This window comes from Micropterus dolomieu, linkage group LG13 (assembly GCF_021292245.1).
Source record: "Micropterus dolomieu isolate WLL.071019.BEF.003 ecotype Adirondacks linkage group LG13, ASM2129224v1, whole genome shotgun sequence".
NCBI lineage: Eukaryota > Metazoa > Chordata > Actinopteri > Centrarchiformes > Centrarchidae > Micropterus > Micropterus dolomieu.
In genome coordinates this window covers 5,770,822-5,842,910 of record NC_060162.1, presented here as the reverse complement: position 1 = coordinate 5,842,910, position 72,089 = coordinate 5,770,822, and the positions used below count along the sequence as shown (strand labels likewise).

Genomic DNA, 72,089 nt, shown 5'->3' with positions numbered 1-72,089 from the left:
GCGACTCCACTGGGTGCAAAAACAAAGTCCGATTATATAGAAGTCTACGTGAAAATGGCCCTTGATTTATTACCTCAGTAAACACTTTACTAATGAGTTTATGGTCTCATCTCTAGTTTTTTTTCAATAGAGCATGATGATCATTTTGTAAATTATAGTCCCATTTAGAGGTTAATCTGCAACGTAGCGTGACATGCACTTCCCCAAAAATGTAACTACACATTGCGGCAACCATACAGAGTATATTACTGGACGAAGCCACCCCGTTGATTTGAATGGAGAGCAGTGAAGCCAGTTTTGGACCAATAAACTACTACTACAGGGCTGCTTCCTGTTGGCACCAGCATCTACTGCGCATGATGGCGCAGCATAGCCGTGGTTTAATGATGTAGAACAACAGCAGAAACACCGTAATTCTGGTAGCTGCATAGCTGCGCCAACAAAAAGTCTCATGGCTCAGTGTGTTTGTCTGACTCGGTCTGATCGTCACTGATTAATCAGCCTACCTTCGAGGCTCACCTGCCAAACACCAACGCAGCGTCACTGATGGCCAAATAGTTTTTTTAGATTGCTTTTTTTTTTTCAATCTTTGAATCTTTATTTCATCTCTTTTATAAGCAAGACAAAAATAACATAACAAAATATAACATGACGTAACTTTAACTAAAGAACAAAGGGGTATCATGGGACAAACAACAAAGGCATTACAGAAAAATATTAAAATCTTTACATATTTTAACTGTTTTGACTGCTTTTTCATTCTTTAAACCAAAATAAAGTATTAATGTAATGTTTAATTTCTTAAAATCTTAAAAAGAGGTAATTGTGGTTTCTTCTTCGACCATTTGCACTTGTGCATATAAAACCTTCATGTCATAAAAAAATATGTCTCTTTTCTGCAAAATAGTAGTTGAACCTGTCAATGTCTTCAAGAGATATTCCAAGTCTACCTAAAATAATTTGGTACAAACACATTCATAAAATAAATGACAGACGGTTTCAGCTTAACCACTGCAAAACACACACTTTTCCACATCATCTTTCATGAACCTTGAGATCACCTGGTTCACGGGATAAATCAAATGTATAATTTTAAATGAGACTTCTCTAATTTTGTTGGTGACACAATATTGCTTGTTGATATTCCAAACTGACTTCCATTTAATATTTTCTATTTCCTGGAGTTCTTTTAGATTGCCGAGAGTTTATAAGCAATACGTTTACATCTCTCATGTGCGACAGGGTGTCAGAGGGTTTTGACGTAATTTTTGGGCCTACATGGATCCCTCCATGCAGGCTTTGGTCGGCTTCTCTGTCCGATCTCTGGCTTACCCCTTTGGCGGCAACGCAGAGATCACGAGAACTGTGATTAGTTGGCTGGGTAGCCTTGCATTTCCTCCAAGCCCACAGGAAGTGCTCCTTTGCTTTGAAGTAAATCTTACTAGCGGCTGTAACATAGTGGATCAATGTATTTGAGCATTACAACCCACACGAAATGACTCGTTTCCCTATCAAAATTTGAAAACACCCACGCACAAGCATAAATGCATGGCTACATGCGTAGCTTTCGCCTTAGGCTACAAAAATGAAGCTTTAGGAGGACCAGTATTGCGGTTTATGATTACTGATTCACAATATACTATAGTGCTATGGAACAGTGTAGTTTACATGTCACAATTCTCATGAATATTAATTGATTTTTAGATACACACAAACAGCACAACAGCCAAGGCTTTTTAATAATCTTGCTACAAGACTCCAGCCACAGCTCATTTGGCTGAAACTCAAGCAGTAAAACAGCATCCAGGACAGGATATCTTCTACCTTGAACTCCAACATACTATTTGACTTGGTTGAGAATCTGTTGACTGCTACTTAAGTTGCTGGATTTCTCGTCACATTAATGACCAGTCGGCTACACAATCATCTCAGGCTGTTTTCAGTTGACTGCACCGCTTCCTGGCAACTACAGAGTGTCCTGTGCTTTAAAGCCGATGTGACTTTCAAAAGTATGAAGATTAAATAAACAGAGGAACTGCAGGTGTTACCTTCTAATCCCCTTTGGCTAACCGCCAACAAACATTTGTGTCCAGGCATGTCATCACGATCGCTATTATGAGAATACGTCATCAACTCAGGGGGACAAGGGCAGCATCAATCAGCCACGACAGTACAAGTAAATGTTTGGATTACAGGAGGATCCAAAATACCGTCAAGAGGAATGGACTCTTTTTTTTTTGCCTCTAGTAGTTTGAGAAAGCATGACTAAGAGTCTACAGTAGCCATGCTAGCTGCTCTGTGAGGCTGTACTTAGGCGCAGCTAAGTGCTCACATCAGCCCACTAACATGGTGATGTTAGACTAGACAGGTATTCATAGTTTTCACATGACGTCACGTTCAAAGAGGAACGCTCCCTTGGAGGGCCAATAAAAAAACTTTATTTTCCGCTGCCCGACAACCAGGAAGCAAGTGGTACACTGTTATTTTGAGTCTGTTACTTTTGTGTTGCCAAAATGCCAGATGGTGGTTGTGATTTGGATGCACTAATCAGCGACTAGACAAGCCTAAGTTGTGTTGGGTGAGGGATTCCCCACAAGGTAAATGTAAACATTACCGCAGTCGAGCGCTGGCAGGGACCTGGCGGTTTTTAACGACTGAATTACGGCAGCGGGTGCTGTATATGGATCGCATCTGGTAAGCGTGACCCCAAAACCCAGGTACCGTTACACCTCTACTAAAAATATTGCAGGACTATCTCTGGTAAGTCACTTTCGACACCCAACACACCCACGTTCCTCACATTAAAAAAAAAATACCAGCAGCGCTCCTTCCTGCAGACCACCTCAATATAAATGAATGCACTTCATTAACTTCACCAGCACTCTCTGGCCACAATCTGTCAAACAGCCACATATCTGGGAAATGAGCTGTGTGTTCCAGTTTCTCGTCTGGTTTAAGTCTGTGAATGTGGTGACATCAGACATCAGCTGTTGCAACTGTGTGACTGAGAGTAGGATAACTCCTGCAACACTTCCTGTCTGACCTGAATCACTGGGAAGGCATAGAGGGTGGAAAAAAGTACAGGAAAAGAGGCAAACACGTGCAGACTCAAATCTCGGCTGCTTTTTAATCACGAAAGGAAACGTCAGAGTGCTTCCACATAAAATAAACTAACTCTGGCCACCAAAGACACAAGAAATGACAACTGCGCTCGGAGCCACATGGCATTAAAATCCCACAGTGCTGCTTGACCAGCTCTTTTCATGACACACATTGTGAAAATGATCTGTTGCAATACAAAAAAAATTGGTGTGCCATCAAATTAAATAAAATCTATAAAAAGCAGTTTAAATTTCACCCATAAATTCAGACCTTAACATTTCATCAGCTGCATGAAAAGTAGGAATTATTAGACATGACTTTAAACGTCATATTGTGCATGATATTCCTGTGTCTCGACTGACCGATAAAAAGTTCTTCCTCAGAGGGTCTTGGTTAGGGCTGCAAGATTTGAATCTTGCCACGAGTCCAAAACTACTGACTTTGTCACACTGTAAACAGCGGAAGAACTAGTAAAAATGAGTAGTATAATATTATAACATTAAATAAATAATAATGGATTATAAGCTGACTGCAGTGCACACAGAGACACACACAGAGCACTTCTTTTGTTTAACTAAATTGCACCATTTTTGCGGTTTTGTAATCACACAGGATGATATTGCGGTGCGCTATGCGAGCAAGATAACTCTTATCGCTTGGCTCGCTTCCTCTCCTTATTCTTCAAAGGACATCTAAGTGACAGGTGCTGTTATAACAGCAACGTAACTCTGAATCGGGAGCTGGGTAGCGAGTGTTTGTCCGAGCGGTAGAAAGTGACACAGAACGCGAGCGGAGGAAAATATTCTGACAGTAAATTTACTGTATCGGTTACAGTGTGTCAGCTTCTCAACACCAAGAAAAGTCTGTTGTTTTCCCAACTGCTGGAAAAGTCAATCCGGTTAGCACTAGCTAACATCTCCACTCCCCTTCAGACCGCGCAGCTGAGCAGGAAAGCTTATACAGTAGGCTGCGTCTTTTGGCTGCTTTAAATTAACATTAGCTCAAACATAGAAAGTAACTGGTAGCTGTAATTTATTACTACCTGCTTGTCCAATGTTGACAACATCAGGTACAAAATAAACTGGTGTAGCCTTCAGCTTTGTTCTGTACAGACTGGTAGGCCTACATCCTTAATTATTTTCAGATGAGTCTGAGAAAGTGGTTGTTAGGAAAAGAAAAGATGGAGGTGACTGGAGGAGCCGAGGTTAGTAAAACAAATTAATAATGCAAACTAATCCTTAGAAGCTACTGAAGAGGCGTTTCTTTTTGGATTTTAATGTGCAAATAAATTGCACCTCAGAAGGGAGGTGGTTTCTCATGTTGCCTATTTTTTTATATTAACGTCTACAGATAAATGTCTAAAGCTGTAAAATGAAGACACAAAAGGCAAACATGAACAATCGTATCTATGATGATTCTGAGGTCATGTTAACAGGGTTTTCCTGCTGTTAAGGCTTAGGGGGTGATGCCCAAAACATGCTGTGCAATAAATGTATATCACTGTGGAGAGAATCATAACCATCCAAATTACTTTCCCCAAGTCTAATGATTGTAGTTCCTAGGAACTAGTAGGACCCCCTGTTTAATAAATTTTAGCTTTGAAGTTAGTCAGTTTTGATGTCTGTGTTGAGCAGTGTTTGATTAATTCATGATTAACTTATATTGTAATATTAGAATCAACCATTAAATCATTAGTACCATTTGGCAATGTTTTACAATTCAATGACATATCAGAAGATCAGATTTTGTATGGCTGTGAATGAGCCAGTTATGCTGAACAATTGGTTGGCCTAAAAGAAATGTATAGATTACCATTTTGAGTTTGCAAAAATACCAAATTTTCTCTGGTTCCAGCCCCATAAAATGTGAAAATGTGCTCTTAAAAACTGAATCTCTTTGTGTTTTAGACTGTTGGTCAGAGAAAACAAGGAATCTAAAGATGTCACATTGGGTTTTGAGAACTTGAGATCCACATATACACTAAACGACAGACTGATAACTCTAAAGAAATAAGTGACTAATTGACAATGGAAATCACAGAGAATTCTGGATTACTTCATTAAAAACTTAAGAAACTGACAATGTGAATCAAACAAGGCCAATTCAAGTCAGTGACGAGCCCCATTTATCTATGCACAAAATTAAATAAATACCTGTGTGTGTGGATGTTTAGTCTGAGGGACGCCGCTGGTTTCAGTGCTTAACGTCTGACTTAAAGAGAGCAATCCAAAAGCAATGAGGAGCTCAGGCTTTTGAAAACACCGTCATCATTCTCAGTGTCTGGCTTATGTACGTATCATTACTGCTTTGGCATTCTCAGTTTGTATCATTCATGCCAAATCCAAACCAGAGCCTGCTGATGTCCATCTCAACCGTTCTGAGTCGGTTCACCTCGAGTCAACTTGCACGCAAAAAGTAGACCTTTGACCTATGTTGATTCTAGTTACTTTACTTTTGTTTTAAGTTTGGGGTTAAAAAAATTGGAGTTGCTTTTTTATCAGTGGTGGAGAAAAATAACTGCAATACAAGTACATTTACCTAAGGTATCTGTACTTCACTTAAGTATTTCCACTTCATGATACTTTATACTAGAGTTGGGCCATCGGCGATGGCTGACCGACATCACGACGTTGAGCCGGCATCGTGATTGAGAGCTTTAAAAATATTATACAGAAACTAAAATTTTATCTTGAACGATTCTATACAGTATTACTCAGGTACACAGCTTCTTTGCCTGTATTTTTTTCAATAATGCAACATAACAACAACGTATAATGCTGCTAAATGCGGTCAATGCAGCATTTTCACACGAAGAGCATGGATTCGTTCAACGTCAGGAAAGGTAGTGGTTGCAATCTAAAACCTCACCGCTAAAGGCCACAGAAAACTACACATGATCCCTTTAAGGTTGAACAGGGAACCTTTATTTTTTGTTTTATAAAATATGCTTTAACGTGATAATTGTAATTTTCTTCGATCATATAATTCCAGCTATTAGAAAGCCAGCTGAAGGCACGGTACACGTGCATGTGATCAGGGTGGGACCACCTCAGCCTCATTTTCAGCCTGGAAAACAACTATTAACACATTTTGTAGAACAATTCATTTTTTAAACTCAGATGCCAACAACAACCTGTAGAAATAGTCCTTTTCAAATAATTTCACACCAACTGCACTGCTTCTGAGTCTAAAGATCATCAAACAGCTGCTTTCTTTAACCGAAAAGCAACTGTCCGTGCTGTCTGTCAATGAAAGGTCGCTTCTGCACTACACCATTTACATGCTAAGTATTGTTATTAAACAAGTTTTCACTCACTCCCCCTCATAAATCAGAATAAAAATCCAGATGCTAAACTACCACTGTGAACAGCGACCAGGCCATGAACCCAAAAACAAGTCATTCACGTTGTACTCGTGTAGCTCCTACAGACTATTATTAAATTAATTAGTTAAGACAGAAAATACACAGAAAATAGTGATTCAAGCAGGCGATACAAAAATGCAGCACCACATAAGACCCGATTATACATTAATGCACTGCTAAAATTGTGCCCTACTATAAAACTATTAGAAATTTTATGTGGGACCTCTTGGATGCAACACATATGGAGCTCAAAAATATACACTGAATGTAAACAGGAACTTTGCTTGTTTACAAAAAAAAAAACTCCACGGGGTGCCTTTAACTCATTCAGTTACTCTGAAATTTAAAAGAAGTGTCAAGTGTGTAAGATTTGGGGGATCTTTTGACAGAAATGGAAATTAATATTCATAAGTATGTTTACATTAGTGTATAATCACCTCAAAATAACAACCCGTGTGTTTTCATTACCTTAGAAGGAGCCCTTTATATCTACAGAGTGAGCATGTTCAATTACACAGTCTGGCATGTTGAACCACCATGTTTCAGCAGCCAAGATCAGACAAAACAAACACTGGATCTAGACAAATCCATGTATGGTTCGTTATTTGATTATTTCGTTGCAAAACAAAATCAGAAAAACCAAAAAACCAAGTCGTTTTTTGTTTTTTCCCTCGTTTCAAAACCAAAACGGAAAAACAGACATCGTTTTTTGTTTTTCTGTTTTAAAACCAAAACAGAAAAATATTGATTTTGAGTCCGATTTGTGTGGCTTTGTGAGTTACACTTGATAAACCTGCAGCAGATACACTTGGGCGATGGCGGTGCCTGATTAAATGTAATTAAGATGAGCTTGAACATCAACATTAGTGGGTTTTTAGTTAGAAAACAGGACAATATTATATTGCTGCAGTACCGGAGGCTGCAGCTATATAATATTGGCTCAACATTCAGTTTGTAACTCACTAGCTTTCCTGAGAATCCTCCGGTTTTTAAGATTTCTTCCGTATCAAATTAATGCAGTGATAGTTGTCAGTACATCCAATGGTACACAGCAAACATGAACTGTTATTAGTTAATTCGGCGAGCTGTATAGTAACTAATCATAAACAGATTAAAAGATAATAATAATGATAATTTTTGTTCAGCCTCTCTTGGCTACACTGTTTCAACCTGACCTTTATTTTCTGAGATGAAAGAATTTAGAAAGTTGCACGGTGATGTGAAGGAGCGTCGGACTTCATCCAGCCAGGGGAAACGACCACTGACAGTAAAGTGCGCCGGTTCCACTGGCAACACAACTGGGCGCTGAAGCATACAGGGCCAGAGAGAGGAGGTCACGGGAGTGACCTGGTGCGCTGCAGACGGTCGGTGATCCCTCTGGCTGGATAAATCCCACTACTGATTTACGCATGATCCATGATGATAGGCTACAGAAAAATAGAAATGAATGGCAAAAGTAGCATATTGTCGATATTTTAGAGACCCCCCAAAAAATTACAAATCATGTTTTCAGAGGAGCTCATGTTTTACTTAGAGGAGTAAACCTACCCCTGGCTCCCCGTAGTTCGCACCCCGGCCGTAGCCTCGAGAAGTCTTAGATCGCTCAGGTAACCAGCTGCTTCAGATCAGCCCAATACAAAACGCTTCCTTGATGCTGACGTACTTAATCTAGAAATAGGAGAATTTTGAGTGCTTGAGTGACTCCTCCAGCTTGATGCGATCTTTCAAAACAAGTAGCCCATATTCTCATATTTCTTTTCTCATATGTGGCTATAATAGGCCTATCATGCTCACTTCTACAATCATATTCACCATAGTTGATTTGATATGCTCCTTAAAACAGAAAAACAAAAAAAAAGATGACTTGGTTTTTCCCCATTTGGTTTCCCATTTGGCGATATGGTCAAAAATGTTATCACCATAAAAACATATTGATAATTATCATGATATATGTCAAATAATTCTTTCAAGTTTAAAAGCTGATTTTTGCTCCTGAATGAAAATTGAAGAAACCAGATGGTTAATTATTTGGTTAAACTTATCTTTATGGTCAGAATGTGACAAACACTTGATGCCAAACAGTGGATCACTTCACAAATCTGAGTTAGAACATTCAAAACTATTATCATGTTCAACAAATATGATTAGTTAATTTTTTTTCAGGCCTCTTTTTTCAACAAAATAAATATTGTAATAGAAGAATTTGGTGCCAATTTGTTTGTGATTCAAATGAATTAAATCAAATATTTATTGACGATATATTGAACATTTATTATCTTTTTATTGAGGAAAATTATATTGCAATAATTATCATTATTGTTTAATTGCCCAGCCCTAGTCACATCGTCTCTATGAGGGAGTTACAGGTGAACAGCTGCAGGAAATTAGGATCTGAGGAAGCCACACAATTTTCCAACCGTATGTGTGTGTGTCTATGTTCGTAGGAGTATTCAGTTAGTTGCAATCTGCAACCTCACCGCTAGAGACCACTAAATCCTTCCACACTCAACCTCTAAAAAAAAAAAAAAAGACATATTTTTAAAAAGGTGATTTTTAAAGAAGCCCTTGTGACATCAACTTGAGGCTTGTCTGTCATGTCCAAACATTTTTTTGTGTATTACTGGAGTACACATACAGTACTCTTACTGCCCATTTTTAGTTTCACCTGACAGAGGAAAGCTGGAGAATAACAAACACAACAACAACTGGGATACTTGAGTCAAAAGCTCATGAATTTTCTATCCGCTTTCCTGTCAGCAGTCACCCCCTGAGACGCACTAAAGACAACTTATATCACAGGTTCACATGAGTGCTGAAGAAGCATTTTCCTGTCTGCGCTATTTTTACTAGTTCCTGCTCCACAGGTGCAAGATCCCTGTGTGTCTACTATCAGTGCAGGTGTCCAACTTTACCTACTAAGCCAAATACAAGTAATGTATTTATGGTCCAGGTGCTCCAAAAAGCAGAGTAAGTCTAAGTGATTTATTTACAATGGGCTGCGCAGCAACTGACTGAGCCAACTTCCTCCAACAGAGAGGAAAACCCTGGAACATCTCTGTGGAGATTCATTTAGCAACAGAGGATCATACAGCAGCCTCTCATCTTGTTAGCTTTAATTATTTAACAATACATTACACATAACTTTTACTTTAAACTGACACCTCAGAAAAAAAAAACCTCATACTATTCCACTCAGCAGTACTTATTGATAGAAAGAAGACCGTTTATGCCATGCCCACTCCACAAACATCATTCACTTCAGCGCAACAAGTCCTCTATATTTACAACTAAAATAAAGCACTTGTCTGTGTCCTCCAAGACAACAAATTTTTAAAGGAGGGTGCTCATTATGCTTTGTAGTCATTTTGGATTATTATTTGTGGTGCTGTTGAATTAAGGTGATATTTAGTCTTTCCCCAGACAAATGTAACTGTAAACTGTAAATACCTTTTCAGTCCATAAAGCTCTCATAACAGGAAAAGCAATTCACAGCCAAAATAAGGTCACTCAATACCAGAAGTTAATTAATTAAAGAATTAATTCAAAACAAACACAGCACACATTTTAACAGAAACCAGCAGTCAGCTAAAACATAATGCACACGCAGATCTAATATTTATAAATTATTATTTATATTTATCTAATTAACAGCAACCAACCAGCAGCAGTGGTGGAAGAAGAAGTATTCTGACCCTTACTTAAAGGAAAAAGTACTACAGGCGCCTACAGGTGGGAGATCAACCATCTGGTGACCTGGTGCAGCCAGAACAGTCTGGAGCTCAACGCTCTGAAGACCATGGAGATGATTTCAGAAAGAGCACAGCCTCACCCTCCCCCATCATCCTGTGTGACTCCTCAGTCACCACTGTGGACTCCTTCCGCTTCCTGGGCGCCGTCATCTCCCAGGACCTCAAGTGGGAGCTGAACATCACCTCCCTCACTAAGAAGGCCCAGCAGAGGATGTACTTCCTGCAGCAGCGGAAGAAGTTCAGCCTGCCAAAGACAATGATGGTGCACTTCTACATCGCCATCATTGAGTCCATCCTCACCTCCTCCATCACCATCTGGTGCGCTGCTGCCACTGCCAGGGACAAGCGCAGGCTGCAGCGCATCATTCGCTCTGCAGAGAAGGTGATTGGCTGCAATCTTCCTTCTCTTCTGGACCTGTACTCCTCGAGGACTCTGAGGCCAGCAGGAAAGATTGCAGCTGATGCCTCCCACCCCGGACACAAACTGTTTCAGACTCTCCCCTCTGGCAGGAGGCTGCGGTCCATCAGGACCAAAACCTCTCGCCACAAAAACAGTTTCTTCCCATCTGCAACTAGCCTCATTAACGAGGCCCGGGTCCCTCACTGACACTCCCCCTTTGCAAACAATACAAATGTTTCTGCACATGTAAATACCGCTTCATCTCGTGTCGGGCTCAGACTTGGCACGTCGTACATATTTGTTGTTGATCTTTGTTGTTGAATATTTTTATGTTGTCAGTTTATATATTTACATGTACACAATATTCTCTTCCGTTACATTACTTCTGCACGGCACAGACCCAGAATAATGCACATGTATATATCTGCAACGTTGTTCTTCAATTCCATATTTATATATTTCCACATTTATTTATGTTGACTGTCTGCATGTAGCACCTTATCACCACAGAAAATTCCTCGTATGTGTAAAACACTACTTGGCAATAAAGCTCCTTCTGATTCTGACTAATACACACTGCAAAAATACTCTGTTACAAGTAAAAGTCCTGCATTGAAAATGTTCAGTAAAAAAATGTAAGTGGAATTATGAAAATGTATTTAAAGTAGTTGAAAATGTCCCATGTGACAATTATATATAGTATATCATTAGATTATTATGTAAAAGCAGGATTTTTTTGCAACTAATGATTATTTTCATTATGGATTACTCTTGCTTTTTATTTTCTACAACAGGTTGCAAAAAAGGGAAGTTTTTTTCCCCCCTTTCACTGTCAAAGAAAGGAGTCATTAGAAAAATATATTCCCCAATAACAGTCTGAATTACCCAGAGCCCAAAGTGTCACCTTCACAATAACTAACTTACCTGTTTTGTCCAACCGACACTCCAACCCCCAAAATTATTAAAAATAAACCAAAAGACTAAAAACACTATCGAAACAGCTCCCAATTAACATCATATTTTATAAGCTGTTCATGTGCTTTTTATGCAAAACTGTTAATTTGTAAAGTAACTAATAGTACGTTACTATTAGTTAGTAAGTAAAAAAAACAAATTTCCCTCGGAAAGAAGTAGAAAGTGACATGAAAAGAAATTATGCAAGTCCCTGAAATTTTAAGTACAGTAAAGTTACTTGAGTAAATGTAAGTTATTTAGTTAAATTCCACCACTGAGCAGCAGCCTCATGCTAGCACAATTAGCCTGTGATGTGATGCTAGCATAACAAGCGCTAAAAAAAAATCCACTCACAACCTTTTTATATACAGTCTATGCTCACAACATCCATGTTAGCATGATGTTAGCACAAGCACAAAATACTTAGCTTGGTGAAGTCAAGCGGTGGTCCCCATCTCAGCAAAGAATAAACACTTGAGGAGTCGATCCAAGCCACACCAGGGGCAGGAAAATTAATCCACGTTTGCGGCTGTAGCTACCTTAACTAGGCTAATCACTTACTTAACTATGCTAATAGCGCTAACTATGCTAATAGAGCTCATTATGCTAGTGGAGCTAACTATGCTAATAGCGCTAACTATGCTAATGGAGCTAACTATGCTAATAGCGCTAACTATGCTAATAGAGCTCATTATGCTAGTGGAGCTAACTATGCTAATAGCGCTAACTATGCTAATGGAGCTAACTATGCTAATAGAGCTAACTATGCTAGTGGAGCTAAGTATGCTAATGGCCGACTAACGTTAAATGTCACACAAACGCCAACACTGTGGCGGCTATTTCGTCTTCACAGCTTTCCTCCTTCGGGGATTTTAAACTGTTGGCAGCTAGTTGGGTTTCTAATTAAATAATACATGAAAAGTAGCGGCAGGTACACACTATTCAGGTGAGTTTGAAATCCAGCGACAGGTTGGGCTCAAAGCCTAAATTAATCGCGCCATTGGGAGGGGGTGGTTTGATTTATGTTCCAGTTGTCTAGAATATTTTACAGGTTTTAATTGTCATTAATTTCAGGGAGCGCTGTAATAGTATACTTATAAATAAACAGCATCATTTTTGCTTAAAATTCAGTTTTACTATTACTTTTACTGATATTGCTGTAATATTTTCTAAACCTATGTTTGTATATATTTCCAATGGTGGAGGAAGTACTTTACATTAGTACATTTTCCTTTTGTAAAATTAACAATCTAATTCTAGCCTACTTATTATGCAGAAAAATGGCCCCTGTGAGTGTTCGGTGTTCATATTATATATTAAATAATTGAAATATTAATAATGTTGTATTAATGTGATGATAGATAGATAGATGTACAATATTTTTCTATAAGCCACGGTGTTGTGATTTTTCTATTGTAATATTTTTTTTCATTGTAAAGCACATTGTATTGTGTTGAATTATGTTAAATGTTATGAATGATTATGTATAGATGTAAAAGAGCTTTGGAATGCACAAGGTTGCAAAAAACAAGTTGTTTCCCCTAACACTGTCAAAGGAAAGGGGTCATGAGAAATATATATTCTGAATTACTGTCCTCATCTCCTCACCCAACCACATCCTGTAAAGGTAACTACCATTTTGTCAGCTTACTTCCTCTGCACTCTGTGTTTCACCCAAAAAAGTTCTGTTCATGTATAATACAACAGTCCCCGAAGCAGCACTGAAGCTCTGTCTTTGTTGAAGAAAAATTAATACTTATTTTCTAATTAGCACCCAGACAGCACTTGGCTGTGTACAATCCACAGCGTTGTTTTGATGGTCACACTGTGCCACATGTCCACTTGAATCGGCACTTCCAGTAATGGAAGATCTATAGTTGAATTGTCTGAAAATGCAGATATCCTCTAAATTACACTGTCCATGAAAATACAACGCTACCAGTTTTCCCGATTTTTATTATAATATACTGTATAATTAAGAGCAAGAGCTTTCGCCATTCAGTAAGTGATCTATAGTGTCAGTTGTGGGAAGCTACTTAATACATTTACTCAAGTACTGTACTTTAGTACAATTTTTTTGTACTTTACACAGAAGATTTTGTTTAAATTTAAGTTTTTCATTATCCAATATTTCACAAAAACAGCAAAGATTAGAGAAAAATGTCTGTAGCAGAAGTATTTCCCCTTCTTTCCAACCTTTGTTAATCATCTCACAACCCCTCAGATTTATCTTCTGACCCTTAGGTTGGGAAGCAATAACTAGCTAATTGCATATGTACAACAGCAAAATGCTGCTTACAAATTAATGTATCAGTAATAATAATCTTATTAGGGTGCCATTTCTCTGCATAATGAGTAATATTACTTTTTGCTTATAATACTTCTGTTCTTTCACTTAAGTAGGATTTTTTGAACGCAGGATGTTATACTGCTACTTTTCCTTACGTAAAGGATCCGAGTACTTAAGAGTTAACAACAACAAGCTGAGGCCAGCAAACTTTATTACACACTGCATGTCCTTTTGTAGCATAATACATCAATTATCAACATCAGAATATATATGGCTCTGATTTCAAGTTACATAAATCACTCAACAAAATACCCTGTTTGGACAAACAACCAATACAAAGTGCACAAATAAAGTTGGTTCAACTCAACTGCATCACATTAAAGAACTGCTTTCTTTTTCAGTAAAACAACTGAATTAAAGCTTACATTCAAAAAACCTTGGGAGGGTCTATTATTTGATCGTTTAATGGGGTTAATTATCTCCTCTGATTAGAGAAGTAGTGACCAATGCATCGTATTAAAATGGCACGCACGCTCTCACACACTCAGCAAAACCTTAATTATAAACATATTTGGCACCATATTTTAGCATAGAAAATAAAAAATACAACTTGCAATACAACATTGTTAGTATGCGGAGGTAATATTTGATTTTGGCACATTACAGGAACACTCATGGTTTAAAAAGTTCATGTAATCTTATACTTATTACATGCTCAGTCTTCATTGAAAAGTTAAGAATAAAAACCCACTTACTGTATATAGCATGAATCCCTCAACTATTTAAATCATCTTTCTATAAATCGTCAGCGCACTTAGCCAGTTAGCTTCATGAATAGCCACTGACAGAGATCCAGAGTGATAACAAGTAGTTTATGCTTAATGACAAGGAAAAGCACAATTTTTCCTTGGAAAGTTCAAAATTGGTTGCAGTTCTTCAGCGTCGTAATGGGTAATGTAAACATATAAGTCGAGTATGACTTCTGTAAACGCTTAAAGCCAAGATGTCATCAAAATCTAACAGACTAATCATATATTGCACTCTAGAAGGAATCATAAGTCCTTACTGCACAAAGGGGTTGTCCTGGCCTGTTCAAACCATCTTGACAAACAAAAAGTTGGTATATAGATATAGAATTAATAAGGTATTCAGTAATACTATGTTTATTATAACATCTTGTGTATATTAACATTGATATATAGATTATTTCAACATTATGATATGAAAGATACATATTTATAAATTGCTATGAATATAGGCAGGTGCCTCTGTTGAACAGACGCAGCGCCAGATATAACATAATAACTATTCTATGATTACGTATTTTCCTCCAAACAAATACAAATAAATGCTTCCACATGTGGCTCACAGAGTAAACCATTGTGAAACTCCATAGTGAAATATGAATTGAAGCCTCCCATGCACAGAGAGGTTTCAATACAGGTCGAGACTGGTTTTCAAACAGGCCAGCGTGAACCTTAAAAACCTCAGCATGCATGCTAAGTAAGTGGAACAGCAATCTCTGGTGGACACATAGAAAAATTACATGTCAGCTTTAAACAGATATAATGTAGATTTGTGGTGCCGTATTGGAAATCAGTAAGAGCATATCAAAAAGCTAAAGTTTGAGGAGTTCCCTCTGGCTGCACTGAACATCAATCTGTAATAAATAATGTCAACAATGACCCATGACCTACAACTAAGTATAACAATCTCTTATATTTCAGCCTCTCAACCTCCACACACATGTATATTTGCACCAACATATATCTAAGATTCACATCAGTAGTCTATCTTAAGAGCAGCAGAAACACATATGCAGGGTATACTGAATGGACAGAAAACAAGGAACAGACAATTCCTTCATTTCGTGGAATCTGTGTTAACCTCAATCTGTGGTGGGGCACAGTACTATGTGTTGAGATGTGAGCTAGTGAGCATATCCTGGGGAAAACTCCAGCTATGTATGTTTGTCAGAGACAAAAACACATGTAAGTTTTATGCCTCAGGCTTGACTGGCAAGCTGCCCTGACTCCATGGTAACTCCACTGTATCTTCCACAGATGTACCAAACCACCAATCAGAACCACCGACCCCCTAACAGGAACAAATACGCAACACCAACTTTACATGTAAACAGCCTGGTTCCAAAGACATGCAGGCAATGTCCACCATCACGGATGGCTAATTCACTAACAAGTGTAACAACAAACGAAGAACCTTCATGAAGCTTTGTCGAAAGAAGGAGCAATTTTATACTTGAAACGCCAGCGGCATGCACTTTGCGCAAAAAAAAGGCAAAAGAAATGCCTGTAATCTTATTCATAACATAACTCCACGTTTGTCTATGCAAATTCACTCGACACTGGAATTGAGAAGCTCACAATATCCACAATCTGCAAGAAAAAGCAAAAACTGCGTCAAGCCATGCTCTAACTCTATTATAAACCTACTGCCAGCTTTCTACACTGACATCAGAACGATCACATCAACTATCTGTAATCTACAATCCTGCTCTAACACAGTCTGCATGTTCTGTAACATCCCAAGTCTTTAAACGTAGGAGATTAAAAACAAGATGCTGTTCACACTTTTCACTCCACCCCAACTGTTGGCTTTGACATCTCTGCTTCTCCTCAGCACTGCACTGACCACGCCGCACTGGTGCTTGCTTCTGTGTTCTTTAACTGAAAACGTATGTGCAACAACTGAAGAGACATTTTATCACCATGGGCGTGGTGTTATGATGTCGACAGATAAACAAAGTTTTGCACCCAAAAATGTACAGCAATGAACGGCATACAGACCACCAGATATGACGATGCCGGCGCCTCCTGGATGGAGCAAACTGCAGCCACATGCAGCATACAGTTGCAAGCATGTCTGTCTCCCTAAAGCTGCAGGGGACAATAAGATGCCTGAACAGAGCCCTGAAGGGACCACAACTGAGCCAAAGTGAAGCCGCAATGGTCAGAGAGCGGGCTGGTTGCCAAACTGTACCACCCTGCGGAGCCATTTAGAGGCCAGTGAGGTCCACAATTGCCTTGATGAAGATGGTGTCGTCGCGGATGTAAGAGTTCTTGGTATCAAGCTTGGAGAGTGGGCAGAAGAGCGGACAGCCGCTGGCGATGTTCATCTCGCTCACTGGTCTCTGGAAGGAAGAGGAAGTGACATCAGGTCGAAAAGCGTCGATTATATGCTCCCTGTTGCTCTGGTCCAGCAGCATCAGAGTAACCTGGAAATAAAACAGATTAGAGAGATTATGTTTACATGCTCTGAACATCGCGTGTCTCCTATTGAAAACTTTGGGGTTATTTCCCGAGTCCGCGTTGCAGGGTCGTCTGGCAAAGAGGTTGAACCTGATTTATCAAATGAATCCAAGTGCACATTCCTGGTAGATTACTTTGTAATGTGAACGGCGTGTTTCAGTGGGTCATGACAAAGACAAAATAGTCCAGAGTTGTAAAATTCAGTACTGTAAACAGTTGCGCTGTGTTTTGGTATCTATTATTCCAACTGGACTTCCTGGATTGTATTTCATCTCTCCCTGACACCTTAAACAAATCGCCACCACCCGTGCAGGCCCCTCTTTTACAGTGTTTCAACACCCGCTAAGTCTGTCGCAAATTAGTGTTGGAATGCAAAATCTTGAGTCTCTACCATTTACAAGCCACTTAAGATCTAAAACCGGACTGTATTTACATGCCTGGAAATAAATGGAGCGCAAAAGAAAGTGTTTTCTGCTGCTGAACTTGGAATATTGATTGAAGAGAAGATGCTTTTGGAGCTGCAGGCCTGTATTCATCCCACAAGAGGAATGATATATGTAAGGAAATATTAAATAGCTCAGTGTTGTCAGCTCAACAGCAAGATCAGTGATTTAGTGACACAAAAAATAAATGTGAGAGGTTTTTAGAAAAATGTTTATTCTCTTGGATAAAAAAATAATATAAAGGCCAACTTTACTACTGCACTGAGCAATTAAAATCATGAAAAATAACAGCATTGCTGCACTTTTATATCATGACCAGAGAGCTTTATAAAGTAACTTTAAAATTCATTGTTTATTTGCCACCTTAAAATACACTGCTCAAACAAATAAAGGGAACACTTAAACAACACAATGTAACTTCAAGTCAATCACACTCCTGTGAAATCAAACTGTCCACTTAGGAAGCAACACTGATTGACAATCAATTTCACATGCCGTTGTGCAAATGGAATAGACAACAGGTGGAGATTATAGGCAATTAGCAAGACACCCCCAATAAGTACAGTACTTCTCAGTTCCTATGCTTCCTGGCTGATGTTTTGGTCACTTTTGAATGCTGGCGGTGCTTTCACTCTAGTGGTAGCATGAGACAGAGTCTACAACCCACACAAGTGGCTCAGGTAGTGCAGCTCATCCAGGATGGCACAGGTTTGCTGTGTCTCTCAGTGTAGTGTCCAAGGAGGAGCAGGAGGAGCACTGCCACAGCCCTGCAAAATGACCTCCAGCACGCCATAAATGTGCATGTGTCTGCTCAAACGGTCAGAAACAGACTCCATGAGGGTGGTATGAGGGCCCGACGTCCACAGGTGGGGGTTGTGCTTACAGCCCAACACCGTGCAGGACGTTTGGCATTTGCCAGAGAACACCGACATTGGCAAATTCGCCACTGGCGCCCTGTGCTCTTCACAGATGAAAGCAGGTTCACACTGAGCACATGTGACAGACGTGACAGAGTCTGGAGACGCCGTAGAGAACGTTCTGCTGCCTGCAACATCCTCCAGCATGATCGGTTTGGCGGCGGGTCAGTAATGGTGCGGGGTGGCATTTCTTTGGGGGGCGGCACAGACCTCCATGTGCTCGCCAGAGGTAGCCTGACTGCCATTAGGTACCGAGATGAGATCCTCAGACCCCTTGTGAGACCATATGCTGGTGTGGTTGGCCCTGGGTTCCTCCTAATGCAAGACAATGCTAGACCTCATGTGGCTGGAGTGTGTCAGCAGTTCCTGCAAGAGGAAGGCATTGATGCTATGGACTGGCCCGCCCGTTCCCCAGACCTGAATCCAATTGAAAACAACTGGGACATCATGTCTCGCTCCATCCAAAAACGCCACGTTGCACCACAGACTGTCTATGAGTTGGCGGATGCTTTAGTCCAGGTCCCTCAGGAGACCATCCGCCACCTCATCAGGAGCATGCCCAGGCGTTGTAGGGAGGTCATACAGGCACGTGGAGGCCACACACACTACTGAGCCTCATTTTGACTTGTTTTAAGGACATTACATCGAAGTTGGATCAGCCTGTAGTGTGGTTTTCCACTTTGAATTTGAGTGGGACTCCAAATCCAGACCTCCATGGGTTGATAAATTTGATTTCCATTGATAATTTTTATGTGATTTTGTTGTCAGTACATTCAACTATGTAAAGAAAGGAGTATTTAATGAGATTATTTCATTAATTCAGATCTAGGATGTGTTATTTTAGTGTTCCCTTTATTTTTTTGAGCAGTGTACATCATGCACGAGACCAAACACACAATTTTCAGCATTTTTCTTCTATTTTACAAACACATAACCTAAGCGATTCATTAGTAAATGACAGAACAAACACAATTTAACTGTTTAGCATAGTTTGTTTAGCAAAACAGTTTAACAAACGCTTGGTAAATACCCCTGTTTGTCTGTAGGTCATTTACCTTCTGGTTGAAAGGCCATTTGAGCAGAGCGTCACTCAGTCCCCTCATCACCACAAAGAACAAGGACAAGTGGCTGCCACGCCCTGTCCCATCTCCATTCAGATAGATCCGCAGACACATCTTATAGCCGTACTTACTGGTATAGAAGGCTGAAAGGAAATGGAAGGGAAATTCATCTTTAGTCATTTGCAGATAATAAGCCTTCTGTAATAGAGGTCTAAAGAGGTTAACTTGGTTTGTAGTAACCAGGACCTGACCCATGATGACCCAAGACAGGCCGGGTTCAAGAATTCTCAATCTAATCGGGTCGGGTAGAGTCCCCCTGTATGGCCTCAGGTCTCGAGTTTGTGAGTCGATATGTGTTATACCTGAGTCAATCCAAATGTACTTGCTAACAGTTCCTAAAGCGTGACGCATCACAATCATTGCAGAAGAAAATTTTGTTTTTTTAGAGTGTGTACTGTGAAGTGTAGGAAAAATTACAATGTATTGCTGCACTTTTTGAACCCGGCTGCTTATTAATTGATTGAGCGTCACGTTGCTGTTGAGGTCAACCGTATTTTTTAGCCCTATAAAGACTTCTTATTTGTAATAATGGACAATGTTACCTGGTGAAAACATGGCAGGAGCTCGACCTGCGATGGCGTCCTGTCTCTTTTTGGCGAAATCGGAGATCCTCCAGACAAAGACACCATCAAAGGTAGTGGCAGACATTTCCCTCAGTCGACCCTCCATCTCAGCAACTGTAAGGTCCTTCAGCCCCACTGTCCTCTCCAGCTGTCGCACCTGGAAAATAGACGCACGCTGTGTTTTAACAAGATCACAAATTCATCATTAAATCTGAAGTGTTGTTAAAGTGACAAATACTTACCCCTTTTTTTGTATTGCTTGCTAGGTATAGCTTTGTTTTACTTATATTTGGGTGATGTTCAAGTTTGGAACTACCCTTCCCATAATGCTTTGGTGAATGGTGGAACTTGTTCCCTGTTTGTTTATAGCATGTTTTTTATATTGTTTACAAAGTTTGTGGCAAATTGGCATCAACAAAAGTATGCAGGATTACCTTTTAGCAGTTGTTGTTTGCAGTATACTCATGGATGTACATCACTGGATTACTTTGATACCAAAGAAAACTAATAAACGTGATGATTCTCAGGCAAGTTCTGGAGTTATAAGGAGCATTTCTATGCTTTCTAGGTAGGTTAATGAAAGATTTTTCGTGATGGATGGATGAAGACATCAGAGATATCTATGATAATAATGTAAGTCACATTGAATATAAAAATATGTATATCAAGTATGTGTATTCAGATATGACTGAGAGAAGAAGGGGTGTGATTTTTTTTAAGCAAATTGCAGATATCAGGTGCATTTTTGGTTCAGTTTCATCCCAGTCCTACCTTATTACTCAGAGCCTCAATCTTATCCTGGTCTAGTTTGTGCTGACGGTTGCTGGCTTCCATGGTGGTGGCAAACCTCTCCACCTCTCTGTTCAGGACACACACCACATTTTCAAACGTGCCGGCTTTAACTTCAAGTTCCGTACACCTGCGACCCAGCTCCACCACCTTGGTCTTCTCGCTGTGGAGCTGGAGCTCCAGCGCTGCACCCACCGAGCTGGGCAGAGGTGTGAAGGAGGTAGACACAGACAGAGTGGGAGCCAGAGTGGGCGGTAGAGGGAGAGGAGCTGAAGCGGGTGGGCCAGAGGGGCCGGAGCTGGAGGATGAGGAGGAGGCAGCGGCGGCTCCCTGCACGGGAGGCCCAGAGGAGGAGGTGCTAAGCTGGGAGACTCTGGCCTCGAGCTCCCTGAGGGACTGTTGGAGTTCCACCAGTTTGTGTCCGGCTAGTTCCAGTCCCTGGGGCTGCAGGCCCTCCATGCTCACTTTCATGCCCATAATGTAGTGCAGCAACAGATTGAGGTGCTCGTAGGCAAAGGCACGCTCATGGTCATGAATCTTTTCTTTCTCCACCTACAAAAAGGGAGGACAATTAAATAGAAACAGTGCAAACAGTGTGATCACCTGTATTAGGAACTGTACGCAATGTATTGTGTGGTTTAAATGTTATATTTTATTTCATAAAAAAGCTTGACTCTCCCCAGCATCATTAATCATTTCTTTGGACCCTACTCTTGTCTCAGAAAAGATACAATACGTATCTCAAAATAATATAACAATAAAAAATAGAGAATATTCCAGCCACATTATTTTTGAATAAAGAGTTGCTAAGAAAACAGTTACTTCAGCCACAGAAGAGTGAAACTAGCACAGACGGTAGCTTCTGATGACTTGAACACTGCAGTATCCCCACCCTGTCGCATGGGTGGGTGTGTTAGAGATGTTTCTTCCAGACAGCTACCATAGATATAGCTGCAAGATATATCAAAACGAAATTTATTATGAATTGTAACTATTTGATCTGTTTTTTCAAGGGAAGAATGAATCTGGGATGAGAAAAGGAGCCTCTCCAGCTCACCTGAAATACTTCAGACAATTCTACCTTTAGCAAAAAAGAAAAGATATATAACCCCCTCTTCTCTGATCTCCTCTCCCTTTAATAATTTTTATACAGCCCCCTAATCTGAATGTGTGTAAATATATAAAAATTACTATTGAAAAGACAATTAGGCTACTTACAGACATATCACATCCCACGACATGAAATCGACACGGAGTTCTGAATTTGCTGCAGAACTTAATATGGTCCACATACTAAAAAAAACAAAAAACATTAAGCATTATCAGCAAACTTAGCATAGGAGCTATTAGCTGCAGTTCGTGCTTCGCTTGTCATTACATTCGAGCTCCCAGAACTAAGTAAAATATATATACTTGGTGATCTTTGAAGAACTCAGAAGGGGTTAAGAAGAAAACACTTCTAAACATTTGAATGCAAAAATATTCTGTTGCATGATACAAAAAGATTCTTCACCCCGTTTTCCAAGCTTGGTCTTTTTTCTAACCCAAACAATGATGGCAGCCCAAAATTTAGTTTTATTGAGGTTACTTGTTGTTACTTTATGTTTGCATACAAAAATACCACCTTTATAGTCATTTCTAACCAGTTAATATTTTCTTCATCCAATTGGTTAAAAGAGTCTTTGAGGAGACTGAAAATACATTCAGAACAGCGGTATGCGTTGTTCAACATCCTTCTGAGTTTGTCAAAGATTTCCACGTGTATGTTTTCCTGGAGGAATAAATGCTCAGCTCTGTGACTTCAGGCACAAACTGAGGATAAGTAGCTACATGGGACTGTGACCTTCTTGTCTGCATGTTGTTTACAGATTTACCTTTTCTCTGGGTATTTTCTTCTTAGCACAGCCTTCACAGATCATTGGGTACTTGGGACAGATCTCATCATGTGCCTGAAATAAAACAATGTTTCTTTTAAAGACACACAAAGAGCTGCTTTGATGTGCTGCACCAGGCACAACCAGCCTTAGCGTCTTAGCAAGTCTAAATAAATCATGTCTAACCTTGATATTTTTGAAGTGGAATGGCTCCTTGCAGTACTTGCAGTTGAGTGTTCTCTCCGGGCACTCTCGCTCATTATGGCGCTCCTGTTCGTTGAAGCGAATTCGTTCTTTACAGGAGGGGCAGGGGATGATCATGAACTCACACTTCCCCTCGTGGTTCATCTGTAAAAAGTAGAGCTTAAGTTGTTCTGGCAGTCTAAACAGTGCAGCTGTGCTGTGCTGAGGGCCTTCATCGTCTATATACAAACACAGCAAGGCAAGCTAAGCTAGCAAAATATAGAATGATTAGATCATAGACATCAGAAAAACAGCACATTTTTGGTCCATCTAAAAACAATAAAAACAAAACATTACATACCTATCAAACAAATATGTAAAGCAAAAAAAAAGAAATCACGAAAATAGGTCAAAGGTTACCTCACCTCATAGTCTTTAATAGTGCCTTTCCAAGTGCAACTTTCATTGATACAAACAGCTGAAAGGTGTTCAACTTCCCTTCGAACTGCGTTGTCAGGAAAAGCCTGAAAAAAAAAAAGAAAAGAGAACAAAAGGATTTGCTGTCACATGTATAGATTTGTTTTATTTTCCTTGTCAGGGTGAATAACCACATATTTGTTTTTAGGAGTGCATAGAGAAGAGCAAGAATCATGAACAGCAACATTTTCCTGCATGTCTGCTCACAAATAAAGCATGAGGCAGCTTTATCGCTTCTCGTCTGTACAATCCCTCAAAGCCAGAACTATGGCTGTAGGTCAGTGATCCGAAAATGTGGGATTGGAGCGGGATGGAGTTCTTTCTCATCCATTATTACCAGGAATGAAAAACTTGTCTTGCCCAGTTTGCATGTTTGTAGAGAGAATAATGCTAATGGTAAGAAATCAAACCAAAGAATTTTGTTTTTTCTTCTTTCCTCTCCCATTAATCGTCTCAGATTTCAAGAAGGATTTTGAATGAATGACTTTACTCATAGTGGAGTATTTTTTTACATTGTTGCATTGGTACTTACTTACGTGGCTGTGCCAGACCAAAAGCCTTTGTATGACAATGGTAATACGTGTTATAGATGAAGTGAAGGTTAAAGAAATTTTAGCATAATTCATACATCTGATGTTCTTTATAAGTTACAGTTTTACTGCTGAAAAAGTTGCCATCACCAGTGGGACAGACACGCTTGAGTGACAAACACCTGGAACTAATACATATAGAAACAGCCAATCTTCAACCAGACTGGTTAAAACTGATCAAAATGAAACTGAAACTGGTTGCATTGATACAGGATCAAATGAGCAGCCAGTGAAAGTTGGCTAACACAGGAGTCATGTGTTCATATCTCTTTGTGCCTGTTAAAATTCGGCCAGCAGCGTTCTGCACCAGTTGGAGTCAGTGAAGGGAGCTCTGACTGATACCACCATAAAGTGCATAACAGCGTACCAGGCGAGAAAAAATAAAAGCATTATAACCTTTTGTAAATCAGATCTAATTTTAGAGATTTTTCTTATCTGAAAGAAGCATGACTGAGCAACAACAGCATCGAAACAGAGAAATGCGTCACATATTATGGCAAGATTTAAAGAGGTGGTATTATGCTCATTTTCAGGTTCAAAATCCTATTTAGGGGTTTTACCAGAACAGGTTTACATGATTTCATTTTCAATAAACACCATATTTTTTTTTCATACTGCACATTGCTGCAGCTGCTCTTTTCACCCCGTGTTGAAGGCTTTGTTTTAGCTTTGGAGTGATACATCTTGTTTCTAAATGATCTTTGTCGGGAGTTGCACATACGCAGTTCCTAGTCAAGGACTACTGGCCAATCAGAAGCAGAGAAGGGAAAGTCAGCAAGAAGCCAGTAAACAGCTTCGATTCAGCTGTAGGCTACATGTTGCCGACCAGCTTGGCAACATGGACTGGAGCAAGAGTTTCAGAGTGGTGATTTATTAATCTGTAACACAGTAACAACTTTATGTCCACTGACAAAATATAAACCCTGCTACTGCTGATTGACCGAAGCCAAGCAGGTTTGGGCTTGGCCAGTACCTGGATGGGAGACCTCCTGGGAAAACTAAGTTGCTGCTGGAAGAGGTGTTGGCGGGCCAGTAGGGGGCAGACTTCCCTCTGGTCCTAATAAAAACATCCCAGTGCAGTGACGGAAACACTGTGCTGTAGGAGCTGCAGTCCTTCGGATGAGACGTTAAACCAAGGTCCTGACTCACTGTGGTCATTAAAAATCTGATGGCACTTCTAGCAAGTACGGGTTGTGCTACACATTGGTGGTGGTTGAGGTGAGTTCCCCCCACTTCACTTCAAGCGCTTTGAGTTTCAATGATAAAGCGCTATATAAATGTAATTCATTACTTGCTAACAGCGTGTAAACTGAAGCTCTTAGTGTTGCTGCTCTTGTAAAAACACTACACGTTGTTCTGCTGCTGAGTGCGTGGTGTGTCGGCAGATCGTCCACTGCACATCATAACACGTTACATTGTTTAGTCAACCAACCAGCATATCTAGAAACGCTACAGACTCCTCTGTATTTAAGTCAGTTTTTGGGCTCATTGCAGTTACTATCACTGTCTTCTAAAGACTTATTCGGGGTCATTGTATTACCTATATAATATAAAATATAAAATCTTGATAATGCACACTTCATTCATATGTTTAAAAAAGGTATTTGCTGTTATTTTATTTTTTATGCAAACAAAATAGCAATTGTATTTGTAGTTTTCAATATAAAATTTGGCACATTTTACAATACCGTGATAATACTGATAAATTAGGTCACTATAATCGTGATATGAAATTTTCGTGATAGTAAACTTAATATTTGCGTTTATTAATGTTGGTCAGACAAAACAGGACATTTAATGACATCAGCTTGGGCTTTGGGAAACTGTGACGGGCATTTCTCACTATTTTCAAACAATTTATAGACCAAACGATTTATGGAGAAAATAAGCCTCAATTCTGAGTGCGTCCAAGTGAGGCTTTACTGGATGAAAATGCATTTATACTCACACATCCTTGTTTCAAAATTGATGTAGGCTCCTCAAAAATATCCTCTTTAATGCAGGCACTGCATTTCTGGGGTCCATTACTGCAATACAATAGCAGAGTATATGCTAATATACTGCAAATCCAAACATCAGACACCCAGCAGTGGAAAGTAAGTACATTTACTCAAAACTAAAGTATTTCCATTTTATTGTACTTCACAACATGTATGAGGTAAATATTGCACTCCACTCCATCTGTTCGATAGCTTTAGCTACTTTACATACTCAGATTATTTATACAAAATATAGTCCACAAATAAATGATCATGTATTATTATAGATTAAGCTACTGAGCAGTATATACATTGGTTGAAATAAGCTTCACCACTCCTTGCTGCAACATTAAAGTGATGCTTAAACACAAATGCATCATTAATTATAATCCAATATTATAACATATGCTGTATTATTCTGAAATGGGCCATTCTGCATCATGAGTACTTTTACTTAGGTTTTGTAAGTATATTTTGATGCTCACACTTTCACTTTTCATTTTTGAATGAAGGGTGTGTGCTTGCAACACAGTACTGAGACTGTGTGGTATTGCAACTTTTACTTAAGTAAAAGATCTGAATACTTCTTCCACCACTACAAATTCCCCCGCAAAATACACCTGGTAGACTATTGGCCATGTCATTCCTCACCTAACTGTCCTGTTGAAGCAGTAGGAACAGAAGCGATGGCCACACTGGGCTTGAAACGGTCGTCTGAGTATGTTGTGACAGCAGTTGCACAGGTGCTTGTCCTCCAGCTTGTTGCCCAGGATCTTCTTGGGGAATCCGGGTTTATTGCTCTCCATGGACGAAGGAGGGGACGGTTCCTGTGTGGCCATGGTGTCTGTTCACACGTCGCACCTTGGGATGGAAGCAAATGTGTCAAGAAGTAGAAATTACTTCATTTTAATGCAACAGTTAAGAAAAGCAGTGATAAATGTTTCCTGCTTAGCTGGCCAGCCTTTAAACACACTGTCAGCCATCAGTCATGATTGTGTTATGTGTGTAAGAAAAATCTTATCCTCCTTTAACCAACAGCAGTAATGGTTCCTCTCACTCACAGAGCACCACAGGCCAGCTGAAAGGCCCACACCCTTTGTTTACATTTCGAGTCTGCATTCATGGCTCCTTGTGGTTGACTTGGCACAACTGATGATCGCCGGCTGCCTCGCTATTTTTTTCAAGTCAAACAACACACTCTCAGCTCAGCCTACCCAGTAACGATGCTGACAAATCGCACATCCATTGTCTCTCCTCTGCTTCCTTTCCCTTCCTTGTCGCTGTTGCTAAGCTATCAGCATCCTTTAGTCAGAAGTGGTACCCAGCACGCCGCCACGCCCCTTTGAAATCTGAAGCTTCCTGGCTGCAAGAGACCATTTACTGGAAACGCTTTTGCAAATGCTGAAGCAATCACTAGAGTTTGGACTCACCAGCGTTTTAGTCTAAACTGTCATCGCGTGCAGAGGCTGTGAAATCACCTTTCCTGGTCGCAGGTCGTCCTCGCGCAGTTTGCCGATATTATACGTGGTTTTGCAGCCGACTGGAGGTGTTTTTTTTAACGTTAGCCACATAATATAGATGTGGTCCCACAAAAGCGACGGCTGTTATTGTCCAATATCGCCATTGCACTTTCAGACTGGGTGTTACGTCATGCAGGGGGCTGAACGCGGGTTGATAGGCAGACGAGATGTGGAGGCGTGCATGTCATTGGTTCAAAATTCAGTGGGCGGGCTGCTTTGTGGCAAAAGCACAATAAACATTCAGTTAACATTTTAAATAAATGCATGCATACATGTTTTCCTACTTTTTGCATCTGCCTTTTTACCAGTATCTCTTGTCAAGCACATTGTTTTGCATCGTTTTTTATTAAATGTGCTGCTATATTTATATTTATTTATCTATTTACACGGGGTACAATAAGGCACTCTTTTCTGTTGACAGTGGTGGAACAAGTACTCACCGCAGTGTAGAAATACTCCTTACATTGAGTCATACATTCAAAATTGTAATTAAGTACAAATAGCACAAAAGTATTAGAATCAAAATATACTTAAGTGTAGGCTACCAGAAGTTAAAGTACTCATTTTGCAAAATGGCTTATTTCAGAATAAAACAGTGTCATAACGTTGAGTAAGATTGGCAACAGGGGTCCAAGATGATTTCAGTGATGCCACAAAGAAGGTATTATGGCATTTCGACAGGTGCAGGCAGATTCAGGTACAGGTGCAGGGTCTGGTGGTTTAAAAGCACAAGGCTACATTGCAACTTTGACAAACCGGCAAAGTAGCAATGGAAGGAGACCAATATATGTACAGTGAGCAGGGAATGAGGTGCAGGTAGGGAGATGGGCGGCGGAGGCTCAGGTGAGGGCGATGAGGTGATATCAGGAGAAAAGTCTGAGGGCATCTGGTGGAGGGAAGGAGAATGGCAATGAAATTCGTCGGCATGGGCTAAGAGAGAGAAGAACGAGCAGACGTTGTGACAAACAATATGCATTATATTACTGGAAGTGTGGCATTCATAAGCAGCTGATAAAGGTGGGGCTAATATATAAATAATAATCTGAATCGTGCAAATTAAATGTATGTAGTGAAGTAAAAAGTACTTTATTTTTTGCCTTAGTAATGAAGTGGAGTAGAAGTATAATATAGCATATGGGAGTACTCAACTACCTCAAAATGGTACTTAATTACAGTACAGTTACTTTTCACCACTTAGTGCTTGTGTGTTGTAACAGTTGGCTTTATTAATTGTTAATAAATGATTTATGAACCATTTACAGTTCACTCTAGCCATCCTTATAACAATATACCTCCATTACTATTTTTATACATCACCAAGTTGGGCTTTTGCATTGGATTAGGTTCTTATTTTACAGATGCATGTGTTATGGTGTACATCCCGTGGACCCTTAACTGAAAACTACATGACAAACTATGTGTTGAGGTGATTGTTAATGCATGATCACATAACACACACAAATACTTTCCAAAATGACACTGAAGGAATAAATCAGGAACTGGAAAAAAATGAGAATGACTCACCACAGTGTGGGAGTGAAGAGGACCAGAGAGAGAGAGATAGACTGAACCATGCAACAGACCATGTTTATGTTTAGCTGAAGAGGAGAAGTGATGAAGAACATCTACGCAAGAACTTTGTACAATGAGTAGTTTCATTTAATGCGACTTTATACCACTACCTCACCACATATCAGAAGGAAATATTATACTTTTTACTCCACTACATTCACAGGATTATTCAGCTATATGTAATACTTTGCAAATTAAATGCTCTGCACACTTAGCAGTGGTGGAGGAAGTATTCAGGTTATTTATTTAAGAAAAAGTACCTAGTCCTACATTGAAAATGTTGCTTAACTAAAGTACAGAAGTAGAGTCGAAGTAGAGGAAAATGTACTTAAATATCAAAAGAAAAAGTACTCACTGTATACAAATGACCCATAAGTGTATATAGCGTATAGACTTTTACTATTATAACTCATGTATTAATATTTGAGCAACATTTTTCTCTTGTAGTTGGTTGAGGTGAAACTTATTGGGATGAAACTAATGATTATTTTTATATCTGCTGGTTATTTCCTTTATCAATACATGTATTCTGTATTATAGTTACAAGCTCAAAGTCCATCCATCCATCATCAACCGCTTATCCTGCGTACAGGGTCGCGGGGGGCTGGAGCTAATCCCAGCTGCCATCGGGCGAAAGGCGGGGTACACCCTGGACAGGTTGCCAGTCCATCGCAGGGCCACACATAGACAAACAACCACTCACGCTCACACCTAAGGACAATTTAGGGGGACCGATTAACCTAGTCCGCATGTCTTTGGAGAGTGGGAGGAAGCCGGAGCACCCGGAGAGAACCCATGCGGACACGGGGAGAACATGCAAACTCCACACAGAAAGGCCGGGGCAACCGGGGTCATGGTTAAAAAGTCCATAGTATGTTTTGTATGTAAAATATTTATTCGTAAAGTAACTAGTAACTCCAGCTGTCAGGTAAATGTAGTGGAGTAGAAGTTTAAAGTGTCATGAAATTGGAATACTTAAGTAAATTACAGATACCTCAGATTGGTGTTTAATTACAGTACTTGAGTTACTTTCCACCACTGACACCCACACAGGTGTTTTCAATCATTCTGGATGATTAGACCTCTTGTCAGGTGTAAGTTGGGTGACGCTAATGCACAATAAAAAGTACAATAAAACCAACAGAAGGGAGATAGATGTCAGTAAAGCGCAGTTTGTATGCTCACCTCTGTGGATGGACTTTAAGATTTTACATACAAAACATATGATTTATTATTATTATTAATACAATATAATGTATTTTTATTGCTTTAACAACAAATCTGTATAATAACAAGTTAGAATAAGCTCAACCCAGACCAGCTACAGCATTGAAATGCTACTTATAGGTAAATGTATCAGTAACAAATCAATAATACATATATAACACTGACACGTATGCATAATGAGTACTTTTACTTTTGATACGCTCTGCAGGTGTGTCACCCGAGTGTGTGACCTGGTGAGCGCCTCACTGCTCTAAGTAAATACAAACGCTCTCGAAGAAAAGTTCAACAGCCACAGTATGAGAGACATTTATTTCAGGACTGCCATACATACAATAGTTAAAAGGCACAGTCTGTGATCTAAATGTAAACACACACCACCATAGTTAAAAACACACGCTGATACATTTCTACTGCTCCTGAAATGATCGACTGTCCTTTTAGTACACAAACACTCAACAAAAAAATCTAAGTTTTAGTGAAAATGTTTAAGGTAACAGAACAAATGTTTAAATTATGACCAGTTGAGAAGCTCTAAAATAAACCTGTAATTTATATGGTTGTTAGGCCACATTTACCATAAAAAATATATTAAAAGCCTCTACTCACGTAACCCTGACAACTTCTATCTTTAGATACCACACGCTGAAAGAAATTGCCCATCAATGTAATTAAAAGATATTGTACAGACATCTCTAGCTGTGTGAATTATATACATGATATAAATATATAATTCACTGGGAATTTAATTCTAACAAAAGACAAATAAACAGCATAAGTTGACCTTTTAAGGAATGTTTTGAAAACATTGAAATAAGACCTTTGGACCTTTAAAATCCAATTTGTGAAATGCAAAATAAAAGCTCTCAGATAAATACTACATACATGCTTAAAGTTTCTCTTCACTAACACTGGCACACTAACACGCTGCTTCAGTTCACCCTCCAGCACAACATTTAGTTGAGAAAGAGTCCTGAGTGGAAAAGGGAAAGAAGCTATTATTGCACAATTTAAGTAACAGTTCACAATCAAATGCGATCACTGCTGATCTTTAGTGATAAATCAGCATTTCTACAAAGCTTCTGTCTGGACCGGCCAAAAGTCTTCTCTTAAGTCTCTTCAAGTAGCTTCTGGAGGTTTCTTTGAATCTAGGATTTCAAAAATGAAGGATATCTGTAAACATGCACAGTAAAATCATATTAAACTACTATCACCAAAAACTACTTTAAATACCCCCATAACATAGTCCAGCTTAAGAGAACTGTTCAACATTTTGGGAAATATGCTTATTTACTTTCTTGAGAGTTAGATGAAACCTAAAGATAGACTGCACTCCCACAGAGGGTAAAATTTATGGATTTTGTTCAGCAAACTTTGACCCGAACATCTGGCAGACAGCTAAATGTGGGCATGAACACAAACAACAGTCACCCTCGACATTACAACTAGAAAACAGGTTTGAACCATCAATAAATCTCCATGAGACAGATGTGGAGATGACAAATGATAAGTTTGGAGTATTCTGAAGAGTGCCAGCAAACAGAAAAGTTGAAAAGAAGAAAATGTATCATATTGAGCAAAGGGGGAAAAAAACATCTAAAGAGACGATTCAACCTTTAACTGTGGTTGTGGAAAACACCACTATCAGGAACATAATCAACTGATAAATAAACAGATTATCCATGGACCAGTGCCAACAGTTGGCAGAGAGATCAACAGGTTCAATACATGGCTCGGAAAAACCTGCGGCCAGAATCAGCTCATGGATCAGCTCCTTAATTCTGCCTCCCTTCTCTCTCCTCTGCCTAACCCCTTTTGGGATTCACTGATTAAATGGAGGCGCTGGCATAAAAATTCCCCCGCCGGTCACTGCCCCGTCATCTGCCCCCACCCCAACAAAGAAAACATTCTGTAACACCAACCTTATAGATAAGAAAGACAACAAAAACAGAGAACAGCTCTGTTCCAGCTGGGTTGACGAGACTGATAAGGCCAGCAAGGTCACCAAAAGTTTGCCTCAGTCGCCCCAGAGCTTCCCTCTTAAGGAAATCTCTAACAAACTAAGATCAAAGATTAAGGAACTGGATGTGATTTTACTGCATGCCAACTGCCTGGCATCAGAGCAGTCAGGAGAGAAGATGCCTCGGACAGGCAGGGTTCCTGCTGCATTTCTACTACCCGCAATATGCCTCTTCTTTAATAATGGCACTCTTAAAGTTCTGCTCCCACCAACTGAAAATGTTTGATTTCTATTTGAAAGACAGAGATTACTTTGCATCAATCGTTAATCATACATCTGAACTTAACAAAATAACTTAGGGAGTCCCCCAAGGCACCATTCTCGGGCATCTTCTGCTTACCATCTATATGCTCCCACTTGCTCAGATTACAAAATAGCTTACTTTAGTTATGCAGACGACCCACAGATTTATATTAAGATATGACCAGGAGACTTTGGTCCCATACGAGTACTGAAGTTCAGGCCACAAATCAATGAAATAAAGCTGAAATGATTGTCTTTGTACCAAGAACGATTACAAGTTGATGTTTAGTTGTCGCAAACAGACCACAAATAAATAAATTCTAACATCCACATTAAGATAGTTACAAAACACCTTAAGAATGTATCAATAATCAGCAGGATTTAGAAAAACTTCTCCACGCATTTATCTTCAGTAGACTTGACTTCTGTAACAGGTCTCTCTAAAAACTCCGGGGCCGGGAACAATGACTTCCTGGAGTCTTGTCATAACAGTGTTAGGCAACCAGCAGAGACTCTATCTTGTTGTTTTTACACTTTAGTTATTGTACGGATGAAACAAAATAGATAACATTTTAACTAGTAAAATATAGAGGTGCTGGAAAGTCGGTTTTGTGGACAGAGCTACGCTGTAAATGCTCTGTATTTGTACTCACAGTGCTTTTACACTACATCACATTCACCATTGACACACTGAGCCTAAGTGCTCCTCCATTTGCACACATTCATACACAATTCGGGTTTCAGTATCTTGCCCAAGGAAACTTTGACATGCAGCCTGGAGGTGGAGGAGCCGGGGATTGTTCGGGTTGAACCGCCAACCTTCCGATTAACAGGCAACTCGCTCTACCTCCTGAACCACAGTTGGTTCAGCCATGAGAGTGGTATCAAACTTCTAATGTAACTATTGGCCAGAAAGCCATAAAAAGATAAGCATATTTCCCCAAATGTGAAACTATTCCTTGACTATAACAAAACTACTTGATAATCTTGTTTATGTAGTGAGCACTCCAGTCACTCCATGTTGTCTGCCACTTCACACTTCAGTTAACAGCTGCCCTTTAGTCAGAGATAACACCCTCCTTGGCTAAACAGAGTAAAATTAAATCCTGTCAATCAATTCATAACATTGATATATGATATGATATACAACAGACCAGTGAACTGTCAGTGGAGCGGAAAAACTATTTACCATAAAATACATACATATAAAAACAAACCTTTTCTAGCTTTAACAAGTTGGTAGTCAGTTCTCCATATATCTCAGCATTGACTCCATCCTGGGACCTGTGGCTCACACCATTTCTGCCACAAGAATTGCACTAAATCATTAACCAAATAAAGTGTGATGTTGCAAATTCAAAATACAAAAAACAGCACGAGTACATTTGAAAGTTATTTGTTCATCATTTGTTATCTTTGACACCAAAACTACCTAAGTGATTATCAGGAACAGTGCACTCTAAATTTAAATGTGAGTCTAGCTCTTACTGATTACGAATGTGTTCCCCCAGTGACACCAAGGAGTTCAAACGATGCTCAAGAGCCACAATCTTGAAAGCCATGTAGCAGGTGGACAGGACGAGCACGCTCACTCTGTGAAGACACACAAACCAGTTGCCAGGTGAACATTCAAAATCCCAACCGCACAGAACAATTGCTAACAAGCCCAAACTATGGAAATGAACTTGACAGAGCACTCTGGCTTCTTGTGTGTCTGGCTTGTTGTGTGTGTGTGTGTCACATAATGACAGGTTACTCACAGAAACAAATAGATAAGGAGGATGGCGTGTAACGACATGGGCTGTGAGGATTTGTCTTTGAGTGTGGTTGATTTAGTAGACCCTAGAAGGACAAACAAAAAGAGAATTATTGCTTTGGTATATGTTACTAGTAGTACAACTTTACTTTATTGAGAACAAATAAATAAGCTGCAACATTAAAAGAATATTTTGACAATTTGGGAAATTAATACACTTTTCTAGTTTCCAAGTGTTAGATGAGAAGATTGAAACAACACTCAAGTTGGTAATTAAGCAGGAGCCAGGAGACGGTTAACTTAGTTTAGCATTATGACTGGAAACAGGGAATTGCTAGCCTGGTTGTGTCTAAAGGTAACAAAATCTGACCATGAGCACACCAAAAGCTGACTGATTAACACCTTATAGTTCATTTATTTAATCTGTAAAAGTAAGTGTATAAGTGACACTTTGTGGTTTTACAGAAGTTTAGTGTAAACTAAGATAACCAGGTGCCAGTAGCTTCATTTCTACTGTACAGACATGTGAGTGGTATCAATCTTCTGATGTAATTTTCAGAAAGAAAGTGACTAAAAAGTGTCTGGCAAAATGTCAAACTATTTCTAATATAGATTGATTACTTTACTGATTACATTATTAACAAAGCTTCTCCTTGCTTAAAGAGATCCAGTATTAAACTACCATTCTTAAGGGCGTCTCCGTGTTTTGGGCTTGGAGTCTGGAGGTGAATATCTGCGTGGACTGAAACCTCTCCGGTCTTCACAGCACTTAGAAATGTGTCTGGGAGGCTGGTGAAGTCTGCTCAAATAAACAGAAAGATCCTGTGACTCCAGCTGCGCATGGGTAAATATTAGCAATAGAATCACAAACATCCTTGCAGTGCACTACAGTAGCTTGGCTGACATAAACAGTAACCTAAAGATGTCATTCATCGCTGTTTTCACGCCAACTGTCTTCGCTATAACAAAAACCACAGCCTCAATGGCTCAAATTTCACTTGGCTTAACTCCAGCGATTTGCAAACTAAAGACTGTCTGAGCTACAGTGATATCTGACACTCTATGCATATTTGGAGAGAAGTATATAGCAGCTTTGTTAAGGGTAACAGTATACATAGACGGTTAAAGATGGCGCACACACCAGTTATTTTGTCATAATCTGGAGTTTGAGAACCGGAGCTGCTGCTCTCCATCATCTCCTGGCGTCTTTGTTGCACAACCCCATCGAGGTCAGAGAAGTCTCCAGAAAAGTCCTGCAGTGTACATACAGGAAAATATACAATGGATACCACATACAGGGTGGGTATTGTATAACATGAGAACAAAGCATTTCTATAGACCTTTTATCACAATGGAGAAAAGAAAACCTCCTTGTGTACAATAAATACATCCAGTACAAAAACACAGCACAGATCCCTGACTGACCAGAGGAATCGACGGTGGGCATTTCACTCTGAAGCTGTTTTCAGCAGAGGAAAAATTGGAGCTGCTACAAGTCTTATCCACCTGGAATGACATAGGGCGCACATTAGTATGCAGAAGGAAATATACTAGTATTTTAAAAGTAAAATAGTGATAGTATAATAGTTTTTTGCCACTTCGGAGCAGCAGAACAAGCTATAAACACAACACTGGAATATTATTATTTATTTAGTTGTGGAAAGCGTGCTAACAAACAGTTGCCTATTTAGAAACCCAGCAGACATTCATGATTCGCTCCCCTTTTAGCTCGGTTTTGACCTCCGCCCCACGTCCTCAGGGAAATATCTCACCCTTCAGTCGCTAAATGCTCCACTGTCTTCCATGTGCAGTGGATTTTTTGAGATTTTTCAGGGCTATGTGTACCTTTGGACAAAACCAGGCTAGCTGTTTCACACTCTTTCTAGTCTCCGTGCTAAGCTAAGCTAACTGGCTGCTGGCGTTAGCTTCCTGTTTAGCATACAGACAATAGTGAAAGATACCCCATCACAATTTCCTAGAACCCTTGGTGATGTCTTCAAACTGCATTTTTGTTTATCCAACAGTCCGAAACAACAAGGATTTTAAATTTAGTGTGAAATAAACTAGTGAATGGCAGCAAATCCTCACAAAACTTTAACTATTTAATATTTGGGCTTATACTAAAAAATTGGTTATCGATTCATTTTCTGTACTGTCATCTACTTTCATTTTCGTTTTGGAAAAATTCAAAAAGAAACCACTGAATTAGATTATGTTAAAGATGAGTGCTTTTAGATGTTACTTACCTCCAAATGCACGCAGACGGACCTCAGAAGTTTGTAGGTGGTGTTTCGAGAGAGGAAGGACACAAACACGTGCTGGAAAACAGTCATTTAGAATCACTTTCATGTTGAAAGGGGAAAAAATGATTGTGTCAACAATCTTCTTACCTGATAACTTGTAGTTTCAATCACAAGGGCGTTTGGCACTAATAATGCAGTTTTAGTTTTTTTAATAAACGTCACAGACACCACAGGGATTGAAATCTGGAAATGAGAAAACACCACTATGTACACCAGAGAATTCAGCCATACAGCGTCCACTGGCACTACAGTAAAAGAGTTCCATTATTAAAGTAGGTTTTCACAGTATCATACCTTGGTATCTCTGCCAAAGACTTTGGAGTGGAAACAGATCCAGTTTTCAGAGACGAACATTTTCCCCTGATATAAAATGTCTTTCTGCAGGGCACAAGTGTAACCTGTTGGCACAAACAATACTCCACGTTTAGATTAAAAATCTAATATTTCTTTGCTTCTCACGTTCATGTGAAAAGAGAATCTGATACTTACTTTGTTTGAGTAACTCATCTTTGTTGACCTCCTTGAATAACTTATGATAATGAGCGTTTGTCTTTGATAACTGAAAAGAACAACAAAGACATTTTGTTTTTCTTACTAGATTGCAAAAACGTGTAAAATTTGTACATAGTTTGGTGAAAATCGTTAGATGAGTGTGTGTCCTTACATGGCTGGGTTTATTCCTCTCAGACTTTGTTTCACAGTCACTTGGACTCAGCATTGGTGAAAGCTGCACAGGTTTCAGTCTGACAAATAAAAGGTAAGTGTTTATGTTTACAGTATGTGGCGAGGAGAGGACTACAACTCATGATAAAACATGATTTACTTGCTCACTACTGATGCACACTAAACATTATTTGTCAAAAGTACATGTGCTTCATTTGGCTTTGCATGGTGTCAGCTGTGGTTATGTAACCACTGCTTACACAGCATCAGCAAGATCTGTAAACAGCACTTTGATCATGCAGGTAGTTAGGTGGAATTACTGTGTTACAGTCAGAAGGTGAAGGAAAAAACATAATGTCTACTGACAACTTTAGTTCAAATAAATCCAGTTATATGATGTGATTTAATTTTCAAGAAAATAATTATTATATTTTTTCTATTTCTTCAGGGTGTTACTCTGTGGTAATTTAGATTTTAATAGACTACATAAAATAATATATATCACCATTTTGACAGCTTTATACAACCGGCTGATACCAATCCAAACACTTGAAAGTTCAGATTTAGTAAGAATCAAGGTACCTACATTAAATCTAGTTGTCTTTGCACTTCAAAATATTTAGCTAAGCTTTAGAAGTTTTTAGGGCTACAAATAATGCTAACACTAACTAATTTTCATTACTGATTAATTTTAATCGATTGAAATTTAAATTAAATTCAAATTACATTTAAATGTTTGCTTTTCTTAAAGTGAAACTAATGTCTAGTGTGCGTGTGTGTGTGTGTATTTTCTGTGTCTGTCTATGCTTAAAATATACTTATTTTTGACACATGCTCTCAATGCCAATACCTGTTTAAGGAATTAAATTAATCATAATCATCATCATAGTTTTTCTCAGAGTCTAAAGTGACCTCTTCAAATTTCTTTTTTGTGCCACCAGCAACAGTCCAATATTCTATTTCCACAGTGATTTAAAACAGAGAAAGATCCTGCATCGAAGAAGCTGGAAGTGAAACATTTGGATCTTTTTAGGAAAAACATTTGGAAAGAATTTGGAAAATGACTTAAACGACTGTCTGTCCTTCCATCGAATAATCGACTGATGCTACAGTGTTTATATTAGGTTTATAATATGAGCAGCAACACAGAGGACAAGAAAACCTTCCTCACCTTTTGCTTGCTGGTTTCTTCCTGCTCCCTGAGGGCTCTGTTTCTGTGTCCAGACAGAGCTGCAGGTCTGCAGGTGACCCTCCACGCCTCCTTTGTCTCCTCTCACCTCCATTCTCCACTTCAGACCTGCGCACATTACACAACACGCTATTCTGTCTTTCCTGTACATCCACCACTTGCACAAGAATGTCAAACGTGTCATAGCACATTCATTGTGCAGAAAAACACACAACCTCTCCAAGGATTGCACAAAAGCCGACCGGCAGCCATCATTCAAGACAAGAACACAGTATGAAAAGTTCAGTCCTGTCTGCGCTTTCGTGCCACGTAGGTGTCACATGCATTCATTAAAGGTCAGCACAGCCCCTTAATTCAAAGCAGGATAAGCGTGCAAATAATCACAACGCATTAGGCCTGAAACGCCAAACCGGGCCCTTCCTCTCCATCTTATCCAGACTTACGTCGACCGATTCCCGCGGAAGTCCTTGCTGAAAACTTGCTCCGGTTGGGATAACGGGGTCAGAGGTCTGTCTGCCTGCTCGGTCGTCAGTACCATATTTTATATTTCATATCTTACACGCCTCCGCCATTGGTTCCAACTGTCGGCATTGAGCCACATACATAAAATAGCTCCAGGAAGCCTTGGCACGGGAAGTTTGGGAAGATCGCTCGATGGACCGAGAAGCCAGACAGAGGAGGAGCCGGTGGGAAAGGGGAGGGAGCAGCAGGGAACAACATCAGGAACAACAAGAGAGAATCCGACTCGTGCTGGGATCAACAACTTTTTTCCAATTGTGTGATAAAAAAAATGCAACCATACATTATCATATAATAAAAAAGGAGGGAAATACTTTTCAAACACACATAACTATTAAAAGAAAGCTCTCACAAGGTTGCGTAAAACCTTTGCGTAACCAGCCTCCCAGCGCCCACAGGCTTTTAGTAGAAGCTGCTTCCCAACACTTATAGTTGTTTCTCGACTTCCTGCAAAACTTTTGTGGAGTCGGAAAACTTCAGTTTGAGAGAGACGTCCAGCAGAGGGCAGCGGAGTCCAGGTTGTAATGATGTAGTTTCGGGAGTGTGTTACCACCATGGAGGAAGTAACCCGATGCAACACCTCAGTGTACAAAATAGTGTGTGTGGGGGGAGGCCTGCATTCAAAATCTTACTTATACGTCTATAGTACAGACGTATTATCAGCTAAATGCAATGATGGAAAGTAACCCCATGCACTTACTCAAGTACTGTACTTAAATATTTCTGAGAAAAACATTGTGCTTTTACTCCACTACATTTATTTGCTAACAGCAGTTTCTAGTAACAAAATATAATCATCAAATATATTATGATGTATTATTATCAGTTAAGATAAGTCTTTAATGATCCTGGGGCCAAATTCACAAGCTACCCAGCCATCTATAAAGTAATAAAACTGAGCTCCACCTATGCCAGCTGCAACATGAAATACATATTAACATAACATGTCATTCTGCATGATGAATACTTTTACTTCTGGTACTTTAAGAGTATTTTGATGCTAATAGTTATACTGTTTCTTGCGTTAAAATTTGTATGTAGGCCCTTTACCTTTACTTAGTATTTCAACACCGTAGGAGGCCTGTTGCCACTTTTACTAAAGTAAAATAGATAGTATCCTACTTCTTCCACAAACTACGGTCTTGGGTATTCCAATCTTATGCTACTTTCTACATTTATTTTACAGTTTGTGACTTTGTGGCTTTACTTTCATTATGTGCTAATTTACTCTACTATCCATTAAATTTCAGAGGGAAACATTGTACTTTCAGTCCAGTATGTTTATTTGACAACTATAGTATTAATTACTTAATTTATACATTTTTTAAATTTAATTATAAATGTTTGTACAGTTTTTTGAAGATCAAACCAGTGGCTGGTTTACTTACCATGTCTCAGATGCCTCTGAGTTGTTGATGGTGCTTTTCCCTCTGAACCTTTCAGATAGTTTCATTTAAATAACTGTTCACATCCCAAAGAGATCAATTATTCAATCACTATGCCAGCTACCTGGTTATTATCCATGTACGCACTTCCTGCCAGCATGTTACACCCTGCTGTTATGTGCTTCACTGTCTCAGGGGCATCTTTGCACAGTCTGCACCTGTGGTCATGCCTGGTGTGGTAGACCCCATCCTCTATTGATCTTGTACTGAGTGCCTGTATATATATATATATTGCTTGTTAAAGGGGTTAATTTTATAGCAGTACAACGTATTGAAGGAAGGTTAACAATCACTCTTACTCTAATCATTAAGGACCCTGATTTTCTATATTGGGACTCAAAGGGCATTTTTATCCTTCAGGCATTATATTAAGAAAAAAAAACATCCTGCTGTTTGGTTTTTGGGAACTGGGTGTAGAGATTACAGAAGATATGTGGAAAGATATCTGGCACAATAAAACATAACAATATGTATCTAAACCAGGATATCACAACTCCAAATACAACACAGAGAATATTTATCGTCTCTCCAAATGTAAGCCCACTATCTCCTCACCGTGCCTTAAATGCTAAACAAATACTGGCAGCCTTACACATTATCTTTGGTCCTGTACCAAATCACAAAAATGCTGGGAAATTGTCCTGTATGAAATGCAGAACATGTTGGGAACTGACCTTGAATTAGATCCAGTTTCTATTCTCCTTGGTCTTCCTAGTATGCACATTACTGTGTACATCATAGGAAACTGTTTAACACCTTGACATTCTGTGCAAGTTAAAAATACGCTACTTCAGTGGACTTCCTGTAATGGGATAACAGTGGAGCGTATTTGTCTAATACAGTGGTTCTCAAACTATTTCTGCCACACCTCCCTTTATAAGCCGAAAAAAGTTCAAGCCCCCCGACTCCAGCAAAAGGATTTTTATCAATCATTAACAACACAGGCGATTGAAATAAAACAAAACAAATAGACAAAATAGCCTTGCTAGCAACACTACACTTTTTTTTGTTTATGCCACCACATGAATCATATTCATGCAACTTTAGAACTGCTCAACATCCATGCCCCCCCCTGCAGCGTCACTATGTCCCCCCAGGAAAGCCTTTCTCAAATATGTCTATGAATGTATCTGCCATTTTAAGTCTGTGAGATGCTAAGATCCAGTGATGGTGGTTGTTGTTTTGATACTGTGAAAAGTGACTTAAAATGATGTGCAGTGTTTGATAGATATAGTGGGTACGGAAAGTATTCAGACCCCTTTAAATTTTTCACTCTTTGTTTCATTGCAGCCATTTTCCAAAAATCAAAAAAGTTCATTTTATTTCTCAGTAATGTACACTCAGCACCCCATCTTGACAGAAAAAAACAGAAATGTAGAAATTTTTGCAAATTTATTAAAAAAGAAAAACTGAAATATCACATGGTCATAAGTATTCAGACCCTTTGCCGTGACACTCATATTTAACTCAGGTGCTGTCTATTTCTTCTGATCATCCTTGAGATGGTTCTACACCTTCATTTGAGTCCAGCAGTGTTTGATTATACTGATTGGACTTGATTAGGAAAGTGTTGTTATATTTATTTCCTTTCTACCTCCAGGAGTCACTGTTGCAGCATTTAATGAAAACATCAACTGCAGGGCCCAAAAGACTTGTCAGAGTTCATTATGTATCCAGGAGACAATGGCACCAGCGGCAATGCAAGCTAGCAGATAGTTAGTCTGCCATTAATCATGGCTGACAAGGAACAAGGGGTTAAAAGTTGGAAAGCTGCCAGAGACTTTTATACTGCCTGCTTTTTCACAGAAAAGGAGAGTTTGTTTAGAGGTTCAAAAAAAAAAAGTATCTCATACATTACATTACTTAAGTAAAAGTAGCAATACTGCTCAGTAAAAATACTCTGTTACAAGCAAAAGTCATACTTTCAAGTTTAAACTCAAGTAAAAGCACAAAAGTATTAAAGTAAAAGTACTTGTTAGTTAGAATGGTCCCTTTCAGACAGTTATATTATTACTAAATACTGACGCTGGTATGTTTTGTCTGTGAACTCTTAATCTATAGATACATATACATATAGTGGAGAACAAAGTATAATATCTCCCTCTGAAATGTAATGGAGTTGAAATATAATATAGAGTATATAAGCGGCAAAAAATTTAAATACAAGTGCAGATGTACAGTGACGTAAAAAAACTATTTTCATAATTACTGCAATTCACCAGTTATAATTTCAGTCAAAACAGTCGTTACCATGACTTTATCAAAAAAATATTGACAATAATGTCCAAACCGATGATGATGTATATGTCAAAATCCATGTTTAGATGCAACATAAACAAATGTTCTGATAATGAGATTCCCCACAGTATTATAAGAATTTGATGTGAAGATCAATACCTCTCTCATGTCTGTATGTGACAATATGAAGCTAGAGCCAGGTTACAGTTAGCTTAGCATAAAAACTGGAAAATGGGAAACAGCTAGCCTGACTCTATTTAATCTCCAATAAACAGACAACTGCGTATGAATTCAGAATCTGTGGGCAAGAGACAAGATTTTGGTATCGGAAGACATTTGTAGTCTGTTTACAGTCCAAGTAGTAATGATAAATCACATTTAAGTGGGCTTTGCATGGCATGCAGGTAAACCATCTGTGTGGAGAGCAAAAGAGGCAAAATGCATTGACCAAAATGAAATCTCAGACTTAACTTTGACTCAATCTTGGAACCCTAGAAATTAGTTTTTATTACCTTTTTAAAATGCATCTGCATTCAAATAGTCAAAGGACGATGGGATCCAAGATTGGGCTCTGACCAAAGGTACATCTCAATTGTGAAATCAGTACAAAAACTGAAGTGTAAAAAACAGTAGTGTAACCTAGGTCCTTAGGTAAAAGTTGCAGTACCACAATTACAAATACTCTATTACAAGTAAAAGTCATGCATTGAACTTGGGTTTTACATATTATATTAGCAACAAAATTTACTGAAAGTACCAAAAGTAAACGTAACATAGCATTAACATAGCATTTTTTAATATTGAAGGTGAATGAGCTGGAACTTATTCTAACTACTTTACTTTACTATGTTTCCTGGGAAGAAAAATAGAGACCGTCCAATTGGTACACTTGAATTTAATTAATTCAGATTAATTCTAAATCTAGTCTTTACAGTGCCATTCAATAAATATTCCAGTGAAAATTAACAAAAAGTGAATAATTACTTGGGTTTAAATTAAGCTTTTCTTTGAAGGAAATTACAGTGTCCTTCATAATTACTACCAAATTACATAATTTTCTACAAAGAAATGACATACCTTTAAATTGAAGTGTTACCAAACATTTGCAACTTTAGGTGTCAAATAAATGTAGTGAAGTGAAAGTACATTTGAAATATTCGAAGAGCTTTAGAGGTGCTAACAGGTAGAGTTTGTTACATTTGGACAGAGCCACGTTAGCGGTTTCCCCCCTGCTTCTAGTCTTTATGCTAAGCTAAGCTAACCCTCTCCAGGCTATAGCTTCATATTTAGTGTACAGACATGAGGGTGGTATCATTCCGCTCATCTAACTTTCGGCAAGAAAGCAAGTAGAAGAATTTCTATAACTATTCCTTTAAAGCCTGGTGAAAGGGGTTGGTTATTAGATTAAATTCAGCGTTAGCTGCTGCCCACTGCCAAAATGTGTGTGTGGCAGAAGCCTTTTCAGAGCCTGTCACTTTTTCCACCACAGAAAGACAGAGAACAAGGAAGGCATAGAGAAAGGAGGGTGCTGTGTGAGAGAGTGCAAAAATGGTACTTGTGACGGGGGAAGATTGAAGTCCTGTTAAGGGCTCTGCTTGAAAGCATGTCTGGCCTCATTAGCTGTCAGTTGTAACAATACTGTGCTGGCAGTGAAGACAGGTTGGAGTCTAGTGGTCATAAATCACCCCTCGACAGCTGCCTGACAAGCTGGGAACCGGTACACAGGCTTGGGCACCCTCTCAGCCTCGACATTGAACAGGCACACAGCCGTGCACATGGTAATCTAAGAAATCATTGCTCTCACCCTGAAATTACATAGAGCCTAGGAAAAGTGGTGTTTTGTAAGAGGGAAATTGCTTTCATTCCGCATACATGTGCACTCGTATATAAGCCCTCGTCTCCTGTGCCTGTCTGTCTGCCCATGCCTGCGTCCATTAGCTAAATGAGCAGTGGCTGCCGCAACTTCTGTGTGTGTGTGTGGGGGGGGGAGCAAAGAGCAAGGCCTTCAGGTCATTAATCACGGCCCCTGACATGCAGAGCAGGAGGCCATGGCTCCCCTATGCATACAGCTGCTGGGCCACACTCAATGCACAGGCGACGTGTTGACCCTCATACGCCCCCCACTCCCAGCGCCCGTGGCTCTCATCTGTCCAACTCCCTCACTGTTTGTGTCAGTCATTTGTGCTGTCAAACACCTCCTCCTCCTGACCAACCGCAAAACTCTTCATGCTGACTCCAAGGTGTCTTCACAGGTGTTTCCTTTTTTTATGTGACCCTTATTAGACAGCCACTACAGCTACTCTGTTATTTATAAAGCTTTTAGCCTCACTTGCAGCATGGCTCCTCCACATTGGTCCAGATATTATGTCTCATGGGTGCATGCGGAATTTGGACAGTCACGTCCCCCAAAAGAGTAATCATAATGATTTTGGTGATTCCCTCACTTTCTTTTTAGCACCATCAGCAGGTTGACTTAGTGGTTTTGACTGAAATTACTCGACAACTATTGGATGGATTGCCATGAATGTGATACAGACGTTCATGCCCCCCTCAGGATGAATTGTAAAAACTTGGGTGATCTTTAATGTTTCATGTAGTGCCATCACCAGGTTAAGATTTTCATTTGTCCAATACTTTGGCTCCAAAACAAATGGCATTTTATCGGCCTCACTAGTACTTTGTGTTTAGCACTAATTTACAAATATGCTAACATAAGATGGTAACCATTATTCCTGCTAAACATCAGCATTTTAGCATTATCATTATGACTGTCGGTGAAAAACACGGGTGTAAATGATAAAATAAAGGATAGCTGAATCCAGTTTCAGTTTTTCCAACTGACGCTTCAGTATCAAACTGTGCTGTCACGGGTCCTGCGAAATATGATATGACAGAAGTTTGTAAAATAGAATTTAATGTTTATCAGAACACATATGAGACAAGAATTAGCTAGCGTGCCATTTCCTAACTCTGTATTCAGTGGGTGTCTGATGTTGAGTAATGGGAAACATTCAAACAGTTTGAGTCAAAGAGGCTGTATTATGTGTGTTCATTAGCATCATTTAGAACTGGCCGGTGAGACATTTCTTCATGATAATAATACGCTACTGACAGGAAGTTTCCCACATTCTTAGCTTATTGGAGTGCAATCAATTAAAAGGCCTTTAATAGCAGCTAATGAGGGATGTAATTCAGTATGCATGTCAATCTTACTACTCATAAAGTACAGGTTTTCCAAAGCTGTCAAAGTCATTTTTTGATAGAGACTGGCTGGGGGGTTTAAACTGTTCATAACGGTAAATGGATTGTACTGATATGGTGCCATTCTAGACTTACGAACACTGAAAGTGCTTTTCACTACATGTCACATTCACCCCATTCATAAGCTGATGGCACAACCGTCAGGAGCAACTTGGGGTTCAGTATTTTGCCCAAGTACACTAAGACACACAGGAGGAGCCCGGGATTGAACCACCGGCAAATCGAGTAGTGTGCGACCCGCTTTATCTTCTGATTCCACAGCAGCCACTCATTTTTATTAAAAAAAATGTTTTATTTATTTATTTACATGTACAAAGAATATGAGGCTATTGTGGTTGTTACAGTTAAAATCAAAGTATTCTTTTAAACATACATCATGGAATAATGTTATATTACTTAAGGTGAATACACAATCCATTTTTCCCAGCGTTCAGTGCTCTTCTCCAACTGAAACCTCAATACAAAGGTAAGCCTCTCCATACAGTAGATTTCTTGGATAATCAAACACCACTAGTCCAATGTTGGAGGGTCTAGTTGCCACCATTTCCTAGTTATAGCTTTCCTACAACTATATCTTCAATAAGTATTTATTGTTCTGTAGGACTCTTCTTTTTTTTTACCAAGGTATAAAGTGACAAAAGAGAAATCTAAATCCCACCCCACTTATTTTATTTATCTCGGTAGCCACCTCTCTCACCTCTCTGTGTGCCTGTTTGCAGTGCTGATATTTTAGGAGTAAATCTCACTACATTCTTCCAGCCGAACTCACTCAGAGATCTTGAGTTTGCAGTGGTCACTTGTGTCTCACGTATTTCCATCCAGGTCTCTTCTGATATTTGTGTTTCTGATTCTCCAATTTTTGTTTAATAGATAACGTAGAATGTTTTTAGTGGCTTGTATACTTCCGTATATTCTTGAGACAAACTTTTTACTGTCTTTTTTTTGGTATGCATCATGAAATGTAGAAATCAAAGTGTGTTCCTTCTCCTCTTTGACCTGTAATTTTTTATTAGCAGCCACTCATTTTGTACCTTTTATAGGAATAGATTTCTGTCTCTACCACAAAGTGCTATTTTTTTTCAAATAATTGTTTGCCATCATATTTTAACTGATTTCCATGGGAACGCAGCCATCGAGGTGTGGTTTCATCTAAAGTTGGCTGGAGAAACGATAGACGTGTCCTGGCATTGTGCATGCTGGTTCACTGACACACTGTCATGTTGTACTAGGGCAATTGAATTAAACAGAGCCATTGTTAATGTTATTAGTAACACCTGTGCTTTTACTCTACGAAAAGTCAAAATGTCAAAATGGCACACACCCCTGTCTGCATCAGTGGTGCTGAGGTGGAGCAGGTGAACAGTTTCAGGGAATCAGCATCACAGAGCATCACAGAGAACCTGACATGGTCATCTCACATCTCCACGCCGGTGAAGAAAGCTCAAAACGACTGTAAAATTCCCATGGCAAGTTCTCTTCTCGTCATCTTTTACAGAGGAGCAATAGAAAGCAACCTGACCGGAAACATCACTAACTGGCATGGGATGGGAGAGGGCTCAGCAGCGGGTGATTAAAACTGCACAGAAGATCATTGGTACCCTTCTCCTGAGCATCAGTGATATCGTTGAGGTGAGGTGCCTACGCAGAGCCCAGAGGATACTAAAGGACAGTACCCACCCAGCCACAGCCTGTTCACCCTGCTGCCTTCTGGGAAGAGATGTAGAATTTCTGCTGCCACACCACCAGACTGCTGAGCAGCTTTTTCCCACAAGACTTTTAAACTCAGATTCATCCTCAGCACTTCTCCACTGGATAACGTTGATTTCTGTTTAACATTTTTATAATTTCTTTTATATTAATGGATATTGTCTGCTACATAGCAGAAGGGAGTTACAAACTCAGTCTAACTTTACTACCTGTTGTAATGTGACAAATAAATCTACCTTGTACCTTGTTCCTTGTAATAAGTGGTCCTTGAGTTTAGAATAAACTTTCACCCTCCTAATAATAGTTAGCTGCAGCCCTACTTATTTTATTTCACTTCCACATTCCAGTGATTGTATGTGCTTTTTCCAAACATGTCCAAATACATCTAATATCCAAAGGCACAAAAAAATGTAAAATAAAGTACCATCTCATTTTGGCTTCCATCCACTGACATGACGTCACCCAGACCCGCAGCTGCTTTCATAATGATTAAAGCCAGTCAGGCTGTGAGAAACACTGTTTCATCATTCACAGCTACTAAATCACTGAGTCAATGCACAAGACATCTGGTGAAAGCTGATTCCTTATCAGCCTTCCAGCATCATTTGGCGAACATCTGGAGTTTTCTGAGGACTTTGGCACAGTACGGGCTGGAAAACAAAAAAAAAGAGCTAATTTTCTAGAATGTGTTGACACTTACGCTGTAGACCAGGTGACAGTTGCAGCATAACATTTTTTTGAATGAATGAATGTGACGCACATGAATGAAACCAGAAAAAGATGTCTTGGACTGCTTTTCATCATAAACTGACATGTTTACAATTACAGGAAACGTGTTTCATTATTAAACTAAATTGAGCTACAAATTAAATTAGTTTTGTTATTGACCGTTACTGTTACGCCTGCCAAGCTTTTCGTTCTTGTACAGCACAAATCAGTCCACATTGATAATGGTGACATGATTACCACAAAATTCTTAGTAAATATTTTAAACAATGGGTCTTTGATTTTAGACAGAGGTAGACAAAAACAGGCTTCTCATTTCTAGAAGGCGACCTGATATTTGCCATCTGAAATGACTACTGTTACAAGCAGATTGTATCAGCTGTAGCCAGCTAGCTAAGAAAGCTATTGTTAGCTCCATGAATCAGTTGAAATCGATGTTGCGGGATGTTTTTTATTTTTGAAGCCTTGTTTTCATACATGAACCTTATAAAGGGCCTTAAATATTCACGTGATGGTTACATACACCATATTCTGCTAAAAAGACAAAAAAGCAACAAGTTAACATCCTCACCAGTTAATGAGACATGGAAAGACATTGTTCTTGCATTGCAGTGCAGAGTTAAGTCCTTGAATTTTAAGTATGAAAAGTCTAAGATTAGGTTTTCTTTCATTCATAACCTTGTTTGGCAGCTTAACATTAGTTTACACTCTCCGTCAAGCAACACAGATGTTAGATTTATGCTGTATTGTTAGCATTTTCAAGCAGTGTGTTTCCATTTTAATGTTACAAGAGAAAAGGCATTTAGGATGAAAACCAGCAGGTATGTTTGGCAAATGTAAAGATATCTCAAGTTTGGCTTTGGTTCCCTATCCAAGAGCAGGACCGACAGAGCCGCTAACGTTAGCTTAAAGTCTGATGGCATCCAGACCTAGCTTTCACAGAGTGGGGAAATACTAAAAGTGAATGTGCCAACCTAACATGTAAACCCACAAGTGAAGAAAAACCTAAGAAAGTAATGAAATGTTTCTTGGACTTTAAAGTTACATTTACTACTGTAGGCAAGCTAGTTATGACCACAGCTAGTCGATCCAATCCTTACATTTTTAATCTTGTGTTTTTGGTTTTGGATAGACTAAATAAAGACTCTTTGAATTCTGAATATCACTCTTACTACTTCTGCCTTACATGTAGCTTTCAACATTTCAACACACACCCACTGAACACACATCCTGTCTGTTCTAAGTTAGTGGCAGAGATCAGGTCTGCTGGTTAGACTAAACAACAGCATTTGAGTGGATATTCTGTCCCTCATTAATCATCCTGACAGCCTGAAAAACAACATTTCCTCCTTAATGACTGTATTTGAGTAATCATGTCTGCTTATTTCCATGCAAGCATCTCTTTCTCATTCTGCTTTGTACTTTCTTTCGTCCGTGTGTGTATTTTGGAGCCTTTTCTCTGACCTCCCAAGTCTGTGGCGTGGCGTCTGCTCTGGGTCACGCTGGCCAATTACAGCGGTTACATTCATAAACAGGGTGAAAAACCATAAGGAATGAGAGAATGTGACCATGAGGATCCAGATGCGGAAGGCAGTGGGATGGTGTCACCCCCACCGCCCCCCGCATGTGGCTAACCTACCAGCACTGCTGGCGTCCAGGCCTCTGCTGGTCCCTGCCAAAGCACGTTTTTCCGTTAAGCACCAGGTCTGTGATGCATGAGACCTGACAACTGAGCTAGGAGCCCTCAGAGCACAGCCAGATCAAAACCAGCTGAGGCCATGCACATTAGCAAAGAAACCATAATTGCGTTTGCCCCCTTGTACACCACTAAACTCCCTCTGTCAACATTTTTTTTGTACTTGAGACATGATGAAAAAGAGGTGGGATAGATCTTAGCAATGTCCTTTTTAAGAAATAAAAATACCTGCTCAAGTGCTCAAGAGTTATTTATTGTTGGATGTGGGTAATATAACATATAAGCCCTGTAGTGAATATATTGTGTGCAGCTCAGTTTAAAAGTGGTTTTGTGGAGTGTTTTTTCTGTATTCAAGAAAAGTGTATTTTCAACATTTCTCCCCATCGGAGAGGGGTAGATGTAAGTCATGGGTTTATAGTGGTTTAGAAACATCAGTCTAGCATGGCTGACATCTGTGTCCTCTTTATTTTTGGACCCCTTGGAAAGCCCACATAGTAGGATGATGGATGAAGTGATAAAGTTGGAGAGAAGACAAAATGAAAGCAGAGGAGTCTATTTCTGGGAAGCAGTCTGCAATGTGTAACTCAACAATTTGGAGGAAGTATCAGGGCAGATGTTCATAATTTCTCCCTTAATGATTTTAATGCAAGAAACAATTTCACTATCTCTGAAGGCAAAAGGGAAAGAGAGTCCTCCCTCTTTTCTTTTGGCCTTTTTGCACTGATTTAGGCTGATGGAGAGGTTAAAGCCTTGTCATGTGATGAAGGAGCTGCTCCACAGTCTGTCATCATTAATCACTGGACCTGTCAAGCTGCACCCAGGAATCACTCAAACCAACTAGGGAGACAGCCCTCACCTCCAAGAACAATACCCAGAGACTTTTTATATGTTACAGCAAAATTCCTCCTCTAAACTCTGGGTTTAATTTAGAGTGCTAAATAAAAAGGGCTGTGGCGACCAACAGATTATGGAAGCAGAGTTGCTGAGAGCTGTGAAGGATGAATTCTTTGGTTGACTTCGGAAACGTGTGTGGGAATAGTGAAGTAACCTCTATCCCCTCTCTTAAGTCGCCCTAACCCTTTGAGCAGGACATTTGGCTCCCAGTTTCTTCATTGCTTGTGCTCAGCCTCTCTGAGATGTGCAACTAATATTACTGAAAGAAAACAGCATCAATGATGAGTCAGCTTAACACTTGTATAAATAAGGGTTTGGGGGAAAAGACCAGAAACATATGAAGGGAGTAATTGAAGCCTGAAAAGAAAGAAAACATAAATATTGGCTACATGAATGAGTAATGACTACATAAATGTTTAATGACTAAGGGACCATATTAAAGTTATTGTGGTGGGAGGCTAAACCTTTTGTTTCACTGTATTACAAGACTAGAAGTCTACAGCCAGGCTAGTCTTAACTTTACAGTGGTGCTTTGAGCTAACTGCTAACAATGACAGTGCTAACATGCTGATGTTTAGCAGGCACAATGTTAACATCTTCGTTTAGCATGTTAGCCTTTGCTAATGAGCACTAAACACAAAGTACAGAGGCTGATGGGAATGTCAGTAGTTTTGCAGGTATGTGGTCATAAACCAAAGTCTTGGACAAATTACAGTATTCACTTGATGATGGTGCTAAGTCAAAAGTCAGTGGATCACAAGTTATTAAATTCATCCTGTGAAAGAAATAAATGTCCTTAACACATTTCAAGACAATCCAACAGTTGAGACAGTTTACTCTGAACCAAAATGTAAACATCATGGTGGCGCAAGAGGAAAAGACAGGTCACCAAAGTCTGTAGGCTTCATCGCCCGTGAACCATGAATGTCTGCACAAAATCTCCGAGGAATCAATTCAGCAGTTGTGGAGATACTTCAGTCTGGACCAAAGTGGTGGAAAAACATATATATATTTAATACTTATATATATTTATACCTTAGTATGTTGATGGTACTTTCCTAAGCAAGTTGAACATTTGAAGATGAATTTGAGATTAACAACATTTTTGACAAATATGGCAAATGGTGTCCTGAATAAACCCCTGTCACTGACTGAGTGCAATAGACACCAGCTCTGAGGGCTGAGGACACTTTTGTCTCACCAAACAAATATGAATCGGTTCATATGATTTTTTAGTCTGATATTTTTGTTGTACCTGTATGACCCATAGTACACATGAAAGCCGATTTTCTTTTAAACAATATATTTCACAACGAACAAATTACATGAAATAATACATCTGGGATGATAAAATGATAAAAGACACTACCCTGCTCTTCCCCTAAAGAAAATAATTTTACTTTAATGATTAATTTATTTATCAAGGATAAAACTTGTGAAATAACACTAATATGATGTAAATGTGTCAGATTTAGCCAAAAGGCTGATTTTCATTTGCAGTACCTGGGCAGGATCAAACAAGACATACCATAAGCAGATGATGCTTCCTCTTGATTAAAAGTAGGTGACAAAACAGGTTGGTTTTGTTGGTCACCAATAGGTGGCATCCCAATCCAATACTATCCTAACCGCAATGCAATTGACTGGAAATACTTGAAAAGCAAAAGTGCACTGAAATCCTCCCTCAAAATATAATCTACGATCAACTCCAAGACTGACATTGACTGTGAGGGGTAGCCTATGCAACAACTCTTATATTGTAGTTTTAGTACCCAAATCATTCTTCACTTAATAAACTAAGTGTTTCTGTTTTCTGGGCCATATCCGGCAACATGAGACCTCCAGACTTGGTCTACAGGATCTAATGCCCTCCTGCCGAACTCGCACACCCCATCACGACATCTCAGACCACTGAAACAGAAGCACTTTCTCTTGTTACAGCAGGGACAGGCTGTTTTGACCCCTGTGGGTGCCTTGTCAGAGTTGTGAGTGACCAGCGTAGGTCATCTTCATTTCGCCAAGAGTGTCACAGTGTCATGTTCCAAGGAAATTGCATATTACCGCTGCCAATCATGTGGCAGCCACGGTAACTTGAGCGTCTGTCAGGTCTTCATCTTGAACACATACTGAAAGCTGCATTTAAGCTCTGATGCTTATCTGGATCCTACAGCATGCATACATTACCTCCAGATAAGTTTGACTTTTCCATACTGCCTCTGCATCCACAGATGTTTTTAAAAACACTCTGTTCCACGAAATCCATGAGCATTAAATAAGGATGCTATTGCTTTAAGGTGACACTGCATTTACTGCAGAACAGAGGAATGTGAGCTGTATCACTGTGGGCTGTCGATGCGGTGAAAAATATGAGGAAATGAGGCACACCTAAAGTCACTGATCATGTGATTCTTTTGCAGTAAAAATACCCACTAGTACAAAATCTTCCTGACATGAGATTGTTCAGACCATGTTTGTAAATCAAGAAATATCACGTCTAAGTATATTAGATAGTGTTTGTGTCTGGATTATTTCCAACAGGGAACCACCAAGTCCTCTCTACACTGGTTTTAATAAGAAAAGGTCAAATTAATGTGAGCCAGCTTGAGGTAATCAACATGGTTATGAAATCAAGAGTAAATAAAACCGATTAAATTTCAGAATTGTGTTGGGGGGGGGTTTCAGTTGCTGTTAAACCCACGCTGTTTAAAAGAAATATTTAGATTCAGCTTGATGAAAAACTGACCACATCCAAAAAATGAAGACAACAGAATATACATTTTCAGTGTGATTTATTTAACAAAATATGACCCCCTCCCCTCCACTTTGGACTGGATACCATCACAGGGTACCACAAATTTTACAAAAAAATATCACATCTCATTTTTATTGATTTGCTGAGAAAGTTTTTAAAAAATCAAAAAAGCTGAGGAGTTCAGAGAGAGAGAGAGAGAGAGAGAAAGAGAGAGATGTGATATCAACATTCATTCTCGAAGAAGACACACGACATAATTCAACATCTGTCATCTGGCTTCCAACATGTCTGCTCAGAGGATTGTAAAATGAGAATAGATTTGTATGGTAAACATAAAAGCCAGATTCTCCAGTAAAAAATAAATACAACTTCTCAGTAGGAATAAACAAAACATTAGGAACTAAAACAAATCATCACAAACCATTGGGCAGAATAAACAGTTATGTGTGTATGCTTTGTCAAGCGTACATGCATCTCTTGCAGGGAGAAAGCGACTGTGGACAGACATAACATCGGTCCACGGCTGCAGCTTAGTGCCACCCCTGCCACACTACATTTTTCTGCACTAAATCATCATCATTCAAGAACCCTGAACATTCAAGTGCTATTACACAGCATCCAAACCATCAATTTGCCAAGCCCGCAGGGCGGCAAAAGTCACCTAAGGGCAGTCATTTCTGTTGCAAAAGTATCCCAGCAATGTGCAGACATGCAAGAGCCACATGTGTCCTGATGTTAAGGAGTGGAGCCTGATTAGAAAACACCAGATCTCATATATAATGTATAAAGTAAGTGTGAAAGATGCACTCAAGCCAAAATCCAGGACTTGCACTCCCATCCTAGTTCCACTTGAATCCAGTCTTTAAGTCAGAGGTACAAGCTTAAAAAGAAAATACACTTATTGGCTTCCAGGTGAAGAGTTAGATGAGAAGAATAATTCCAGTATTGTATCTGTCCATTAAATATAAGGCTACCTGCAGCAGCAGCCTAGCTTAGCTTAACTTAGCACAAAAATTGAAACAAGGGGAGACAGCTAGCAATGATAACAAGATTACACTTTGTTTTTTATATGTATTAAACAAAAAAGATAAAACATAATTAATTAGTGAGGGGTCTACAGAGCCAGGCTAGTTGTTTCCCTCTGTTTCCAGTGTTTGTGCTAAGCTAAGTTGCCAGCTCCTGGCTGTCCTATTGGAGAGAAAGATATGAATGTGGTATCAGCCTTCTTATTTAACTCTCCACCATAAAGCAAATAAGCTTATTTCCCAAAATGTCTAACCATTTCTTTGAACATGTTAGTAGATGGTGTATCACTGGTAGCCCAGCGCGGATGCAGATCCGAGTCTTTGACTGTAGAGAGCGTAATGAGGGTAGTACGGGCCTGTGTTGGGCAGAGAGTGCAGGGAGATGGAGGAGGGTCCAGGGGGCAGGTGGACCTTACTGTAGGGGTGATAGCGAGCTAAACCCAGGCTGGGTGGAGCCCTGAGGGAGAGGGAGCTGGGCATGGAGCCTGGACTGCTCTGGTGGGGGAGGTGAAGGTGGCAGGGGGCAGGTCCAGAGGAGGAAACAGAGAGCAGCTTACTGTCCATTCCCACAGGCAGGGCTGTGTGCGTGCGGAGGTGAGCCAGGAGTTCGTCTGACGTGGCGAAACGTTTGTCGCACGGCCCCCCGGCTGAGACCCAGTTACAGGCGTGAGGCAGGGGGTCGTTAGGGAGCATAAAGCCGTACGTGTAGAGGGGATGTGAGAGGGAGGAGGACACGCTGGACGATAGAGAGCTTTGGTGGAGGGAGTGGAGCGGGTGGGAGGGGTACACCAATGGGAAGTTTGATTTGAGGCTGGAGGAAGGGTCATGGATGCAGGAGTTGCAGTTGCTTCCGCCAAGATGGGATACACTTGGATAGCTTAGACAGTAGGGGTCCCTGCATAAACCCTGCATGAAGGAAGGCGGGGAGGCGCCTGTGAGGGGGCTGGAACTCGGGTGCTTTCCTGGAACTCCCAAGCTTCCCACGCCGAGGCTCGACTTTGTCGGATCTAGCCCGGGAACAAACTGAGACGGGTAGCCTGCATAGGCCCCCACCACAGATCCGTGGTAGCCCATATTAGAGGAGGGCATGGGGAAGAGTGGTTGGCTTGTCTTGTAAGGAGAGATTGGTGTAATGCGTCCAGGGCCGAGGTTAGGCTGGGCAGACTCCGCTTTACCGCCCTCATGGTTGGAACCGCCGTCAGAGCTGCCGTTACTGCAGTTTGCGCTGGCTCGGACGTGGCTGGAGTTTGCATCGTGTGGACTGTCCGAGATGGTCTTGCTTACATCGGCATCTTTTTTGGGATGACTGTTATTGCTGGTAGGACTGCCCTGCTCACGTACAGTTTCTCCACTTGGAGTCTGGGAGTGTGATGTGGGCTGTCCACCAGGAGAGTGGCTCTGTTTGTGAGGCAGCTGCTGCTGCTGAGTGTGTCCTGGTGGGGTGCTGCTGCTGGCTCTAGAGCTGGGTGAAGCAGCGTGCGGCGGATAGGACTGCTGGGCTGAATTTCCGTTAGTGGTAACATTATTGCTGGGTACCCTGAACCCTACTTTATCGCTGTTGTTGCTGCTGCTGCTGCTGCTGGAGCTGCTGCTGGTAACTCCGTCTCTGCGACCGTCTCCACTGCCTTTGTTGTAGGGCTTGAAGCTACATTTATCCTCCAGGGAGGGGCGGCGCTCCCCGAGCTTCAGGCTGGAGATGGAAGACCGACTGCTGGGCTCCTTATCCCCTTGGCTGCAGGAGGAGCCCAGCTTGGAGGAGGACGGAGGGTCTGGTTTACCAATCTGAGAGCAGGTCTGCGCCAGCAGGGCCAGTGGACTCTTCTTGGCATCCAGCTACAACAAAATGTAGATTCTGATTAGATCTCTGACTTTTTACTGTTTTCTGCTCAGATAAATTTTGACTTTTATGAAAAAATGCCCCTGACAGCACAAACTAAACAACAGTTTGTCCTCTGTGGTTGTCTGTAGGCTTGTTAACTGTTAATATTTACTTAATTACTTTATTACTTAATTACCTAATTATCTGAATTACAACAAAAGGACAGAAAATACTGAAAAATGCCCAATATGATTTGCCAGAATCCAAGAGGGCATCTTCAAATTGTTGATAAGAGTGTAAAAGATTAGTTTATGAATTGTTATAAGATAAACCTGAATAATTATCTGCAGTTATTTTAATAATGGTTGCATCTGTTCAGTCTTTTTTCAAGAGCAAACTTTTTTTTTTTTTAAATTCCAGATATTCTTGGTTCCAGCTTTGCTTTTTCAGGTATGATTGTAGACTGAATGTCTTTGGGTTTTGACTATTGGTTGAGCAAAAGAAAACATTTGAAGACATCCCCTTGGGCTCTGGGCAGATGTGAAGAGTATTTTCCCCCCGCATTACACAGAGAAACGATTAATCACAACAACAACAAAAATCTGTAGATTCATCGATTGTGAACATTAGTTACAGCCCTACTTGTTTTGTTTACATCGTTTATTATAAAAGTTGCTTATTCACATTACTTTATGTTAAATATAATGCCAGAGGCATATTTGTCTTCTACTGAGGAATTAAAATGTTCTTTATCATAACTGATGACAACAAAGGCCTACTAAAATATATCTTTACATTTTCACCACACTAAAAAGCCAACAGTCCTCTCTAACTTGTGTAATCTATTTTAAGAGATAATAAATACCTCTATGCTGACTGGTGCGGGCGTCAAAGGCTGTAAATATTCCGGGTGTAGCAAGTGTCCAGTGTGCGCAGCCAACATCTTGATAACTCGGATAGGAAGCCGCTTTGCCTGCCGAAGTGGGTCCAGAGGGGTCAACAGAGAGACCACAGCACCGGGACGGGACTTCTTACTGTGGCTGGTCTCGCTGAGCTCTATCTTTTTACTTACTCGATCCGCAGCTGATCCGGAAGGGAGATATTTCATTGGAGAGAGGGCGCTGCGCCTCAGAGATGTGCGTTACTTTTAGTCCAAAAACTGTGTTTACTGGTTTAAATGTAATCCACCCGTTATGTCCCCCAAAAAGCAAAACAAACAAACAAACAAAAAACACAGCTGGACGACCTTAAATGTCCCGAAGGACTGACAAGCCTCTCAGTTCGTTTGATGCATCTTCATCTCTGACACGACCCGTACTCCTATTTTAAATTTCCAAACCAAAACACAAAAAGTCCACCGTGTGAGAGCTGCAGCGGGCAAAATAAACACTTCTGTAAAAGCATAAAAGACCAGAGTGTACTTTATACATTCCCAGTGCTGAGAGGAAACGTCCCACTGCGTGTCTTCGGTCCGGACTTGAGCAGCTCACTGATCACAACAGGCAAGACTTCAAAGTGTCCGCTGGGTGGCCGCAGCAGAGATGAGGTGGGCGGGGAGGACGTGCAGGAGGGCGGAGCGACGGGATCCTCCAATTGGCAAACCGTGCACTCCTTTGACATATTTGCTCAATGCTGAAAGTCACAGAAGGACTATTCAGTTTTTTTTTTTTAGGAAAAGTGTCAATACTAAATTATAAAAACACTTAGTTACAAGTAAAAGTCTTGTATTCAAACTCCAACTTAAATAAAAGTACATAAGTACCACTGATTATGTAGAATGGCCCATTTCAGATTCATATATAATATAATTGTTGATGCATTCATGTTTAAATCTCTTTTATGTTGCAGCTAGTAAAGGTGGACCTTATTCTCATTAGGCTACTTTATGTATCACTGGGTAGCTTGTGAATTTACCCCCAGGGATCAATAAAGTCTCATCTTTACCTATAATATTACATCATAATGTATGTATTGATTATGCTTTGTATTGGTAACCAATCCACAAAGTAAGCTAACTATCTAAAGGTATTAAATAAATGTAGTGCAGTAAAAAGTACAGTATTTGCCTCCAAAATGTAGTGGAGTAGAATAAAATGTAAAGTGCCAGTACCTCAAAAAGTACAGTACTTTTTGTGAATGTACTTTTTCACCACTGTCTCTTGGGTATGATTTTACTGCATTAAATCATTATTGCTTAATTTAACAGAAATGCAACATTGCCATAGACAATCCTTAGGCAGAGCTTTCATAAAATCAGAGCTGATGGTATGTTTTATAGTTAAGCTAATCCCTGTTCACATCTCTGACTATAAGAGCTCATATTGTGAGCAATACAAACGGTCTACCTCACCTAACAGTGGGATATTTTCCAGGTCAACTCATAACAGCATGGTTAAAAAATATAATAGTATTACATTAAAACATGCTACAAAATGAGTTATGCACTGGGTTTGGTGGGTGGAGTCATGAATTAGGTAATAATAATTATTTGTGTGCTTTTTGGCTTTTATTTCCATCATAGACTATTGTAAATATGCTTCCTGTACTTGATGAGCTAAGGTTGCTACATGGCATCTTCACACAGAAACAGCCAATGCTTGTTTATCTTTATGCAACTACTAAACGTCCCAAAAATTCCACCACTTTTATTTTAGTTTTGCAAAAAAAGCTAAAAGAATCCCCATACATAATATATTTATATCAGTGGGTAACATAATCAACATCCATCTTTAATGGTTTTATAAAGTGGAAAATGATATGGCCTAATATTCTGGACACATTTATCTGTGAGCCAAAATTGTGCTGCATACTGTAGATGGTTTGCTTGAACAGGAGATGCAGGAATAAAAAGCATAATATTTGTGGTTGTTTAACCCAAAAAGTTGTCAACCATGAACAGATCTGATCTCACCCGAGGTTTGGGCTTCAGTAACAAAGAACAATCATAGACAAATCATGAGCACTGAATAATAAGCTTCAATATCAGAGTGCAGTTTTAATATGTCACCTCAAATGTTTGACATGTGACCGTGCAGTATTTAAACTTAAAGGTCAGTCAAAATGAAACCACACAATCATCACAATATGTGGAAAACTGAACTTTGCTTAAAATGTCAGATGGTATAATTTTCAGCTCATGAAACTTAGATCTAAGGCATGAGAAGGAACTTTCCTCAAGAAGAGTCCACTGACAACTTCACAGGGAGGGATTACGATGAGTGTACTGGGATGCGGTGCATAAACCCATTATTAAAACTAAAAATGCACTTTTGTGAGTGTAATGATGCAGAGAACAAAGTCAGTGAGCAGTGGAAATAAGTCATATGGTTAAATGAGTCATCCTACACTTTGTTGTCAACAAGCAGATGGGTACAGGCAGGGCAAGCACCAAAAGTTTACTAGTCCAGATGCTTGTTTTTCATAGCAAAGGGTCACGGGGGTTCTGTTATGCTTAGGGTGCAGTACGAGCAGAGAGAGAGGCCGGGCTTGAACCGCAATTTGCTAAAAAATTGTAGTCCTTCTCTGTAACATAACTATGTTAAACCTGAACAGGCATGGCACACATATTTTAAGATTCAGTGTGAGTTCATTATCTACAATATCCACAAAAAAAACCATAAATAAATCTGCTTGGAAATCAAACAAAAAAAGACTTCTTTAGTAACTAAGTAATTCAGTGATAGTTGTGTGTACATCTGCAGGTACATTACAAACCGGAAATACTAATAGCAAATGTGGCATACTTTTAATGGTTTGAATTCTGCAAAATGTAAACAAAGGCTAAAGAACGGGGCTCATGTTAGCCCACAGCTAATTAACTGACTCCATAGCAACATTACTTCCAGTTTACGTCTCTCAAAGCCCCCAAATTATGGGAATTATATTTCCACAACTTAGAGCATAATGATCCCCCACATCAAAAAAGACAATCAAAGACAAGGCATAAATATTCATTTTTTCATGTTGCACTACCAATCTTTCACTCAATTTTGTTTCTCTGTATCTGACTATAAAAATCCTGTTCTAGAGGAATTAAAATGTTCCATGCAGCAGTTTTATGTCAACTGTTGTCAATTTACTTACTTACTTAAACTTTATTTGTCCCCGTAGGACAATTGGTTCTACAGCAAAACATAGACACAAGACAGACATAGATACAAGACCTATACACCTATACATAAAATACTGAAATGTTACAGACTCCGGTTGTACAATAGTGGAATAAGAAGAAAATAAAGTGCTGCAAGAATAAGGTGCTCCATTTCGGGACATAAATTACCCAGTCAACCCAGATTATTCTTATTCTTGCAGCACTTTAGCATGTTGAGTCAGTCTATAGTATGATTACATTTGTATTGCACTTACTGTTATCTAACCAGTAGCTTATGTTGTTTTAGGATGACACTCTATAGTGTTTCTATAAATGTTGTTGAAGTACTGAGAATTTCCGAATAAGAATCAGCAACATTTTGGTAGCTGTTAGTTGAACTAACCATGTTTTTCTGATGTACAGGTAAGTGGCGGAGAATGTGAAATTGCAAGGCTGAACAATTGGCAAATATGGAACAGATGCTGCAATTATATATTATATGAATACTTTTTTAGACTAGTGCCTCATTACATGTATATAATGCAGTATGTTCTTTTATACTATGTAAGTCCCAGAACAGATGGAAAAAGCCAAAAGAAATTGATAGATGCACAAACAGGACAGGTCACATTCTCCTATCACTGTTGCCCGACATCGTGTCATGAACAGTATCACCTTCATGACAATTTGGCAACTTGTCAAATAGGAATGTGTCAAGCAACTGTTCACATGCAGCTGTTTGACTCTCATGGAGATGTAGAACTTTTAAAAAATGCTAAACACAATGTATAAAATATTTGTTTGTTATTACATTAAAGTTTAAGACATTAAACACTCTATATTAATTGTTTTCTTTTAACCTTTTACTTAAAAAGTTCAGGTATGCTTTTAATTTTAACATGTGGAGTGACAGATCACTTGTCTTCTGGCTTTTGTTCTGAGTATATCTGAAAAGAAAAAAAATCAATAAAGTGTACAGAGCATGTCACTGGAGACTATTTTCTTTTATTAATTTATGCCATTTTTACCAGGGAAGAAAAATTTGAAATAGACAGATCGCCTCTATATTAATGGTTCTATAAATCTGGAATGTTAATAACTTTATTGCATTACAGCCTGCTGACTGACTTTGCAATGAGCTAATTTTGTTAACCTAATTATACAATGAATTGGTTAAAGTACTTAAAAATTACGGCTGACAAGAACTATTAGCAGCAGCCTAAAATAGTCTCAGTCTGAGGGGCTTTGATTCTCTGAATCCTTTGCAGCCTCAATTGAGTGCAAAATCATTCCTAATCCCTCATAACCTGTGGGCAAAAGGCTGCATAATGTGAATTAGCTGACAGATATTTGTACATATCTTGCAGTGCCCTCCTTAATCTTCAAAAGCAATGGTTCACATGTAAATATAAAGAAAGGGTCATAAATAAATACTTACTAATGCAAAAATACAGTTTTGTCAATGGCTTCTTTACTAACAAGCAGTTTATTTTTATGTCTTTTTTATTTTTTTACAATGCTTACAGGCCTTGTTAATGATCTGAAATCAGCACTATAGGTCCCTTTTAATAAAAACATTTGGCTAAAGTAACTGTTGCCTTGACCTCATGCCCTAAACAGGAGAACAGCTACTCTCAGCCATCCATCACTGTCCCATTTGTGATAAGAAGCGGAGAGTGGGAGCACCATCTCATCAGGAAACAAGGTCACACTCTGCACCACTGTAGAAGAGAGAGCACTGGGGGAAAACAGAAACAGCAGGAGCTGTGGTTTTCCTTATCAAGTGCTGGCACAGTAGAGTCCTTGTTAGTGTACAGGCACGGATCTACAAAGTGCATTAAACAATTTAAAAAATACATGAATGAATCAATACATCACTGTTCAATTCACTGTTCAAATCAGTGTAAAGTCAAAGCATTTTTCTCTCCTTACATGAAACAGCAGATCTGTATCTAAAATAATTTGGCCAAGATAAAGTATTTGTGTAAAATAAAATGATTAGTAGATTAAGGGCTCAAGTGGACCAGAGAACTGGCTCGGGAGAAAGTCAGACACTAAAGTCTGTCTGAAGATTCATCCAGGTGAAATTCTTCCAAGGAAGTTTAAAATCAAGAGCAATTGGACTTGGCTGAAGATACTTGAAGACGATTCACCATCTCATCCCAGTTCTTGCTCTTGATTTTAACCTTCCTTGGACACAAACTCCTGTATCTATCATTCTGTAATATCAGGTAACAAACAGAAAAGGTCGCTGAAAATGTTGCTTGTTAAATTCTCCCCACATAAAAACATAGTAAATATAGTGAATACAGCTGAAATTATCTAGCCACGGTGCTGTAATTTGTTATTGCTAAATGCAATGTGCAAAGTATAATAACCGCATATGGATACCAGTTATTCTTGATACCAATCATTAATGTTTACATTCTGTCTCGCAGACTAAATCAACACTTTGACATAATACTGGTGGTACACAGGATATATGAATCTCGTTAGCTGGAAGTAATGTGGAAAGCCATAACGTTACATATTATATATTGCAATGCACCCAATAACACTGGCAACTTCTCGGCATGGAGTCCAGGGTTGGGAGGATTACTTTTAAAATGTAATCCAGTACAATTAAAAGATTACTTGTTATAAAATGTAATTAGTAATGTAATCCAAGTACCACAAAATAAAAGTAATGGATCCTGATTACTTTTAGTTACTTTTGGATTACTTTGAGTTTCAATAATGCGTTTGCATAATTAGAGAAACATGTCCAAAATCTTCCATTCCCATGAAATCAAAATCCATGTTTGAATGTTTTTATATGATATGCTATGATATGTCTGGCCCATCAATGACAAAAAATCTGTTTTGTTGGTATTCTTGATGATATTAAGTGAGTTTCCTCACTGCTTATTGTACAAAAACACAACTTTTCACATTGATTGTGGTGAAACTGGGTCATATTTGATTGAGAAATATTAGAAATATGGAGAAAATATTTTTCTAGTTTTCTCTCTGATGTTCACCGGCTGCCCTGCCTCAAGTCTGTGATTCACTGAGTTTCCTGATGGACAGATAGCTTTACTTTTTTGCTGAGCTTAGTTAACTAGCTGCTGTTATTAGCTCAGTTAGCTGTGCAACCACTGGTCAGATTAGCTTACTCTGCCCGTACTGGGAGCTCGGAGCACAGGGGTAGAGTTAGTGTTTACCACAGACTGTAGGAAGGTGTTTACACCTTTACTCAAGCACTGGAGGTTTTCAGGAACCCGGCAGGGAATGATTGAGGGGTGCTGTGCCTGAATGGGAACAGGAGCAGGGCGACGAAACCTCGCTCAGCAGCCTCCCAGTGAACACGGCATCATCACCAAACACAGCCTCAAAGACCAACAGGGAATCCAGTACTGAGATTATTCACACAGAGCTTATTGATGGATAACTTTACTTTTTGCTAAACAGCTAACTGGAGCCTATCTGCCTGTATCTGTGGTTAGTTAGCTCGGTCAGTTAGCCGTGCTGCTAGCGGTTTTATTAGCATACTTAATTTGCATTTTATTTCAAGACGTAAGTATTTGATCACCTACCAACCAGTAAGGCCAAGACCAGAGAGCTGTGTAAGGACATCAGGGATAAAATTGTAGACCTGCACAAGGCTGGGATGGGCTACAGGACAATAGGCAAGCAGCTTGGTGAGAAGGCAGCAACTGTTGGTGCAATTATTAGAAAATGGAAGAAGTTCAAGATGACGGTCAGTCTCCCTCGGTCTGGGGCTCCATGCAAGATCTCACCTCGTGGGGCATCAGTGATCATGAGGAAGGTGAGGGATCAGCCCAGAACTACACGGCAGGACCTGGTCAATGACCTGAAGAGAGCTGGGACCACAGTCTCAAAGAAAACCATTAGTAACACATTATGCCGTCATGGATTAAAATCCTGCTGCGCACGCAAGGTCCCCCTGCTCAAGCCAGCGCATGTCCAGGCCTGTCTGAAGTTTGCCAATGACCAGAATGTGTTGGAATGGGAGAAGGTCATGTGGTCTGATGAGACAAAAATAGAGCTTTATGGTCTAAACTTCACTCACTTTGTTTTGAGGAAGAAGAAGGATGAGAACAACCCCAAGAACACCATCCCAACCATGAAGCATGGAGGTGGAAACCTCATTCTTTGGGGATGCTTTTCTGCAAAGGGGACAAGACGACTGCACCGTATTGAGGGGAGGATGGATGGGGCCATGTATCCAGAGATCTTGGCCAACAACCTCCTTCCCTCAGTAAGAGCATTGAAGATGGGTCGTGGCTCAATGCTCATCTCAATGTGTCATAACTGACGCTTTCAGACAGCGCGACAAAGCGATTTTACACTAAAGGTACCTTTCAGCGTCCGTATGAAATGCCACCGTTTCATGGAGACGCACCAGGTGTGTCTCACACAGACGTCAAATACCTACGCTTTGTCACTCTTTCTCAAATCGTCGCTATATGACGCCCTGAGATGAGAATGTGCTGGTCTTCCAGCATGACAATGAGCTGAAACACACAGCCAGGACAACTAATGAGTAGCTCCGTAATGTAGGCACCGTACATTACCCACAATGCAACATGACACCAACACTATGGTTGGAGATTCGGCTGTGTTAACGGATAATGTAACCTTGCGGAGCTAGCCTTAAACATAGATGAGGAGTGGGCTACAGAGGTCTGGTTAGCTCACTTCTTTCAAACTCCATAACCCCAGGTTTTTTACATTTTCAAACTTGTAATCTTTAGCCCAAACCAATGCTGATTTAAGTGACACCTCTTTTGACATATGCAGTATTCTGTAAACAGACTGTGATGTGCAAAAATGTTCCCCTTTAAGCTTCAGGGATAAAGCAGTGACAGACATCACAAAGCAAACTCCACACAGAAAGTCCTGTGATGACCAAGGTTAAAACCCAGGACCTTCTTGATGTGAGGCCACATTGCTATCTACTGGGCCACCATGCTGGATCATGGTGTTGATTGATGAACACATATTCAACTGTTGTTAATATCAGGCTAGTGGTTCTTCATAAGTACTAAACCACAGATTCACACAAAACTCCTGAAAGTCAAAACGGTGAACAGTGAGCACATACCTGTGTTTACTTTGTATTTTTACTTTATTTTCTTTATCCAGTCATAAAAAGTATACTGTACATTGTGATGGTGTACTGTCACTACGGTTGAGTATGTGCTGTGACTGCCATACCAACGAGTCTGGCTCGGTCAAGTTGCATGTTTAGTACCTTGTAGACCCAGGTTTGAATCTGGGTAGGGTGACTGCTTTCGCCCTTCGTTACATACAAGATCAAACATCTTTGTGCTCTTGAAAAACACAAGTTATTGCTCAGAGGGTTAGAAGTTGCCTTTTGTAATTATATACTCATACCAATGTTGACCAGTGTTGGATACATATGAAAATCCAGCTCAGGAGCAGGGTTGGATTCACTGTGTTTACCCATTTACAGTGACTACAAACATAAGTTTTCCCTGGGATCTTGGTTTGGAAACTCCCAGCAGAAGGGATACAGCGTGCAGGTGTGGATGTGTTCAGGAAGAGGAACATTAGCAGGAGAAAAGGTCTGTGGGAGAAGAGAGGAAAGACTGAGACACAAGTAGGGAGAGCAGAAGAGAAGCCAAAGAAGGTCAAACACTGAGCAAGAAGCCACAATAAACAATAGCGTCTTCTTTTTAACTTCTTGTGACTTGCCTTGAAGTATGGTCATTAACAAGCAGTGGCACATTGTCTGAGTGATTACAGTTTCCTGTTATTGCTTAATTTAAGACGGGTTTCCTTTTGTTCCCCTTATCTTTAAAAACATAATCAAAGAAGCAACACATGGCAAAACAATGGAACAAAATTTGAGAGATGGACTAAAACCGGTCTTAAATACTTCCACTATGACAGCATGCCATAAATTGTGTTTGTACTGTGCTAAAAGGCAAAGAGTGATTGATAGTGTATTAATTTTTCTCTTTGATGTGGCATTTCATAAACCTGTGGAGATGGATTAGACATAGAACTTTGCACATTTTGGTATTTTAATTCTAAATGAGACAAAAAGCCTTTTCAAGCTGTTTCCAGAAACGCTCCTTCAAAACACCATTGACACTTTGCCAAATCCCTGTCAAGCTTTCCATTCTTGTAGTTTACAACAATAACTGTGCCAGTTGGCACTCAAAATTTGTAGTGATATTTGAAATAAAAGGTCTTTGATTGCACACAAAAGTGAAGGAAAAACAAAACAGAAGCAGACTTCTCATTTGTAGCTGACAACAAGGTGACAATGTTGGCTGAAATGAGGATGTAGTTAGCAGGTTTTACCAGCTGTAGCTAGTTAGTTAATGCTAACTTCTACAGCTGATTTTTTAATTGTTCCAGCTGATTTGTTTAAAGACAACCCTATAAATGGGTCGTAAATGTGTGTTTGCTTGCTACATGAATTATATTGTGCTAAAAGAAGATAAGACGAAAGATAAAAAGGGGATAAAGCTACATGTACCAGCCAGCAAAAACTCAGTATCTTCAGTACATGGTCCTTGTAGAAGACATGTAAATAAAGAGTAGCATTGTTTTTGCATTTCATGGTAGACCTAGTATGGTACAGAATGAAAAATCTAAATTGTATTCATTTGGATTGATGGCATACTAGAGTATGAGGACTAAGATGAGTTTGGGCAAACGTGACACTTTCTCACGCAACAGCTGTGGACAGAGCTACACACATTAGCCTTAACTCTGATATTTGTAGTAAAATTTGCCCCAGCACAGTGGATGGTCCGGTCCTGAATGGGGATTTTTCTGAACAGATGGCATCATATCCCCGTTGCTTTGGATGCGTTGACAGGTCACTACTGTAGTACTGTACATGCTAACGTTAGCAGGCCTTCTGAGAGCAGATAAACACATAATCCATTCCCCAAAACTCAGTTGCTGTTCAGGGGAGGTTTGGTGAATTTTCAACAAATATTAACATCAGCATGATTATTAAACAAAATTTCACCAATTCTGTCACAGATTGTTTCAGCTAATGATCCCGCATTAAAATAATCCAAATATTCTACACATACTTGCATTTATCAACTTGCTGAATGCCTAGAATTTGTCGAGTGATTATGTCTGTCCACCTGTCTAATTATGTTTCCCTCAAATATTTAAATCATCAGCTTGTTTGTACACACACAGACAAGTGCACAGACACACAAAATCACACACTTTCTTAGTAGCACAGATGCACTTTGCATGTCCTGTGGGTGGAATGATCCAGAGAGATCAGGCTGCCAGAGAATGCCAGCCTGCAATCAGATTGTACTGTGCTGTTCAGTGAAATTTCATCTGACATCAAAGATGTTTTTTCACACCCCTCTAGATTTGGCTTTTTGTAGAGGATCTTATTCCAACAAATCTGAGCTGCCTGCTGGCTACCGTGTACTCTAAAATAAAAAGGTTGGAACATTAAAAAAAAGATTCTTGTTGTAACTGTTTTATAGGTGAAACATACATTGTTTTAATGCACCTTTTTGTTTGAATAACATTTTATTTCTACCCACCTGATAAAATATAGCTTTACATGAAAGGCTAGTGTGGTTGCCAGGACAGGATTGTCGACCATTTATACCTTGTTGAAGTGATGTGCACAGGTTAGTAACAGCAGTACTCTTTATATTAGCCTCAGAAATGAGAAGTCTGTTTTACCTTTGTCTGATATAAAGGACCCATTATTTAAAAAGAAAAATGTGTTTTTGAGCAAAAAATCTGGCTAAACTATGTGCTATGTTAGAATGGAAAGCTTGACAGTATAGAAACATGACATCCACTCTTGCAAAAATGACTTTTTCCAATTTCAGAGTATTTGAGAAATCTAGTGGACCTTTTCTTGACTGCTGCGGGGAAATTGATTGTGACTGCGCAGCCCTGGAGGCGCTAAACAAACCTTTCCATTGCTCCCTGTAGCCTTCACGCCACACAGTAGCTAGGCAATCATTTACCATTGATTTCCCTTCAACAGATGCAAAGAGGAGGCTTATCACATTAGTCAGGACTTATGCCACAGATTTATCTTAAGCTGATATCCATCTTACTCACATGGTTTGGGAGAAAATAATTTATGAAAGGGTTATGATAACAACACATCTTGAGTGAGGACATAAAACTAATCAAATAAAAGCTTTTTGCTGAGGGAAAGTCCAAGTTGAAATGATTCAAGTTTAAAAAATGGTTTGTAGATGACTTATGTCACATGAATTAAGTAATGTACTTATCTGAACCCAAACCACAATGTTTACCTAAACCTTACCAAGTGGTTTTGTTACCTAAATGTAACAAAACTACCGCCGTTTCACAACGTTTACTGAGTGTTAAACGCACGTGACTTACGGAGTGTACTAAAAGTCGGGAACGCCTGAATCTAGACTGGAACTCACCAACTCGTATGTCATTTATGTTGTTGTACTTTCAAACACATTCGTTTTGGAAAATTAACTTACACCATTTTAGGACACTTGACAATCAGCCTATTTTGTCGTATAGGTAAGAGGACGTGTTGGATATATTATAAATGCCACTTCACAACACTTTAGGGTCCCATACTAACGAAGGAATCAATATCACACAGTCTGTGAAATGGATGTCTGTTGAGTGCTAAATGTGTCCTCTTAGAGCCATTTTGTATTTCGTACAGATTCCCTGTTTTAATAATGAGAAAGAGGGCGAGAAGTCAATTGCTCTCATACTGGATACCCATTAATCCTGAATCTGTCTATAAAATCAAAGAAAAGGCAGATAGCTGTAACACAGCAATGGATCTATGTTGCGCATTGATTCACCTTATTCAATAAGTTACATTGACAGAAAACCCTGTGAGTTATTTAAACAGAGCAACAGAGGGTCAAAAAATGAAAGAAGGCGAGAGGAAGCAGCGGAGGCGACTCTTTGCTCCTCGCATGCTCCCCCTTTGATGCCTTTATTTACTTAACCCTCAGCGCAACCCTCATTCATAAATGTCAGGAATGAATCCATGCACCATTTAGAAACCCAAATGTGAGCTACACCAAACATAAGCTGTGTTTCTGCCGCATAATCGCCGGTCAGCAGCAACCACTTCAACCCAAAACACACCATTGCAGAAGGGAGAGATGCATTTCAGCGTTCGTCCCACATCTGTCATCGCTCAGCGTACACCACACGCCTCCTCTGCTCTCCCTCAAGACATGCCAGCAAAGCAGACAAAGTCTGTCATAACACTTGACTTGTGGTTAAACAGACTATGGCAACACTGGAAGGTGGTAAATGAGATTGCTTTCTTTATTTGTATTTCTGTCTTTGCAAATAAATCAAACCTGGAGCACGAATGTTGCACATTTTTTCTAATGTAGAGCTGAATAAAATTAAACTGCCCTGCAGTTACTGTGTGTGTCTTTCTGAAGGGATAACCACTTTAATTTCAAATTCTGTTGGATATACACTACATCCCTTAGGCAAAGGTGTCCAGTTTCAATCTTGTGTGCAGTCTTGACAGCTAAAGGAAGCTGAGAGGGATGAGGACGGCCATGTTGTGCCTGTCAAAGGCTTTCAAGCACTGTTGTCAAACCACTTGTCAGGCTTTGATGTTACAAAGGACGGAGAGCTCAATTAAAAGGCCATTATTGCGTAAGTAAATCAACACCTATCAGCCGTGTCACTTCAAACAATTGATCGTCACCCGGCTCCACCAGTTGAATTCATTTTATGCATGATATGTGACTGCAGAGATCAAGATAAAGGATGCAGTTTGTGTTACAGCTCAGCTGCAATGTAGTGCATCAGAGAGCTGGAGACAATGAGGAATTATTTCAAATTAAAACAGTATTTTGTCTTCCTGTTGTGCATGGTGATTATTTATTGTAGGGCTAATTCTGAAGATCATGTGTGTCACCCTGTTCCTGATGCTCAACATGTAAAAAGGTCATAAATTATTCTGTTGATCACCCAACATACCTCCCCTTTAGTTTGTGATGACAAAGTGCTCTATTTAGGAAGTTAGATTGAAACGTCTGCAGGTCTAATTTATCGCTCCAGGATGAATACATGAATGTGAAATAGCGCCATATTTCACAGACACACACACACCCTTGGATGGAATATTATTACCGCTGCCCCAGAAAGTTGCGGAGGGAACCGTTTTTCACCTGAACAAGCATTACAGTGTCATGTTGAGCATTATTCACCCTGTGCATAGCGGTCTGACACACTGTGAAATATTTTCTGCGCTGACCTCAGATTTCTTGCTGAAGTAGGACAGTTTCCCATCCAGCTCCAAATGTACAACAAACTTTAGAGGGTGAGATAATGTCATGATTTTCCACAGAATCATAAATACAGATTAGGCCTGATATATTTGAAGTGTGGATTACTCTTTCCACTGTTCAACTCCTGCTATTTCACTCTCGGTTACTCATCCGCATGGGATGTTGACTCAGTTATTTTCTTCCTTAGAGTGTAACTCAGATCATTGGCAGGGGTATTGATAACTTTTGCTCAGAGACACATCTGGTAAAAAGATTACACTTTAATGTGTTATTCAGTTGGTAAATAAATACAATCTGGCAGTTACACCCAAAGAAAAAACAATATTAATATTAATATCAATTTAGCACAGTTTATTTGATTCTGGTTTCACTTTGTTAACCATTCCAAGCATAAACACTGCAAATAAACATAATTTAGGCTATTTAAATTATGTTAAGACCAGCAACAGGAGTCTTGGAAATATGTGAACTCTCCCAAAGCTGGAAATACTTGAGGTTTTCTTGTTCTTCCTATTCTGCTGGGATTGTGTGACCATATGATGCAAACGTTAGCATGACTAGCTTAGCTGGCATGCTTACTAGCAAAAACCTAGTGTTACTGCCAAGGAGCATAACTAACTTTACACAGTATTGTTTTGTTGTTTGTTTAGTACTCCATCACTGTGTAGGAGCCAATATGCTATTTCAGAGTTTTAGCTTTGTATTGGATTTGGGGAAGTTAACACTCCAGCAATATTCATTATTACCCAAGATAGTCTTATGTTTGCCAAACTCACAGTGCGCATTCTTAAACCCATAACCCCAACCATTTCCCTTGTAAAAGTGAAACATAGACCAATATGTGAAATGACAAACAATAAAGCATAAATATAACTTCTGAGTTGCTTGTCCAAGCATGTTTTCCTACAGTTAGCATCTTAACAGAAAGCTAACATCTTCCCTAGGACCTGTAGCTCTATTCCCAGTCTTTTAGCATTATTTCATGTATGTAGCCATGTTATTTAAGACAATTTTATGGGGTTTTCATTTTAAAACAAGTCCGCCAGAGACATTATCAACCAGCTC

General features: G+C 39.6%; 4 protein-coding genes across 10 annotated transcripts in view; all 4 read right to left on the bottom strand.

The window, feature by feature from the left end:
• Window positions 1–12,548, bottom strand: part of tnca (tenascin Ca) — a 69,862-nt gene extending 57,314 nt beyond the window's left edge. Inside the window, exon 1 of the mRNA XM_046066531.1 lies at window positions 11,993–12,548. The gene's annotated coding sequence lies outside the window, so the exon portion shown is untranslated. The remainder of the gene's footprint in view (window positions 1–11,992) is intronic.
• Window positions 12,549–14,053: 1,505 nt separating this feature from the next.
• LOC123982058 (TNF receptor-associated factor 2-like) lies at window positions 14,054–27,678 on the bottom strand. 2 transcript variants are annotated; one of them, XM_046067408.1, is made up of 11 exons: window positions 27,495–27,678; window positions 26,716–26,925; window positions 26,034–26,112; window positions 23,444–23,542; window positions 23,022–23,183; window positions 22,836–22,910; window positions 22,180–22,254; window positions 20,944–21,513; window positions 20,152–20,329; window positions 19,544–19,692; window positions 14,054–17,094 (listed from the first exon to the last, which is right to left on the bottom strand). In XM_046067408.1, exons 2-11 carry the CDS (start codon window positions 26,901–26,903, stop codon window positions 16,876–16,878), a joined length of 1,794 nt encoding a protein of 597 aa, XP_045923364.1. In that variant the 5' UTR covers window positions 26,904–26,925; window positions 27,495–27,678; the 3' UTR covers window positions 14,054–16,875. The 2 variants fall into 2 exon arrangements, with proteins under 2 accessions (XP_045923364.1, XP_045923365.1); XM_046067409.1 differs by having other exon boundaries at window positions 27,543–27,678.
• Window positions 27,679–30,673: 2,995 nt separating this feature from the next.
• On the bottom strand, window positions 30,674–39,478 carry LOC123982246 (GRAM domain-containing protein 2B-like). Of its 5 annotated transcripts, none has more exons than XM_046067676.1 (14): window positions 39,426–39,478; window positions 38,537–38,662; window positions 37,367–37,445; window positions 37,192–37,261; window positions 36,997–37,100; window positions 36,790–36,885; window positions 36,646–36,717; window positions 35,825–35,905; window positions 35,541–35,652; window positions 35,082–35,198; window positions 34,404–34,485; window positions 34,132–34,236; window positions 33,861–33,945; window positions 30,674–31,553 (listed from the first exon to the last, which is right to left on the bottom strand). In XM_046067676.1, the coding sequence occupies exons 3-14, from the start codon at window positions 37,418–37,420 to the stop codon at window positions 31,500–31,502; spliced, it is 1,032 nt and encodes a 343-aa protein (XP_045923632.1). In that variant the 5' UTR covers window positions 37,421–37,445; window positions 38,537–38,662; window positions 39,426–39,478; the 3' UTR covers window positions 30,674–31,499. The 5 variants fall into 5 exon arrangements, with proteins under 5 accessions (XP_045923632.1, XP_045923628.1, XP_045923630.1 ...); XM_046067672.1 differs by lacking the exon at window positions 39,426–39,478 and adding an exon at window positions 38,998–39,315; XM_046067674.1 differs by lacking the exon at window positions 39,426–39,478 and adding an exon at window positions 38,998–39,312 and having other exon boundaries at window positions 30,674–31,353.
• A 14,334-nt stretch (window positions 39,479–53,812) lies between these two features.
• On the bottom strand, window positions 53,813–58,099 carry LOC123981310 (zinc finger protein 703-like). Of its 2 annotated transcripts, none has more exons than XM_046066009.1 (2): window positions 57,502–58,099; window positions 53,813–56,650 (listed from the first exon to the last, which is right to left on the bottom strand). In XM_046066009.1, exons 1-2 carry the CDS (start codon window positions 57,742–57,744, stop codon window positions 55,103–55,105), a joined length of 1,791 nt encoding a protein of 596 aa, XP_045921965.1. In that variant the 5' UTR covers window positions 57,745–58,099; the 3' UTR covers window positions 53,813–55,102. The 2 variants fall into 2 exon arrangements, with proteins under 2 accessions (XP_045921965.1, XP_045921966.1); XM_046066010.1 differs by having other exon boundaries at window positions 57,709–58,099.
• Window positions 58,100–72,089: the final 13,990 nt, after the last annotated feature.

Coding starts and splice junctions, on each gene's coding strand:
- LOC123982058 (XM_046067408.1), bottom strand. CDS start 26,903: ATGGCCACACAGGAACCGTCCCCTCCTTCGTCCATGGAGAGCAATAAA. Junction 26,113..26,715: donor TGCTTCAACAGGACAGTTAG/GTGAGGAATGAC, acceptor ATTGTATTGCAG/TAATGGACCCCAGAAATGCA. Junction 22,911..23,021: donor TCCACTTCAAAAATATCAAG/GTTAGACATGAT, acceptor GTTTTATTTCAG/GCACATGATGAGATCTGTCC.
- LOC123982246 (XM_046067672.1), bottom strand. CDS start 39,092: ATGGTACTGACGACCGAGCAGGCAGACAGACCTCTGACCCCGTTATCC. Junction 36,718..36,789: donor TTGAAACTACAAGTTATCAG/GTAAGAAGATTG, acceptor ACTGTTTTCCAG/CACGTGTTTGTGTCCTTCCT. Junction 35,906..36,645: donor CCGTCTGCGTGCATTTGGAG/GTAAGTAACATC, acceptor ATGTCATTCCAG/GTGGATAAGACTTGTAGCAG.
- LOC123981310 (XM_046066009.1), bottom strand. CDS start 57,744: ATGAAATATCTCCCTTCCGGATCAGCTGCGGATCGAGTAAGTAAAAAG. Junction 56,651..57,501: donor CCGCACCAGTCAGCATAGAG/GTATTTATTATC, acceptor ATTTTGTTGTAG/CTGGATGCCAAGAAGAGTCC.